The sequence below is a fragment of the Diadema antillarum genome, unplaced genomic scaffold (assembly GCF_040938485.1).
Source record: "Diadema antillarum isolate AM-2024a unplaced genomic scaffold, OU_Dant_1.0 seq00000222_RagTag, whole genome shotgun sequence".
Taxonomy (NCBI): Eukaryota; Metazoa; Echinodermata; class Echinoidea; order Diadematoida; family Diadematidae; genus Diadema; species Diadema antillarum.
This window is the reverse complement of record NW_027271276.1, coordinates 311,599-383,687: the sequence shown is the minus strand read 5'-3', so window position 1 is coordinate 383,687 and position 72,089 is coordinate 311,599. Positions and strand designations below refer to the sequence as shown.

The 72,089-nt window shown below is 38.7% G+C and overlaps 2 protein-coding genes across 2 annotated transcripts; one reads left to right on the top strand and one right to left on the bottom strand.

Moving 5' to 3' along the window:
• Positions 1-3,820: 3,820 nt before the first annotated feature.
• Positions 3,821-24,880, top strand: LOC139729181 (transmembrane prolyl 4-hydroxylase-like). The gene is made up of 9 exons (XM_071640113.1): positions 3,821-4,759; positions 11,778-11,859; positions 13,406-13,653; positions 15,579-15,805; positions 19,256-19,313; positions 20,150-20,307; positions 21,768-21,858; positions 23,453-23,579; positions 24,408-24,880. The coding sequence occupies exons 1-9, from the start codon at positions 4,430-4,432 to the stop codon at positions 24,878-24,880; spliced, it is 1,794 nt and encodes a 597-aa protein (XP_071496214.1). The 5' UTR covers positions 3,821-4,429.
• Positions 24,881-33,769: 8,889 nt separating this feature from the next.
• On the bottom strand, positions 33,770-62,195 carry LOC139729167 (dihydropyrimidine dehydrogenase [NADP(+)]-like). Its single transcript, XM_071640097.1, has 16 exons — positions 62,005-62,195; positions 58,149-58,259; positions 57,061-57,231; positions 56,340-56,501; positions 55,570-55,848; positions 55,005-55,200; positions 54,271-54,440; positions 44,685-44,895; positions 43,569-43,753; positions 42,194-42,409; positions 40,629-40,862; positions 39,976-40,180; positions 39,120-39,382; positions 37,377-37,553; positions 36,434-36,580; positions 33,770-34,817 (listed from the first exon to the last, which is right to left on the bottom strand). Exons 1-16 carry the CDS (start codon positions 62,041-62,043, stop codon positions 34,503-34,505), a joined length of 3,081 nt encoding a protein of 1,026 aa, XP_071496198.1. The 5' UTR covers positions 62,044-62,195; the 3' UTR covers positions 33,770-34,502.
• Positions 62,196-72,089: the final 9,894 nt, after the last annotated feature.

Sequence of the window (72,089 nt, the reverse complement as noted above, 5' to 3'; positions counted from 1 at the left end):
AAACTGACAAAATTGGTAAAACTGACTGCGATCTCATTCAAAACTGTAAGTGACATGGAGTCAATGATGCGTGAGGCACTCTGAGAAATAAATCAAAGCAGACGACTTGCATTTTCTGTCCTGCTTTTGAATACATAGTTAATGTGCTACTATATACGAAGCAAAGAGGTGTGTAGTAGTGCAGACCCTATGTACCACTCTATCGGCACTAGCAACGCTGGGCACTAGATCTACGAAATGCAGTCTCCAGATATCACGTTGTAATTTATTATGTAATTCGGAATGGGAAAAGAGCATACAAGAATACGCAAGCAAGCGAAAGTACAGAAAAAGAATGAAACAAAAGCCGATTTCGACAATAGAAAGGGGCGTTGTCGTGTAGAGCAGATATTAGAAATAGGAGAGAGAGAGAGAAGGGGGGGGGGTAGAGAGAGACAGGTGGTGACGGGAGGGGGGGGGGGGAGAAGGGTAATCGAGCGGGAAAAATTAATATATTCATGTACATAATCTTCATGTTTTTAATTATAATGTATACATATATTTATCATGATATTAGACAGTAGCCGTAAGATGAGTTGATCATACACAATCCAACGGGTACATTTCCTTGAGTTTCCATAGTGAGAATAATAATGTTGATCTTGCTAAATATGGCCATAAAATTATATTATGAGTATTTCCGGAAGATAATCATGAAAGAGAGAGAATCCACTTGTGAATAAGCGAGGGACAGGATGGTTGAATGACAGAGATATTGTCAAAACAACACACATTGTAAAAACACAAATTTACATCTGTTTATACGTAACCTACATTCTCACCAACATACTTTGGGAAAATCAAACGCTTTATGGACGTGCTTATGAAAGTTTTAACATAATTGTTTACACGGTTAATTGCCCTTGATTGACATAATCTACGTCAGCATGATCTGAAGTTGATAGCCTACAGGGCTTGACTACGTTATAAGTACATGATGTATACGCAGAAAAGTCAATGCCATGAATACGATTGTGCATTTGATTTGATATTCATACACAGGACCATATATTGTGTGTGTGTGGGGGGGGGGGGGACGTGTTCATAAGAAGGTCAGTAGATTACTATCGCGGGTACACGTACAGTGTACTTTGCATACATGATCACAGCTGCGACAGCAATATTTCCTTCTCCTCATAGACGTCTTCTTAGAGTTTCTGCTTCGCTAGTACTCGCACTATAGGGCCAAGGAGGTACAAGGCGAGCTTGCTTCGTACCTCCGATCCTTGGTAGGGCCAGGCCAGGGTTCAAACCAAAGCGGGCAAAGGGGAGAGGACGCCATACCTTAATGCGTTCCAGGCGGCGTATCCGCGTTTGCAGGTTTTGAGACGTTTAGGAGGAAGGTGGAATGGGATGGGGTGGGGTGGGGTGGTGATGGACAAAGAGCGGAAGTGCGGGGAGGGGAAGAGCGTTATCTTACTCTTTGACTTCACGGAGAAGTTTTTCAAAACTTTAGGCCAACTAGTATCTGAATGCAGCGAATGCCTCATGATGATGAAAGGTTGAAAAGAATCTGACAATTCGTTCAAAAAGTTATGACTTAAATTAAATTTTGCTTGATGTCATTTCTCTCTAGAATATCGTAAAAGCAATTGAACTACATCCTTAAAGTGCATAGAAAATAACAAATGTATTTACGTGAGTATGTCTCAATAACAGGCAAAAGGAATATTCTCACATGAAATTAAGATTTGTGAATTTCTTTTATCTCTTCTTGCTGTGTATGTCGTTAATATGCCTATGAGCGAGCAACCACATTAAAATGAGACCTCTAAAGAACAAGGGCACTTAATCACGCGAAAGCTTCACTGAAAAAGAAAGTGATGAATCAGGAACGATCATGTTCAATATGAACATGCTCTTATTGATTAAGTATCCGTTCTGTCACTTTTATAGTGTCAGCGTAGAGTCAAAAACTTTCTTTAAAGTATGGGTGCAATGTTATGAGGCATTGCCGCAGATATGTTACGTTCTAAGAGGCGCGCGTAGGAGGATTTGGGCGATTGACAGCAAACACAATATTAATGATAAAAAAGTGCCCTCTATTCTCGTCATAGCAATATACGTTCCCTCTCTTTCAGAAGAGAAAGTGTGTGTGTGTGTGTGGGGGGGGGGGGGGGATAGGGAGAGAGCTGGGATGGTTTAGAGGGATAGAGTCCCACAGATTCCAAAAAGTGTTCTGTTACTGTGATTTAGAAATATGTGTAATATTACGGAAAATGCAATTGTTCCAACTATTCAGTATTATTATTCATACGTTTGAGGCTCTTGGCAAGTTCTTTAAAGGCACAAAACAGGTTTAAGTTGAAGCAATTTCCATAAGATTGGCACTGTGCTTTCGCTTTAGCGTTGTGAAACACACACACACACACACACACACTCACACAAAGTAGGAACATTTACCAAATTGGTCTTGACTTTCTGAATTCCTTCAAGGAAAATATACCTAAAGAAGAATCTCATGTCATACCTTTAACGCAAAAAAACAAAACAAAACAAAATCCCAAACAAGAAATTACAGCTCAGTGAAAATGGAGTAAAATCCGACAAAGTTACGACCAGTTCGATACCTGTAATGAAGTGAGCTCACACGACTTTCAGCCATAAACTTTATCACGTGGCTGTGACGTCATTTGCGTAACAGATCTCATCGTAGCAGAGAAGAATTTAATCAGTTTTCTCGGAAGAGCCATTTTCATAGTGACTCTGCCTATACTTTATATATCAAGGACATAATATTATTACACATCCTCGCAGACAAAGGAAGTTGATTCACGGTCTTGTCAGTTGTCTCCCTGGAAATGCCTGTTATGACGTCACAGTATGATATAGATGAGTTATTGACACTCGAGCTGCTTTACTCTTGCTCTTCCGACCTCGCTCACGCTATCCCCTATTCGTATATAGCACCAAATTATAGTTACCAGTTCTAGCCTAAAACTGTTTTTTTTTCCAGAGTATAGGTTTTTTCTTGTTCTTTTTTTTTTTGGGGGGGGGGGGGGAGGGGGCATGCATTATCGTGTGTCGTGATAAATCACACACTGTGCGAAATGATATTTTTCAGTGATACGACGGGTTGTCATGGTTCAATGTGGTCGCAACCTAAACGGGGTACTAATGATGTCTCGCAAATGAGGGTTCATGTTAAAGTCATGTTACAGCCTCCAAATCGTGTCTCGCTTGCCGGTAGTGTTAACGAAAGCCACTGATTCATGACATGGATGTCGTGACCATTGCATCTGGCATTCTTCTTGGATCCTGTGCAAGGTTCATGAATATTTTGAGAGTCTCATGGGGAACAGGTAAAAATTCTGGTTACAACTTCGATTCTATAACTTTTACGATAAAAAAAAAGAAAGGAACGAGACACCCCTGGAAGAAAGTGATCGGTTGTATGAAGCGGGCGTTCTGTACAAAACCGAGCAGCTGAAACAGACACGATGCGTCCAAATTGTGTGCTCAACATTCTAGACTAGAATGACGTACAAAATAAAGCTCTAGGACCTTTCGGAAGTATCTTCGGTGTCAGTTCCAATTACTGAGCATGTATGAATTGTAATATGACTTTCTTTTTTTTCTTTTAACGAATCCGTTTTCATTGCAACCTTCTCTTGAATTTTCAATAATGAAGGTTGTTTTATCACACTCTTATCCGTAATCATTTTTTTTTTTAATGTTCATGTCTTTTTGCTTTATTTGCAGGGACGTGGGACTATCAATTCTGGCATATGGGGAACATTTGTTATTGGACTGTAAAGGTTAATAACTTCACGGCGACGGTTAACTGCTTTTCGGGAATCCACGAGTAGCTCGTTTTCCCGTCGGGTCAGGCAATCCACCTCGGAGCGACGGTGTCATTTGCACTGACACTTTCCTGTCGGAAGTCCAACTGTGCCTCGTTATCTTTGAGAGGATGAAATTGGAGGATGTAGAAGAAAATGATGATTGCTGCTTACTACACATGGGAATATTGTATTCTTGGAAACAGACAACAGGACGCGCAAGACTGACACCTGCATTTGAAAACGAGAAAGAGGAGAAAGGAGAGCAACAGAAAGGTATAGCCAAGAGGAGAACGGAAATAAAAAACGTATTTCTATATTCACGAAATATATGGTAAATTATAGGCAGGGCCTGGCGATACGACGTGCGACGTTTCGTTTAATCAAGGTACGTTTACGTCAAAACAACGCACCCGACTGAAACCCTGTATTGACGCACGCACGTACGCGCTTGACAATAAAGAACATTCGTCCGCCTCGCTCATTCTCCGATTCATTTGCGAACATCGGAACACCGCGTATCAGGTACCTCGAGGTACCATTCAGGTTATAGTCCATTCTTTCGTTTGTAAAAGCAGCCGTCAGTTGAAGTGGCTGAAGAAGGAAAAATGGCAATCACAGGACTTACTTTCACACGGCTACCAAAGAAATTCCCCTCGAGGACTAGTATCATGATTCTGAGTACAACTGCCTGTTTTCTGGCGCTGTCTATCGGCGCTGGTAGCAAAGAAGTCACCGGCATGAACGGCGACCTTCCTTCGGGTAGTCTAGAGCGGTCTCCTGCCGATGGCGCAGTGGTCATTGACGAAGCGGAAGTCGTCTCGACTCTACAGCCAGGACAGTCGCATGAGGACCATGACGACGTCGATGATGACGTCGAAGATTTCGACGATGATGATGAGAGCGATTTGTGGCTTTTCCAATATGATCCCATAGAGGTAAGACAGATATCGTCATCATTTAACGCAAGGTTTGAGTGAAGAAAGGTTCTTTTGTAGGCGGAATTCTCATCTATATTAATATCACGTGGGGTAGTCAGAATACCAGTGGACAACGTCGCCATTTGATTGTAGAACATTTTTGTAATGCCTGCAAATGGAAAGAGCATTTGTAATGTTTGCCCATGGAAAGAGCCTTTGTTCTACCAAAAGAAAACCTTCTCCCCTGAGCTAATGACATTATCAATTGATAGAATGATGCTGTTTGGAGAGCGGTCGAAGGAATAAACATTCGTAGCTAACCAGTCTATGCACTTCTTATGAAATCTATTGGAAGTTTATGAAGTAAACTGAACTTGAACTTACTGAACAAGTCGAATTTGCGTTTTGACTTTCGAGACTTAACAGCGCCTGATCTTTGACTTATTCAGAGATGGTGACTCTGATTTTGAAAATACACAGAACGCTCTAGCCCCGGGGCAATAAGTGCATATTTCATGGAGATCAAAAGTCCCTCAGTAGCATTGCGAGCCTTTCAAATACAACGTTGTTGTTTTTTTTTATTTATTCCCATCCCCGGCAGTGATTTTCAATACAATTCTGAATATTCTATCAACTTTGAAATAAACATGTATGTCACTTTTTTGTTTGTTCGTTGTTGTTGTTGTTGTTCGTTGTTGTTGTTGTTGTTTGTTTGTGTGTGTTTTTTTTTTTTTGGGGGGGGGGGTAGTCGTAAAGCTGACGTTTCACCAATAAGGGTTAGTTGCGTAGTTACATTCAAGCTGTACATCGACTCCATTGGTAACCGGATAAAAAAAAATGTAGCGTATTTTGAGAGGATTGATATAGAGTGAGATAAGGTTGTAGTTTCTATGGAATTTTATCGCGTTGGTATCCACGTTCAATGGTGTTTGGAGATCGCGTTGTTCATCATCTCTGTGTGATTTTGGGCAATATATAACGAAAAAGAAACACATCTCTAATCGCAACTACATTTTGCTGGAGGAAACGTACAACTTTCACAATGAATGACGAAATCAAACCATGTTCAAAACCCGCGGCAGTTTACAACCACACTTACTTGTTTGACTTGTCCTGTAATAGCGACATCATTAAAAAAAAAGATTATTGCTGTTTCATCATTATTATTGGCATAGTTGTTATCAATAAGAGGAATAATGGATCATTCGTGAGAATCAGGTATATTAAATCTAGACTACACGCGATAGCGCTGTAGTCTTCTCCACATTTCAATGGATTTAAAAAATTGTAAACTTTTCAACGAAAAATCTCAAATCATATTCAAAATACTGTATAATTTGTTACGTAGCACACAGTCAAGCTTGGTTGACTGTGGAGAATACAAATAGCATCTTGTTCTATTTCAATCGAAAGGAGTCGTGAAATGTATACTAATAACGTAGACATAGGAAAACCTGCTATGAATAACTCATAATGTGTCTAGTACGTGTGAGGGCAACTGTAATGAATTTTACAGTCTGCGTATGATCGCGTTCAGAGTGGTTCATTTCGTCGATAATTTCGATCGTTTTTAGGGTTACAACAGGTGTTCGTCTATGACTTGTGTGTGTCAAAATATATTGATTCATGTATGGATCACAGGAGGGGGAGATAATGACCAAATGGGATAACAGATTTACGTCAATTAGGAGATCATGAGATCATTTCTATTATCTCTAATCTATCTATCTATCTATCTATCTATCTATCTATCTATCTATCTATATCTATATCTATCTATCTATCTATCTATCTATGTCTATCTACTCTATCTATCTATCCATCTATCTATCTATATCTATCTATCTGTCTATCCATCTATCTATCGCCATCCATCTATCTGTCTGTCTATCTATATCTATCTATCTACTCTATCTATCTATCTATCTATCTATCTATCTATCTATCCATCTATCTATCTATATCTATCTATCTGTCTATCCATCTATCTATCGCCATCCATCTATCTGTCTGTCTATCTATATCTATCTATCTACTCTATCTATCTATCTATCTATCTACTCTATCTATCTATCTATCTATCTATCCATCTATCCATCTATCCATTTATCTATCTATCTATCCATATCTATCTATCTATCTATCTATCTATCTATCTATCTATCTATCTATATCTATATCTATCTATCTATCTATCTATGTCTATCTACTCTATCTATCTCGTTGATGCTCTGTTTGGTCCCTGTATTTAACTTATTAAAAATAAGTACAAATCGGAATATTTATGTGAACACGTTATAAACCACAATATATATTTTTCAGTAAACAGTGCGTTGAGCTCAAAGTCTTGCTATGACTGTAGTCTCTGAGTTCACAACTGCCAGAAAAAAAGTACATGAAGTCTTTCGATCAGGAGTCAGAATTAGTGCTCTAATTTCCAGCTTGTTTAAGCTGATGATTTCTTTGAATTCTGGCGGTAAAGATTATTTTCGATACACGGGTAGACCCGGAATGACAGACCCTGAGCTGCGGGCCACATTGGGTCACGTGCTCAGTCCCCCTCCTCGGGGAAGGAAACGCCGCCGACGACGGCTTGAGCGACAAGGAACCACGTGGGAGTATCAAAGATGCTACTTTGATTGATACGTATGATTGATTAGCGTGTCAAGCATAGCCTGAGACAATTTTTCCTCAAAAAACACTCGTCGTGGATGCATGTATAAATAGCAGAAAGTCAAGGCAAAATTTTGTTGTACTTTTGGTTGAGTTTTACGTGCCTGCAGCGACTGGACCGGAGGAGTTCACTTTGGTTTGCCAAATATTAATGGCCGTGTTTTTAAAGTTTATCCGTGCTCGAAGGGAAGAAATGTTAAAGGTGGATGATGATAGATGCATGTGTAGACAGATGCAAAGACAGCAGAGTAGAAGAATTAGTAACGAGATAGAGATGCCTATGTGAATCGAGAAACCTATATCGGTTTCTAACTGCCATAATTTGAGACCACTACATACATTTGAGATGAGAATTTTAATCTGCTCTAATTCATTCAACAGTCCTTTTGTCTATTGCCATTTCGACCAAGCTTCCGTGATAAAAGAGGGAGGGGCTGGAAGGGGTGAGAAGAGAAAAGAACACCAATCATCCGTTACCCCACTCTGGTAATTAATTGGCCATAAATTAGAGTCGATCCTCTCAAAACCGAACAAAAGTCAGACAGAACATCCCTAGATGAAAGTGAGACACCCTCAACGTCATGTCAGCACTCACAGGTTGCAGCAACTGTAATAATAATGATAGTAATAATAATGATAATAATAATAATGATAATAATGATAAGGTCTTATTCACCCAGGGTAGCCTCATCAGTGTTGCCGCTGGTCTACCAGAGGGCCCTGCTATTATTATTACCCTAGCCTTGCCAGGTACCCATTTACACACCTGGGTCGAGAGGGACATAATGGGTTTTAACATTTTGTCCAAGGACGTAAGCTCTGGGCGGGATTCGAACTCGGGTCCTCCGATCCGGAGTCGGGAATCTTATCCACTATATGCCACAGGGCCCATTAACTACACGGTTAATGAAGGAGGAGGAGGGGGAGAAGGAGGAGGAAGAGGAGGAAGAGGAAGAGGAGAAGAAGAAATACCAGGAAAGGGAGGAGAGTGAGGTGAAGTTTGACGAGTTGAGAGTCTTCAAGACAGAAGAGGAAACTGGCACTAATTGACCTCGCTGCTGTTTGAATCGTCTGCATGGATCACCCAAACTATAAACATGTACTGAATGCCAGCTTGAACTCGTCCTCAAAACAGGGATATTTTCTGTCACGCTGTGTTAATCATACATTTCCTCTTCTTCGGGTGTTAATGGAGGAGAGCGGGCGGAAAGGGGAAATAATGGTATTAGTACTCTGAGGGCAATTTGTCTGATTAGATGAGAATGACATGCCATCATGTCCACACACGATTACAGATGGTCACAACTACGCTGTAATATTAATATACTAATGGTTGGTGGTTACGCAGACTCCTCGACCGTAAATATGCCGCATGCAGGTTGTGCATATCAAGTGGCGAGTCCCACCGTCAGGGGCTTTGAGAATCGGTGCTGGTCAGAATCCTGCGAGATGAAAGTTTAAGTAATACCATCCCTCGTTATTGATATCCGCTCCTTGCCCTTATTCCAATCCCATGTGCCTTGCATATTCTTGGAAATATTTGGCAGGTGTCGGGCACTCGACTTCACGGTCGCCCCAGTCACGTATGGAAGCTAATTAAACTTTGACCTAACTGCGACTAATTTTGTCCCCAATACCATTTATAAGTGTACTAGAAATAAAAAGACCATATTTGGTATTCATATCATCACTTTCGCGTGCCGGAGAGCGAGTCACGGTTGGTGAACACATAGGCGACGGGACTTCCAGAAATAAAGCAGTCATTCTGTTAATAGCTGCACCAGGCTGATTAATCCGATAATTCCATCCATAATTGGTAACAATCCGCAGTCTCTTTCTTCAGAAGCTACTTTAGTTCGTATTGCGATTTGGTAACAAGCATATTATTGTCTTTCCAACGTAGAGACATACCATACGCTGGTTGGGTTCATTATCTGCCCTGTCTTTTATTTTGTTTCGTTGTTGTTATTGTAGTTTTTTTCGTTTTCTGTCAGTTATTACCAATTACTACAACACCTGCTAGAAGAAAACACCAAACAAATCCCAATAACATCGAATCTAACAAGTACAGCGGGTTCATGTTTCCATGTTCTGACTATAAAAATGTCTTAAAACATATCGAAACGTAAGGAGCCAGACTGCCACAAGTTTGAGCATATAATATGTTTTTTTTTTTTCACTGAGCCGTCTGGACATTTCAAAAAATAAATCGTTTCGATGGGCTTTGATACTTAATGGGATTTATTGAGGTTTGAATAAGCTTTACGTCAAACATGTACACAGTAATGCATCATTCTAAAATAGGACATGCCAACGATGTTGATTTCAAATTGTTGCTTGAACCACGTTATATTGTTTGGGGAACAACTTCAGTAGTTTCTGTGTCAGTGCTATAGGAAGATTGTGTCAATAGACGCCCCACAAACCATCTCGTGAAGTGTATGGTAAATTGAAAGAGGCACCCCTTTTCTTTTATAGAGCGTACCCTTTATAATGTGTGTGTCAGCGAATAAGCCAGATATTGTGTGTGTGCGGAAACTGTTATGATTAAATCTTTGATCTTTGCATACCGCACATCACGTCTAGACAATATTCTATTCATTTTGATTCGTCTCGCAAAGGAAAGACCGACTGCAGAGACTCTCGTACTCCTTCTTCCCTTAGCGCGGAAACTCTGAGTCTAGAGTGCTAGTCCGAGTTTAATCTAATTTCTGGACGAGTTGATATCATTTATACGATTGCATTACATTGTTTTCGATCAGTTTTTATGTTCAGCAGACTACAGTCTACTCACTATATGTGTAAGAGTCTGAGTGCTGTATAGGTTATAGGGGCCACGAAAAACCCCGTCTCGTCGAGGTAGTGAAAGGCAGCTCGAGATACTAAAAGAGGATGACCAGAATTCGAAATGGTAGTCAAGATTTGGTCCATGGATTTTGCGCATTTCCACTGATAAACGCACATATATCGTGTGCGATGAGAGACATCCACTAAAGAACAGCAGCAGCAATAACAATAACAGCAAATTGACTTAGCTGAAACAAAACAAAACACATGTCTGTGTTTACGTCTTATTTTCATATCTATTACCTATTGTTTATATGCATACGGTATAGAGTTAAAACACAAACTCTACAATTTGAGGCCCTTTTTTTTCTTTTTTTTTTCAAGTAATTTTGGTTGCAGAACTTTCAAAGCCTCCGAATTGCCAGATCTTTTTGATTCTTTAATCAATAGCACATTCTTCCTTATTTTGGCATATTTTTGTGTAAATTTCTATCAGATTTTGTGAAGATTCGATGACTTTGACAAGTTTTCATCGAATCTGTCATCGATGCAGTGAAATTAAGAGATGGCAATTCCACGATGACAAGACGACAATTTATACAGCAAAATATTGCTCAATAAAGGACTTGATTGGTTAAAGTTCCACCTCTTATGACGGAACAGTTATTTTCGGTCACAATCACGTCTGAAAATTAGAACAGAGAAGGTGACGTCAGAGAAGGTGACGTCATCGTCTCATAATTCTGCCATTGGTTAATTAAAACATGCAGGACTTTATCAGATCATAATGTTGTAATCATTGTAGCAGCTGTAAAAATATTCATACGGGATCTTCATTCATAAATCACAAGTCTGGAATGATTTTATGCGAGGAATTACGTCTTATGTTCTTGTTTTCTTTTCTTTTGAAAGATTAAAGTAATAAAAGAAATCGTGGGAAGATATGCGTGCAAGCCAATAATAAACTATGTGAAGGGCTGACGTCATCAGTATATCTTAGATTGCTTAAAAGTGTTATTTACATTCACCAAGTTTAACTTGAGAATTCTATAACTTTTCTAACTTAAACTACACCTTTTTGGTTTGTTTGACTCAATCTGGTGCACTGTTAAAGGGATCGTACAGTTTTGGTTGAGACCTAATTTCAGGTTTCTAACATTTTTCGGTGAGATAATGAGAAACCTCTTATGAAATATGAAAGAGCATGTAATTCTATGAGGAATTCAACGTTTATTTGATGAAAATTGGTTTTGAAATGGCTGAGATACCCAAAAAAAGAACGATTCTAATAAAGTGTGGGACCCACACTTTATTACAATCACTTTGTTTTACTTTGTTTTTGGATGTTTCAGTCATTCCAAACCCGATTTTCATCAAATAAACTTTGAATTCCTCTTAAGATGGTATGTTCTGTACTATATAAGTGTTTTCTTGGTATCTTGCAAAAGTTGAAAGCCCAATTCTCATCTCCACCAATACTGTACCATCCCTTTAACGTTAAAACAAGCGTATAGTTGTTTATCATCTGTTACCTTTTTTTTTCATTTCCTATACATAATTTGGCTCCTTTTTTTAGGTTGGTCACGTGCAGGACGTGGAGGTTGAGGACGGGGTAACACTACAGATGAAGACTCTCGCCATAAATCCACCAATATTCGGTAAGAAGCTAGAAGACATGCTACGAATTATTTCCCTGTGGCCATCAGTGTATAGCAAGGTTGTGCATAATATTGTCTGCTGCCACCAATGTGTCATTAACCCATCCCCTCCCCCTCCCCTCTCATACGTCATTGTCACAAAGCTGCATGCCGATGCATTAATTATATGCACCAATCAGACTGTATGGGAATCCTGGCATGATTTTTCTTACTTGTATAAGTTCTCATATGCAGAGAGGATCGTCCGCATAAATTGTTAATCAGTTCATATTGAAATTAATCTACGTTCCAACCGGAAATCTATTTTGGAATACGCAATATCAAGAGCGAATAACGAAATCGTCATATTTCTTCTAATAGGATGAAAGTACTTAAATGCAGATCATGTCTTCTACGGGCATCGTGTTTGATGATTTATTATGACAAGGCCTCGTTCGTACTGTGACACGTTTGTTCTATTGTTCTACAAGCTTGTCTTTTACGTGGGTCCCTCTTGTCCATTAACGCAATTATTTTGAACAATTAGCTCCATATTATATCCATTTTTTGTAATACATTGTACATTTTGTTTTCTTTGAATTTGTATGACAACAAACATGTGTTATTGGAAATAAAATTTCATTTGAATTTGAATTTGAATTTGAATTGTATCAGTACAGTTCAGACAGCGGCTTTCTCTCCAAATTCTACGGATTTTTATCTAAAATTATGGCCATGGTGGCAACCAAAGATTTTCATAAAATTGCTAAATATTTCGGACGAAATCCCCGAAATTTCTCTCAGTTTTATAGGCAGTTATAACTCGACAGTACAAATAAAAGTGCCTCTAACGGTAGAAGGAATGACAATAATTTCAAAGTGTAATCACATAGTAATGTAGCAGGACCTGATTATGATAGGAATATATACCTCTTCTTGGAGGAGCTTCCCAATGCAGATTAATGTCATTCGCACTTCAGTCAATTTCTTTATCAAACAATTTAATTGATAATAAAGTAAGATAACAACTCTGTCCAAAGAAAACACCGTCATGGACAGAAATCTTATAAACAGAAATTACAATTGTATACCACGCCCTAACAGTGATATAACTGTACAAGGTTGTACATAGATACCAAGTTTAATTTTCCTTACTTTTAAGGAAGAAGAAAACGTATGAACCCGTTCCGTTTCGTTTTTCACAAAATCATTTTTCTGTGGTATGAAGAATGAAGCTTATTGAAGAAAACAAAGCAAAGCAGGATGATAATGGGTGTCATGATAAAAAGAGAAACAAACTTCTAGAAATATGCTCATTATGAAGTCCTCCTTAGAGGTACCTTCCTTTGTGTGAAGGTACAGGTAGGCCTTATGCGAGTCATCTACATCCCGAATTTCGCATTGATCTTGTTATTATCATTTAGGATTAGCGAACGAGGTGAATGTAATCGAACCCCCCAGCTGCCCTATGAATTAATACTTGCTCTCTGGAAGTGCGATGCTGCGGTTTGTTTGACTTTCATGCTCGGCCACTAGACAAGAGCTTTTTCACTTCGTCTGTTTTCAGAGATCAAAAACTTCCTTACCGACGCCGAATGCGACCACCTGATCGAACTAGCCTCCAGGCGAGGCCTTTACAAGAGCGAGACGATTCCAGAGGAAGTTCCGGACGGCGATTACCGCGAAGCCACAGTGACGTACTTCCGGGAACTCGACGCGAACGAGGACGAAGTGCTCAACCCGGAAGAACTCCTTGAGGCCGTGTCATCGTTCTCGGCAGCCCAGGGAGTGGAGATTTCGATTGATCATGTCAAGGTATGGACGCATTGAAAGGTGAATTCTGTTGTGAAACTGAAATAATAACAGTTGTCAGGTCCTTTGGATTCCTTTGTCTTCTACTCATACAGGGATGCAAATATTTTCAATTTGTAGTCAACGTCGTTTTAGCTCAGCTTACGATTTGATTGGGCAAGCTCTGCCCCGTAAAACATGATTAATGTACCTCAATGCCCTTGAACAGTAAGACACCCAGTGATACATTCAACGTCTGTCTCTATCTGTGTATGTGTGTGTGTGTGTGTGTGTGTCTGTCTGTCTGTCTCTATGTATCTATTTGTACACGTATACATATTTATATGTACCTAGATAGGCATATGTCATATTTTTCCTGCCTGTTGCTTTCTGCTCACGATTCAGGGTGGCGAAAATGACCGTTCGGTGCACGATGATATATAGATATGCCCGGATGTTGTATAAAATCATCGTCTGGGGAGAGATTTACATCCTTGCTCCTCCTGTCTCAATTTCTTCATCATCCCCGCTTTTCTGATAAGTTGTAGAACATTGTGCCCCACCCCCCGCCATTCCCTGTGGAGTTATTAGCATCATGCTCTCCTCTCTTGTCTTAACAAGTCGGTATCCTTCTACGATTTCGTCCACCAACACTGATATCCCAGCCTCGACAGCTTCTCAGTTAATGCACGACTGCACCCGGTCATTTACCTCGAAGAGACGAAGCGATGTTTGTCGTTTGTCCGTAAGCCGTTACTGGATTGTGATGACACGTATACCACGGTCTCATTTGAATATCTTGACTGAACACTGGGAGAATACGTGAAGTCCGAAGTGGCCTTGATGAAATTATGTTTGTAGAAACGACTTTGATTTTTCAAATTCATGAAATTCTTCCGTCGAGATGTTATTTACGTCGACTTTGGTTTTGTTTGTTTATTTTTGGTGTAAAGAGATTAACGTGATTTCCTTGAGAAAGCGTTTGAATTTTCCATAACGCGTTTTTTTTTCGTATAAAATTTAGTTCTACTGTACTTTGGAAATTGTTATTATCATCTGAATATCGAATCAAACAATACAATCATTCAGTATGACTCATCGCGACTGTACTAGGTTGCATTATAAAATATATGCGAAAATGATTAACCGACTTCGTCGAAGGAGGAGATGAAGAAGAAGGACAAGAATGATAATGTGTCTTCTACCATACAATAAACTATTACTACTTCGTTAATCCCATCTCCTCAAGCTGCTTCCTTCCAGGGGATTCCCCGTCTCACTCTCTCCTCTGTATCCTCCTCCTGCCTTCTGGTCCCCCTGATGTCTTCTCTCTCCGCATCTATGCAAATTTTCTCCTTGGTCTTCCTCTTCTACCTCCTCCCTTGTTGCTGCATCCTTCAGTATCGTTCACCCTTCGCACTTGTTTCCTCCCTCCGAAAGACATGGTACCCAAACTACACCCAGTCTTCCCGTCTTCTCAGCATGTCGTCTTTTAACCTATCCGGTGGTCTTCTAGCTGTAAGGTCAGGGAATGAAAAGTCTCCAACCTATTCCTTCAGCGGTGATTTGGCTCAGTCAGTAGAGCGTCTGCCTCCAGATCCAAAGTACCCGGGTTCTATTCCCGAGTCTAACTGAGCAATGTTGTGTGTAATTGTGTGTAAGAGGCAAAACACTCCGTCCCTCGGATAGGACATAAAGTGGAGGTCCCGTGTGTGAGAGAGTCGCAACTCATGCACGCATACGATCCCTTTTCTTCATTCAAAGAGCAGGGCGTATAATCCGGTAAAGTGGTCCGCCTCACACCCAACTAGACCCCATGGAAGACCAGTTACTGCCGCTGAATATGGGCTGTGCATTCTCAGATGGAAAAAATAAAACAAACAACAAACAAAACAGAACAAAATCCGGAATAACACGCAACCTATTCTATGTTTGTTTTATTGACGCAGGAACTGGCTGCCCAGAAGATCGATACCAACGACGACGGCATGGTCGACCTCGACGAATTCATCGCGTCCGATACGCCAGCGATGGAGGAGGAGATCAACAAGTGGTTAGCAGAGATCGGCGGCCTGGACGAGCAGGAAGCCAAGCGGAGCCAGGCTCGGGTTAGCGAACAGACTTGGCTAGACCAGTGGACCACGGACGACGACGTGCTTATACGACTCCAGGATCGGTAAATGACGAAACTCATGATCATGATAATGATGATGTTGATAGTTTCATCGTAACGAGGGACAGTTAGCGTAGTTTTCAGTCTCTATATACACCCAAGTACACCCAAGTAACTAAGTGATAATGATAAAGATAACAATGAAAACAATGATAATAATAATAATAATGATGATGCTGGTAATAATAATAATAATAATAATAATGATAATAATAGTAGTAATACTACTACTACTACTACCACTACTACTACTACTACTACTACTAATAGTAATAATAATAATAATGATACTAATAATAATATTAATAATAATAATAATAATAATAATAATAATAATGATACTAATAATAATATTAATAATAATAATAATCATAATAATAATCATAATAACAATAATAATGATAATGGTTATTGTCATCAGAACGATAACAATATGATGCTGTCGCAACTACCCCTAAACATTGTTAGTTTACGCATTGTTTTTCCTCAAAGCCATGCATGATTACTTTTCGAGCTGCGACAGTTACGCCCATCTGACAACTTTAAACTAGTATTCTTTATAGTCAACGGGGACTTAGATAGCGCGCCCGGCTCAATCCGAACCCCGAATATTCATCGGAAGAGCCCAGGGCCTAATCCACTGCACCTCTCTATCAGCTTCCTACGTAAACGCAATGTCCCTTCCGTAGTCTAGTACCCCATTGACATAGCATAAATTGAGATATAAAGCTGTTTCTAACCCATCTCAAGTCCAGGGAGAATTTTACTGTGGAAGCCTAGGTCACAAATTGGCAACCCTAAATAATCACTGCACGTCTTTACATTGGGAAAAGATTAGGCATGCAGAACTGGTGAAATTTTTTAAATCGTCTCGTAACGGAAAAGACAATACTGCAAGGATACTGAAATAAGTTGCCAGTTAAAAACAAATCAGTTATTGATTTAGCAGTTAACCCTAAGTAGGCCGGGCTATTTAGGTAGATGATAGAGCGGGGGGCCTCCCAGGCCCCCCCTCCAGATGTCGGCCATCGACCTCGCGATCGCGACAAAAATTGGCACACACATTGCCTATGATGTAATCTAAAGTACCATGAAGTTTATTTTTTCAAAAATTATCATTTACACTAAATTATGCTAATTTATGCATAATGATGCATGAAATCAGACAATTTGGTATAAATCACTAAATAAAGCTCAAAACAGGCACATTTTTTGTAAATATTTTTTTTAGTGTCCTTAGCAAATGTAAGAGAAAAAAAAATGCACAATCAGAAAAATTTCTCAAGTATTTTATTGTTTTTTTGAATTTCTTATGTATTTTTTTTTGTTTTTTTCGACTTTATGTTTTTCATTGTTTTTTCGATGGAATTTGTCCGCGACAAGAAAATATGTTATCAATTGATTTTAATCAATAAAACCCCAAAATAATCTTGCTTTTATGAAATTTGCCTGTAAACACAGTTTACATTGAAATTGTACACAAATTCACGTTTTGAGCAACTTTTGATCTGACATGCACGTGCATGTTTATGCGCAACTTCGGAACCGCGTGCCCGGGCATCGCAAATTTGGTGTCAAACGATGCGGGAGACTCGAAAGAAAAAAGTCATGAAACGTCGCGGCGAGAGCTTCTCGCGATACATCATGCGAAACGTCTAGAGGGGGGGGGGGGGGGGGGGGGGGGGCTCGGAGGCCCCCCGGCCTAGTTAGGGTTAAGAGGCTATTGATGGTTCTGCAACCAAGTCGAACAATTACACATGGTTCAAATTTCATAAATTTCTTCTTTTTTTGACAAATCCTATCGAAACATGTATCATTCTGTTTGTTGGATTTTAATGTAGAGCCGACTTGAACATTTTAAGGAATTGCGCTCTGACAAGAAGCTTTTAATGACTCACACGTGACACTTAGGCCATTAATAAACGTCTGCAGTAACAACGAAATCCTGTATAGGGATGGAGAGCACGTTTTGCGGTCAGAAATCGGAGCCCTTAATTTCCAGTGTTTGCACAGTGCGGTTTTCGACCGGTTTCCTTATTGCCCTCAAAACGAGCAAATTCTTTCCATAGATTTAACTTATTCATAGAAAGGAGAATCCGCTCACCCCTGCGTTGAATCCATGAGTAATTTGCAGGACGAAATGAGGTATATCCTAATCTAACTCAATGCTTTCGTTCTCTGTGTGTTAAGCCGGCAATGTACGGCGCCAAAATGACACGTTGACTTAATCCGCGGTATGAGTGCCTCCGTCTGAATGTTGTCTTTAACCCTTTCTGTGCCGGGAATTTTGAAAAGTGTGTTCGACACTGTGGGCTTTCTTTCAAAGCATGCAAAGGGTTAAATCAATGTCTACAAGGAGCACTGTATAAAACACCTCACTTCGCCAGAACCAACCCGTCGCCAGAAAAGAACACGCACATCGCAAAATATATATTATTAAAATGATTAATATTTATTTGTCAAAATCGTCATTGCAGCTATACAAGGCTGCAATTGCATGATTTTCCTGTATATAACCAACCACACAGACATCGAATACAAATTTATTACAACACAAAATAATCAGAAGATAATTAATATACTAACGAAACAGCAAATACTGCAATAGGAACGAACTCACAACATCAACACAACTGAATCATGATACATAGAGTAACACCTTAATATGACATCACAATATAACTTGGATTAATCCATTCTTATCAATGTGTTAATATCTATAAAGTCTTACAAACTTTTAATTTTACATTTAATTTTTCTTAAACTACATACATGTATTATAAACATTAAACTTTTGATAGTGAATTTGGCAAGAACAACAGGTTACTTCACAACCATAAGAGTATGGACTTCCAACAATTATAAACCTTCGTACCAATTAATCTAAACTTTGAACATTTTCATTTTTTACCAGAAATACATTCTACCAACGTGTCTGACGTGTAAATCATAAAGACGCCTGCCCGAGTATAAGCGGGAATAGTCTTCAACGGGTTAACGCAGCTGCAGCCGCCCTTAAAAATGGACATGAAGAAAAAACAAACTAACAACACCCAGATATAATTATAGAAGCTCGAGATCATCCAGTTAAGTTTGGGTAATACCTTTGTGTAAGATCTGAAACGATTAAAAATCACATTCACAGCCGGCCGCAAAGTTCGTGATGATAATATGCAAATGAATAATTCAGTCTGCGTTCTGTACATGCTCTCACCTCTTCCCCATCACCCCATATAGTACAATGTTTGTTCACTTACCAAATTGTTCAAGTTTCTAAAGTTAAATGTAACCTAATTTCTGCCTATTTATCTATTTGTACATTATCATGCGATGCCTGCTAACCGATCATATCTGTGTACCATCTCCTATTTAATGTTATGTGATGGTTCCTCTCCCTCCCTCTCTCTCTCTCTCTCTCTCCCTCTCTCTCTCTCTCTCTCTCACGTTACACAGGGTAATAGGACTGACCTGGCTTCCGGGTAGCATCATACAGACCAGTGAGCAACTTCAGGTAATGGTGATGATGATATATAATCATAATGATAGTAATAGTAATAGTAATAGTAATAGTAATAGTAATAGTAATAGTAATAGTAATAGTAATAGTAAGAGTAGTAGTAATAGTAATAGTAATACTAATAGTATATAATAGTAATAATAATAGTAATAGTAATAGTAATAGTGATAGTGATAGTGATAGTGATAGTGATAGTGATAGTGATAGTGATAGTGATAGTGATAGTGATAGTGATAGTAATAGTAACAGTAATAGTAATAGTAATGATAATAATAATAATAATAATAGTAATAGTAATAATAACAATAATAATAATAATAATAATAGTAATAGTAATAGTAAGAGTAATAGTAATAGTAATAATAAGAGTAAGAGTAATAACATAGTTTCGTAATCACCCCCAGTTACTATGGTATCTGCTTCAAATTGACTTATTTGATTGACTGTATTTATTTGGTTTTTTTTCCTGCCTGGTGAAACAAACTATTACAGCGCGTTCATACATGACCCAAAGTTGCGCGTGAAAAATTAATAGCAAACTGACAGTTACAAGGAGGGAAAAAACAAATAGAACTATTCTAAACAGTGTACCACATAGGAGGATTTCCAGTGAGCAAAAATTTAAGATTTTGGACCTCTCTACCCAAACTCCTTAAGAAGAAGGAAAAAAGATGATCGAGAAAGATGCTCATGAACCCAGGTGATGTGGACGAAAAAAAGAGGAAAAGGAAGAGGGCAGATAGAATAAAGTTGCACGTAAAATTTGGTCCCAATTCGAATCTTAAACCCAGCCCATTTCGTCCCTGCTCGCATCCTTCTATCGTGATCAGGTGGTGAGGTACGAGCCAGGCGGTCACTACCACGCCCACTACGACTCGGCCGACGTAGACGACAACCTCGAGTGCGCTCATACCTTCGGCATCGAGAGCGACGACGATTTCCCGGCGTCGCGTTTCAACAACGACTTCAACCACAAGCGCCTCTGCAGGTAAAAAGTTCGTCCCGTCTTCTCTCCCGTTTAATCCCCTCGCTCTCTCGGGCGTATTGTGCACCGACTTTGAAAAGTTTGCCCAAGAAGCTTTTTATATTTTCGTCAGTCCATTTGGTGCAAAATCGAAACAAAACACCTTTCCACTGAAAGAAGATAAAGGCAGCAGGAAAATGACAACGAATATACAGAGACCAACACTGACCAATGTCGACCTTTTTTTTTGGAGATATGCAGAACTTAAAAATTCCTTTCTTTCATACCATGTCCGATAGTACAGGATCACCTATCATTCTATTTCGTGTGATTTACTTTATTTATACACATGTCGTCATTTTTGCTTTCCTTTAAGTCATCTTAATGTCCCTGCAACACTCTTTCCTTTTCCTCTTTTCTTTTCCTTCTTGCCATCACACAGCGCTGCTTTATCCTGTCCGCCTCACTTCCTCCCGTGGTACACTGCTTGTTTGTGAAGTAGGCCTATAATGTGTGTTTCTGATTTCCTACTTCCTTTATTTGCTCCCCTGCTAACTTTGGTAATGCGTAAGTGCATCATGGTGATTTAAATTCACTTTTGCACAGAATTCACAAGAGCTGGTCAAGAAGCCGTCTTTCTCTACTGCTGCGATTGGTTGTGATGTACTGTTATAAGAAAGCCTAATATGTTTTGATTCTCGGGGTTTTTGTTGGTTAGTTAGTTGGCCAGTTTGTTTGTTTGTTTGTTTGTTTGTTTTTGCTTCGCTTATTATGTGATTATAAGTTAACAATTGCTTTGCCTGTATAACCAGGATATGACGATAATGTATTTCCCTCTTGAATGGCAAACAAACAATTTTACAATGCAATACAGTCTTTAGAAGTACATTTATTTACATATAAGTTTTATCACTAATTTAGATGACCGTCACATGAAGTCAAGTCAGATTAATGAAATTGTGTACTCTTGATATTACAGATGTTGTAATGGAATTGCTATGAAAATAGAAGAAATCATACAAACAACTCATACTAAAATTTGCTTCATTTACTTGTTTTGCTGTTACGTGAACTAGGAAGTATTGGCAAACTATTGCTTTTTCCTGGGGCCAGGTTGGCTCAGGGGAACGTGGATCTATGATTTCTTGATACATTATGTCACACTTCTGTCTAGTTTGGTGAATATGCTAACGATATATTGTCCTCTTACACGGAAGGTGGCGTTATTATTTTGTTTGTTTGTTTGTTTGTTTGTTTTTTGTGCGGTATTTATATGAGCACTTCGTGTCCTGAAAACTCGATAATATCATCATTATTTCACCATTCACAGACACCAGTAGAGTTCAGAGATCTACTCCTATACCACAGTGCTCCCCTGAGAACAGGAAAATGTGTATTGGCACTTTATCGTTCAATGTTTGGTTGTAGACATATTCTGATCTTTGATCATCGAAGGCGTATTTCTTGATTTATTGGCATCGTAGATTTGCGACAGTTTTGTTCTACTTGAATGACGTAGAAGAAGGGGGCGAAACGGCCTTTCCCGTGGCTGACAACGAGACGTTTACACTAGAGGTGACTATTGAACTTGTCAATTCAATCTAATTCAATTCAATTCAATGTTGTTGTTGTTTTTTTTTTTTTGGTCATGTTTTCCCTTCCACAGAATATAACATGGTATAAGAAACTTACTAGTAATTAATGAACTGAAAGCATGCAACGTTATGTATGTGTACACACAACGTTTCATAAAAACACACCAACTCCTTCTTTGCCATACTCTTGTGTGCTTGAGTGATTGGCGTATAGACAGATTTTTACGATTCAGTTCAAAGTAAAACCCATCATTAGTCGATGACGTTAACTTTTAATCAATTTTCAGCATTCAAAAAAGGAAAAAAAAAGAACGAGAAGTCATTTCCTTGTGATTCATGAAGTGATAGAAGAACTATGTCTTGACAGCATATGTCATCTTCGACAAAATAATTTAGACAACACATGAGTTTCAAACAGAAAATGCCTGTATGTGGACGAATATCATTTTAATACATTTGCAAGTCGAAGAAGGATTCTGTGGTACTAGAGTGAACTACCTTTCTCTCTTTAGCCCTTTTTACACTTGTGTTTCTTAACCCCGTACTTTCTCTGACCCAGGACTATCGTTAGTCCCGTACCAATTTTTTCAGCTTTTTACACTCGCCAATAAATCCCGTACCAAGCTCTTGTCCTGGGCTAAGGAGAAAAATGACCTTTTTACACTCGTATTTCTTAGTCCCATACTTTCCAAACCACATGAATATTCATGATTACGCTGTGCACTGTACAAGTACACGCACGCAACGGCAGCGCTTGATTACCTTGTTTCTGATTGGTCAGTGGGGGTCGGACTTCGTCTCCGTCGCTTAGCCCCGGATTATTTGTTCGTTGTGTTTACACTCGCTTGCTTGGCACCGCAATTGCGGTTCTAACCCTGCTATTTTGCAGGGCCAGATAGTACGGGATTATCGATGGGGCTAGCCCACTTTGGCAAAAACAAGCGTAAACAGAAAGTGGGCTAAGGAAAGTGTGGTGCCAACGGTGGGGCTAAGGCCCCCCTTGACCCCACCGTTGGTACAGGACTAAGCAAAAATTTGCAAGTGTAAAAAGCCTTTTTGATGATCATATTTTCATGCAACTGACCTTAGAATTTCAGTCAATCGAGCAACCATATAGTCATATAGATAGGCCTATCAATAATTATATAGATATCAATCATACACGTCTGCAATGATCAGTGAATCTTTCACGTCATATTTCCTGGAGTTCCCAACTCGCAGTAATGCCTCTGAGAAGAGGAGGGGGTTATATTTGATGATGTGTTATCCACAGGAATGATTTTGCTTTGCACGAACCAATGGGGACTTTAAGGCCATAAATTAATAATTGCCTAGTCTAGTTTGCATAATTTTATGTGACTGCTCGATATTGCTGTTTGCACACGTAAAACTTAGAAATGTGCACCATGTTATTTATCTGCCTCGTCGATTCTAGTGACACTTTCACGAGACTCGTCTTTTTGACTCTGAACTTCACACGCTTTATATACACTACAAGTGGGCTTGAACTTTGGTTGGAATTTCCCTTCAATCACCATCTATTCTACTGTCGACAATTCCTGTCACACCTATAGTCATTGGACGCCTCGACGTACGACATCTACGACCTGTCCAATCACTGTCACAAGTCCAACGTGGTCGTGCCTCCAGAGAAGGGTAAAGCCATCTTGTGGTACAACCATTACCTTGACGAAGAGAACGGTAAGGGGGCAACGTATTACCCCTCTGGGAATCTCAATCTTCTCCCCACTCCCTTAAATTGCTCCGTAGACACCCACGACTTATAAACAAAACAAATAAATTAATAAATGAAATAAATAAACTGTAATTAAATAACAACAACAGCAGCAGCTATAAACGCTATGACACAATATCCACGATGAAAATGTCAACAATCGTTACTATTACAACAACAGCAGCAGCAGTAAGAAAACAGCAACAACTACAACATCAACACCTTCACAACCATCGTCATCGACAAGAAGAACAATATACGAATGTACCCAAGTACCAAGAGGTTCCGTGAAGTGCTGCAAGAAAGTTTCTATGAGCATAATATAAAGGTTGATGTTGTTCAATGCGAAGTGCAAGTGATGGTACGTTTATCCATTACATGTTTAGAAACTTCAATCAAATTCATGGTAAAAAAAAATCAAATGCTTTAGTAGATAGTAATCTGCAAAACATAGTTAATACGAGTACAAAAATATTCTTCTCATTAGCTTATCATGAACTCGTAATTTTACTGTTCTTAAGGAGACCCAGATCATGTTTCTTTTTCTTCCTTGTATGGATGGCCAGTAAATAAGATGACGCAACAGTCGGGTCTTCACTTTATGCAACTTTAGGTTGATCGATCTAATGGTTAATCGTGCCTTCTTTCCTTTTTGTATAATGTACATGTATATTAACACTTTATTTTGAAACATCCACAATCATTCCTTGTTTCCAAAACCAATCTTCATGTTCAACTCAAGAAGGAAATTCTGACTATCGTTGTATTTCTGTGATTTGTAATTTGATTTTCAGGGTGGATGGGTGACAACCGGAACCACTCTTTACACGGTGGCTGTGACGTCATTTCAGGAACGAAGTGGATCGCAAATAACTGGATCACTGTTGACAACGACGTTCACCGGCAAATTCTATTCCACGATAGATACTACTCGCCCGAGGAGGGCTACTCCGAAGGTAGCCGAAGTACTGCCGAGGAAACAGAAACCGATATTGACGGAGCCGAGTTGGAAGACGAGGGATATTCGTCGGATTTGGATAGTCGAGACTCGGATACGGATAGTCGAGTCTCGGATAGCGGTGCGGATAGAAATGCTGATATATTTGATCATAAGAGTGCGGGGACGCAGACGCAGAATGTTGATAATCCGCCAAGTAAGAAAGAGGAGGATAAAACGAACGAATCGGCAAGAAAGTCGGACATGTTTGACCAACCTGGCAGGGCTCAGAGCGGTCGTTTAGATCTACATACCATTGACGAGTTGTAAGAACAGCGCTTTTACCAGAGTAGCCTTTGACACAGTGGACAGTGGCAGACTACAAAATAACAGATTATTGATTGTGTTTCCCGCGCTCAAAGGTGATTATAGTCCTGCAGTATGAAACGGCACCTTTTCTTACCCCTGTAAATACAAGTCAAGCCATTCCTCTTCAAACTCGCATAAAACGTCTTTTCCAAAGAGAAACATAATAATGTACACCCGGGACACCGAACTTTTACTGTATCCACAGAACAAGATCGATTTATCTTGTGCGAATGACATGGTATAATGTAAGTGCTAACCGATTTAAACAGACAAGAAACCGGTTTGCAATATTAGCTCATGCTGACTCGAGAAACCTCGCATCAAAACCTCGGGTAGGCTGGGAGGTTGTAAAGATATCGTGCCTAAATTTTGAACGCTTTAGAGCAAGGTTTAGATTTTTTTTTACAATGTATGATTCTCAAGAAGGAAGAGTGGGGAACGGAAGAAGACGCATTTTTCAATGCATTTAATACATTTTCATTTGGTTTTTGCCATTGATAACATCACAGAAAATATTAGACGTGGTGGTAGTTCACTGTACTTAGAGTTCCTTTATTTTTTCTGCTTTTCATTTTTTTTCTTTTCTTCTCATTATTTCCTTCTTCCTCTTCCTCCTCCCCTTCTTCATTGAAACTGTCTGTCAATGACTACCTTTAATGGAGCCTTTCAAGAATTTTTTTTTTCTTTTCTTTCGAATTTATGATTGTTTCTTCGGCTTCTAGACGAAGGAGAACAATATCTTTTTAAAATTTTAAATGATGCGTGAGAAGTGTCTGTGTGGTCAGTATATGACGATGATTAATGTTATGCAAGTTGTGAGGGACGTATGGGGGGGGGGGTGTTCTGATCGGGAAGGGATGAGAATTTTTGTTGACAGATGAGATTGGGGTGATGTACAGTACTATTTAGCTTCCTTGCTCACAAATTTTGCCCTTGAGAAAAACAAATTATTGTGGATGTTACTGTATGGCACAGCAACTGCATCACAAAGAGAAGAACACACACACTCAAACAACCCACCATCCACAGTGACATTTAAAAAAATACAGCCTAGATGCACTCTCCTTTTCAATAATGAACCATTACGCAAATGAAAACAAAAATGTCCCCAGCAACTTTTTGTTTTATAGAAAACCGCCTCTACCTTAAAAAAAAATTTGAAAAAAAAACACCGCAAAAAAAAAACAACAACAACAAGCAAGCAGCAATTTCCAACGCCGTATGGTCATGAGATAGACACGGCGTATATGAGACAAGGAAAAAAAAAATGTTTTCAAAGCATGTGTACAGTCAAGTAATAGTACTAATACGGCGTTCATTCTTCTGGAATATTTTGCTTGTTCCCAAGGGTCTTGAGGAAAAGAACAAAAACTAAAACGAAAACAAAAACATCTTTTTTTTTCCTGCTTATTGACAAGATCAACTGTTGCCGTGTAAGACATAGCAAGTTACAGATACACGCTAATTTTTGTATTTCTATTTTGACAGTGCGCATCGGGAACTCCCCGAGTTTCTCGATGTCATAAGCTAGTTCTTTCTTGCAACCATTCCATGATGTCGTGTGATGATTTCTATGCTGTTCTGGAAACGTGCGCAAATTTGTTAATGATTTGTTAATGATTATTACATGTAATGTACATTTTGACAAAAGTGCAATTTCGCCTAACTTGATTGAGTTGTGTAGATTAAGTTGAGTGTTACGAGTGATTTCTTTGAGATGCCAACACAAGCAGTACTCAGATAAAATATATCGGTATATTTGGCTGATGAAAAACTGGATTCGAAATCCCTCCGTCTCGTTTCCTTTTCTTCGTAATGTTTTCATTGTGCGTGCGTGCATGTGTGCGTGTGTGTGTGTGTGTGTGTGTGTGTGTGAATTATGTACAACTCTATTATCAATCATGTTGCAGCAAATGAACATAATAATATGATTGTGGTTGTGACCAATATCACTATTTTGTGACAAAAAAACAAAAACCAACACGTAACATTCCTTTGAATTGCCTTCTCTAAGACCTATTCCATCGAGACTTCTACCATTGCTAATTGGATTTGATCAAAGTGAAACAAGGAAAAGTAGAAATTACGCGGTGCGTAATATATGTCCCCGCCGGAAGTAGCATTTTGTAGCAAAATGTACAATACAGGTCAAAAATCAAGGTCAAAGAAGTCAAAGGTCAAAATTCTGTGTACAACTTTTGAAGCCCTCACCTAGTGCCATCACATAAAGCAAACGGAATCGAAATCGGGTTAGAAATGGCGAAGGAGTAGCATTTTGTAGCTAATGTACAATATAGGTGAAAAATCAAGGTCAAAGGTCAAAGAAGTCAAAGGTCAAAGTTCTGTGTAGAAGTTTTGAAGCCCTCACCTAGTGCCATCACATAAAGCAAACGGAATCGAAATCGGGTTAGAAATGGCGAAGGAGTAGCATTTTGTAGCAAAATGTACAATACAGGTCAAAAAATCAAGGTCAAAGGTCAAAGAAGTCAAAGGTCAAAATTCTGTGTAGAAGTTTTGAAGCCCTCAACTAGTGCCATCACATAAAGCAAACGGAATCGAAATCGGGTTAGAAATGGCGAAGGAGTAGCATTTTGTAGCCATGCAATGTACAATATAGGTCAAAAATCAAGGTCAAAGGTCAAAGAAGTCAAAGGTCAAAATTCTGTGTAGAAGTTTTGAAGCCGTCACCTAGTGCCATCACATAAAGCAAACAGAATCGAAATCGGGTTAGAAATGGCGAAGGAGTAGCATTTTGTAGCTAATGTATAATATAGGTGAAAAATCAAGGTCAAAGGTCAAAGAGGTCAATGGTCAAAATTCTGTGTAGAAGTTTTGAAGCCCTCACCTAGTGCCATCACATAAAGCAAACGGAATCGAAATCGGGTTAGAAATGGCGAAGGAGTAGCATTTTGTAGCAAAATGTACAATACAGGTCAAAAAATCAAGGTCAAAGAAGTCAAAGGTCAAAATTCTGTGTAGAAGTTTTGAAGCCCTCAACTAGTGCCATCACATAAAGCAAACGGAATCGAAATCGGGTAAGAAATGGCGAAGGAGTAGCATTTTGTAGCAAAATGTACAATATAGGTCAAAGGTCAAGGTCAAAGGTCACAACTGAAATTCTGTGTAGAAGTTACAAAGCTCCCATGTAGTGCTCTCATATAAAGCAAACAGAATCAAAATCGGCTCATAAATGACAGAGAAGTAGCAAATTGAACATTTTGATCACACACGGACGCACACACGGACACACGGACACACGGACACACGGACGGACACACACAGGTACGGAGCCCGTTTCATAGTCCCCTGCTCGAACTCGTTCGGCGGGGACAATACGATGGATGGGGGTGTAGCATTTCACTTGACGTTACATAGGGCCTACTGGTGTAACTATTTGGTTAACTGGTGGCGTTCAGCACTTCGGTACATGCAACGAATGTAGGGGCCTAATAATTAGGCCCTATACATTGGTGTAAGTACCGAGCTAGTTAACCATCCCATGATTTTCAAGAAGCTGCATGGTAAACAAAATTTACAAAAAACAAAAACAAGAACAAACGATCCTGATTTTCTTCTTTAACAACAAAGACAAAAAAAAAAAAACATATACAGAATAGTGCCATCGCAACTACCATGATTCGCGATGAGCGTTTCATATCATGTACTGTATTAAAAAATTCCAGTGAAAAAAAAGCGAGCTGTTGGAATAACCTATCAAAAAGCAGCTATGAGTCAGGTATGTGTATCCCAGTCGTGTTATAGCCAAGCAATTCTATACCATTGGGTTTGTCTTAAACGTCCTCTGGCTACAGCTTAGAGGTTAATGAGCAGATTATAAGGGTCACTTCTGTAGACCATTGAGGTCATTTCACGGCAGGCCTCCCCCCCCCCCCCCCCCCCCCCCAAGACCGAGACCGAGGTCACTGTTTGTCCATAAGTCTAGCTAGTGTCTTGTGAATTGCCATGGTAGAGTACTCTTTGCGGATTCTGGCTATGGCCGGGCCGTTAAGCTACGAAAAATGCTTCAATTACAGATCACAAGTGAATTTACATTGGAAACTTTGCCACCAGAAACGATATAGATTGAAATAAAACGAATTCATATGTTTTAGTCCCTTTTGGCAATCACCTTGACATTCTGTTGATTTTTCTTTATCTTTAAAATTGATTTTCATTGATGAGTTGTGTTCTGATAGTGTCTTGTAATACTGTTTTACTTGGCAACACTACACAACACCAAAACGAATTGTATGAACATATGCAGTACATGTATTTCTAATTAATTTCTTATTCATGTCTACAAGGTCATTTCTTGAACGTTAGTTTCATGCATGCCAAGTACATCTCGAGATTTTTTTTTTTTGTTCAAAATCATTCACAGTTCAGTAGGTTGTAATGTCGCAATATAAGAAAACTCATGTTGAGCAGCATGATCCATACTTTTTCTCTTTTTTTCCCACTATCGTGTTCTTTATATCCAAACAAACTCTGTACTTTTCATCTTGGTCACAAAGTTCAATTTTTGTTCGCACGGTGTACACAAATTTTCCTAATAACAGGTATTATCATTTCATTAATTCATTTTGTCTGTACATTTGTTTTTGTCTTTAATATCTGATTATCAGTTTGGAGGTTTTTATATCTTTTGTTTTTATTTTTGTTTTTATTTTTTTTTGTCTCCGAGATCATTATCTAGCAGCGCAGTGTTTCCTTTTATAACAACGGCTCGTGTATGTCGCTAAAATGAAAAAAACAAAAACAAAAACAAAAACAAACAAACAAACAAACAAAAAACCAGAAACAATCGTGGGAAGTTCTCACTTGCTGGCGTGATGCCCAAACACTGTGCTACTATGCTACATTGATGTCATTAGTAGGATATTCTTATTCAAAATTGTCATTATTTTGATGACGTTTCATGCTGCTTACTTCTGTAAAGTAAAGAGAAGGAGCGACATGCCAGAAATCAAACAACCAATTTATAATTCAGACTACAATATATGTATATATTAAGTACTGTTACCCATGGAGAAAACTTTCTGTAAAAATTTGCACACCACGACAACAACCACAGACAAATAGATTGTAATGAAAACTTTTTTACCATTAAAAAATACAAATTTCCATGATTTTATTGAAGTGCAAGTGATTCTTTGCACATTGTAGAGTATATAACAATTCAAATTAAACAAAAGAGAAAAAATTGTTATCACAGTGTCAGATATATATCAAAGGCATGGAATGGCATGGACAAATACTCGTGAGTACACGAGTACACTGTATATGATTCGACATCTTACAGAATAATTCATTTGAATTGGCATCTCGCCTTTATTCCCAGAGATAAAATTTGTGTACAATATACTTTTTTTTCCATACATGACATACATGATAAATTAAATTGATTTGTAAAAAAAAAAAATAATAAAATAAAATTCATCTGATATTATTTTCAATTTATTTGAGTAGGCATCTTGCCTTTATTCCCAGACATAAAATTTGTGTATAACAATATACTCTTTTTTTCATATGTGATTTAAAAAAAATAATAATAATAATCTGATTTTATCCCATGACTATGGCCAATACATCACAGAGGGTTAAAGTTCATTTCCTCTCTTACCCTAGAAAGACACATATACACACACACACACCATGTAGTTTATGGCAGAAGGGCATGAGGTTAGACTACTTGGTAGTCTTGTCTTAATGAATTACATTATTCCATTGTATGATTGCCAATACTTTGGTCCATTGCAAAACACCACAGCAAAAAAGAAAAAGGAAAAAAAAATATGTATCATTGTATGTACATTAACAAATGGCAAAAACAGCCAATTCTGACTTCAAAAATCACATCTTATAAATGCAACATACAAATGATTATTATGCTTTGTGAAAAATTCATTGATTCTTCCACATTTCAAACATGGCTCTACTGAATGTTGAAAAAATAGAGATGACATAATCGCAAATCTATGTATGACTTGATATTCATCTAAAATATTGTGTAGTGGTACTTCTCAACACTGACAATGCCTGCTCAAGGATTCCAACAATTCAGAACTTATGATCCATCACTTTACTATGTGTTAGTGGCATAAATTCAGCTGTATTCTATTGGGCAAAGAAAAATATCTTGCTCAGGTAGTCTACACAAATGCAACACACAAGAGTGAACTCAAATTGTATGTACTTATGGTTGCTGCATACTTTATGTGAAGTATGCAATGCCACAAAGAACAAACAAACAAAAACAATTTACCCTGGAAAATGTACCCCTGCATTACTAGGAGGGGAAATGATGTTTGGGTGTTAGTCGTCACAGACTTTACTGTTGTTACAAAAGCATTCCTCAACCATTTCAACAAAGGCTGCTCTACCACGTTAGCTATACACTTGCCTAAAGTTGAATAAAATCAGACTCTGTATGCTTTAATATACATTCTTTAGCATACTTCTAGTGTGTGTAGAATAGTGCTGATCTTTACTTTTATCCACAATGTTACAGAGAAAATGAACAACACTTGAAGGTGGCTAGATGAAAAATAAGTAGCACTGCAGAACAAACTGTTGATATTCAGCCGCAAACTTCGGCACGATGGATAGCGACCCTAGAGCAATGATGACTTCATTCCTAGATCCGATGAGATGCCTTCAGCAGGGCAACATACATCCCACATTGAAATCAAGGACTCGAGGTGGCAAGATGGATCAGGAAGATACAATGTGTGTTTAAAATGTAGCTCAGTTGGCAGTGATGATTTCTGTATCAGGAAGACGGTTATTTTCTCTCATCAAGAAAGAAACAGATATAAACTTTGAGGACGGCTCTTGCAGAATCAGGGAAGATCGTTGTTTTGCGGAAGAATTTTTGCTTTTCATATCCCTCACTTCTGGCATAAGAGCCTTCAAGTCTTGTTGGAAGAAAGAGACATGATTGCATAGCTCTCAAAAGGAGCAAATGATTTCCAGATAAGACAAACATTATATAATCATTGCCATTTTAGGATTCCACATCTCTTCAAACTAGCAAACTCAGTTCATGTTTGGTAATACAGCTTTGACTGGAACCAGCAACCATATCATCTTATTAAAGGACAAGTTCACCTTCATAAACATAAGGATTGAGAAAATGCAACAATATTAGTAGAACACATCAGTGAAAGTTTGAGGAAAATTGGACAATCGATGCAAAAGTTATGAATTTTTTAAATTTTTTGTGTTGGAACCGCTGGATGAGGAGACTACTACAGCTTGTGAGTCATATGCGTACAACAGTATAAAGAAAATATAAAAGAAAATTCAACATATTTTCACTTTTTTCGCATAATAAAAGAGCAATTGACTTGCCTCTTTCTAAAGGCAGGGGGAATAATATTACCCATAACATTTATCGGTAACGAGTCAGGGGAATGTGTACTTTTTTCAAAAGATGGAATTTTGTGAAATTCTCTTTATATTTTCCTTATATTGTTGTACGCATGTGACATCTAAGTTATTCATACACTGCAGTAGTCTTCTCATCCAGCGGGTACTGCACAAAAACTTCAAAAATTCATAACTTTTGAACGGATTGTCTGATTTTCCTCAAACTTTCACTGATGTGTTCTACAAATATTGCTACATTCTCTCAATCCTTATGTTTATGAAGGTGAACTTGTCCTTTAAAGCTGCCACCTGCCAGGTTCACATAACCTGGGGCAGACAATGGCACTGTCCCTCAAGAAATACCACACAAAATTCCATTTCATGTTGTAAAATGAGCAGCTGTTACTATGGACAAGAATCACAGTACATTACATAAGTCAGATAGATAGACACAAACATACAAAATCAAGATTTTTTGGAATGTATTAGGCAATTTGTGCAAAAAAAAAGAAGCATTTGCATGCACATTAAGTCACACAACAGTAAATGGCAATTTTTTGTTTAAGGCTTTGGTAATTCAGTTGCAGCTTCACTAAGCAGCCTTTTTTTTTTCTTTCACAAGTTGATTAAGAAAAGCTTAAGTCACTACCACATAACCATTACATGCTTTTTGCGCCCTGCTCCCCAAAATAATCAACACTGATGACACATCGACACACTAGAACATGGTGAACCATGCAGAATGTTACATTTCATTTATGCCCAGGAGTTTCAAAAGGTCATATGTACCAGACGAGCAGAATTTCTTGTATCCACTGATGTTGGATGAAGATGGGTCTTCACAGCAAGCTTTGTTAAAGCTTGGAATGATACAGTCTTCAACTCAAACTTGAAATCCCGTACTGGGTAATGGTTCAACCTTAATCACTACAGTTAAACATAAAACACACGAAAAGCAGCATATATTAGTGAAACCATCCCATGTATTGTACTGACATGTGTATTCTTATGGTTATGTTGATGCAAAACCCAAAGGAAACTTTGATTTTAAGAGTTTAAATGCAAAGAGTCATCTCATGGCTCTCAATGATCAGAACAAAAGTCCTCCCCAACAAGTATCTTTCACCTGTACTGATGGTCATTTGTAAATATTAGGAAGATTTATGATATAGTGATGCATGTACTAATGAGAAATGCAAATTGTGGTGGCGAGAAAACATGATGCTTATGTACACACTACATAAAATATGAACTTGAAAAATAAATGGAATGATAAAAATCTAAATGTCTGCCTATGATAATACTAGTAGAGCCTACTTAAGTACTCAGTATATAATTTCATTCATTCAATATTTTCTGTCAAGCACAATTATTTTTGGATAATTCAAGTATGCTGAGATAACACATAATTTTCTATTGGCATTACATTCAGGCTACCTTCAAACTCACATTTAGTTCATGATCAGACAGTCCCCCAGTCTCAACATTTTTTTAAAATATTTCTAGAAGTGTGCATCAATAACAGGTATTACATTTTCTTCTGGCTTCATATTTGTAGTCTCTGAAGCAAGACACAGTGGTATGGCACTCCCTTAAAAACATATTTTTTGGAATCATTAAACAAATAAGAACACCTATTAGTGGATATGTTGCACGTTATATGTTATTATTATCATTATTATTATTATTATTATTATTATTATTATTATTATTATTATTATTATTATCATTATTACTATTATCATTATTATCACCATTATTATCATCATCATCCCCATCATCACCATCATCATCATCATCACCATCATCATCATCATCATCATTATTATTATTATTATCATTATTATTAAATAATCTTTCAACATTCCTGGCACACATTCTGCTCCTTGTTTATACTTGTACAAACAATCTGAACCAAAAATCAAAGCAAACCTGTCTTAGGGAGCACAAGAATGTTCTCTCCTGGTGTTATTTACATCATGTAAAAAAGCCAGTCGTGCAAAGACAGATGAACAGAGTAATTTATGATTTATGTAGAATTATAATGCAGCATCTCCTTTTCACAGAAATGTGTCTCATTGTTTTTGGTCCAAATTATTTTCGACTTGCACATGCTACCATAGCAAATATCTTTTGGCGTTTGTAAGGAATTATAAAGTATAAGTAAAGGCCTGACAGATGCCACTGTTGATCTGTGGATAGATCCCTTGGTCTAGGTACTAGCACTGCTGATTGCCAAGGGGATGCCCCTGTAGGGGATGTAGGGGCCGTCCCTCTCCACCATCTTGATGCAATCGATGATCGGACAGACGCTCACACAGAGCGTGCAGCCAGTACAGTCGGACGTGACATGCGGCAGGTGGGTCTTGGGGTCAAAGGTGATGGCCTGGTAGCCGCTGTCGTTACAGGTCATGTAGCACTTGCCGCAGTTGATGCACATCTCTTCGTCGATGAGCGCCACCACTTGTTCTTTGTGGGTCAGCTGTCCGTAGGTGCCGATTTTATCCAGGGCTTGGCCAATGACATCCTGCAAAGGAAAAAAAAAAGAAGGTACAGTTTGTCAATAGTGGGATTTCATTCTTTCAAGAAAGTTGCACTTTGTATTTGAAAGACAAAATAAGACTTTTCTTGTTCTTTTTTACTTTTGCAGTTCTAGGTCTTTGCATAGTCCTGTACTACATGTATGTAGGATCAATACACAAAGTGCTTTATTCACTCATACAGCTGTAAGGGATATCTAATCATATCTTACAATGATTTCTTTTTGTGGCATTTTACTTCATGCATGTTCCCTATTTAAAACATCCCTTGCCATGCATACCTCACAGGGTGTGTTGTACTAAAGTTTGGAGAGCTAATTAATTAAATCGGGCATGGCAATTTACAAGGTTATGGTGCTGTCACACTACAGCTTAAACTAGCATGTGCTCATTTACTTGTTTGCTTGTTTTCCAAAATTTAGGAGTACACTGTTTTAAGTGTCATTCATTTGTGACATGCTTGACACATGCTGTACATGCTAGCAGTTCATTGCAGTTTGCAGAGGTAAATTGGGGCCTCCAAACTTCGAACGTGTTCAAAATTTTGAAGGGGACAAAATACTGATCAATGCACAATGTGTACACTGATCTCTTGTTGTATGAATGTTTTGCAAGCTTGTAAGTTTCTTCAGAATTACACAACACCAGCTACATGATAAGCAATCAATCATTCTTCATACATTGGGCATTTGTTTACTATGGCTAGACTTTGTTCAGAACAATACATTTTGGCAAAGGAATATGAGCAACTTTGAGCCTCTCTGGTCTTTGTCAATTTTGGAGGAAAACAATTTGTACAGTGGGCATACTATGTTTGCTCTAGCGCTATACTGTGGCAGGTTTTTTTTTTTTAGCTCTCTTTCAGAATATTCAATCAGAGATGAGTCATACCTTTACAAAGGAGTTCATACTTTGTGGACTGATTCAACTGGGTCAATGACATGACAGCACAGTGTCTCCATGTGTCCAAAAGGAAGATTATAGTGACTCAATACAGACTACAAGGATCAGGTAATCTCTATCTGTTGACAAAAAGTCTCCAAACATCTACTGTATACACTATTATTTTTGCGTACAGATATTTTTGCGAATGACGAGGTCACAGACAATTTCGCGAGATGTTTTTGCGAATTGACGCCGAAGCTTACGTGATGCACTATTAGCTGGGCGCATGGAGACATTTTCGCGTGTTGTTAAATTCGCGATCCAACTGTGATTCGCAAAATTCGCGAAAATTAAACCCTCACGAAAATAACAGCATATACAGTATATCTTTTGACAAACAAAAGCATTCCAGCGTGCATGCAAATCGGATAACAATGCACTAGCACAAAAAGGGTTAATGAACAGTTCCCCAAGTTTTGTGGATATTGTAAAATCACAAATGTTTGCGGCATGATATATTCACAAATTGGAACCGACAGCCTTTTTTGCAGCATAGAATTTCGCAAATTGCCACTGGCATTCAATGCATAGTGTAGACAAGAACTTCTGTGTGCACTTTACTTCTGTGTATCTTGACTCCTCCTGAAATTCGCAAATATCTCACGCACACAAAAATTTCTGGTTTTACAGCGGCATGCACCCCCATATGGAGACTCACCTTGATAGTAGGCACAGGCTTTTTGGGCACCCTGGCAGGCCTCTGGGGACCCGGCTGCTGATCCTCTCCGGTCAAGTCAAGGGTGCGTTTGTGAGCCGCAACCAGCTTTAGTCTCTCCTCCTGGTATGGTCCAAACGATGGCAGATGCTGGGGGAGGTGGAGGTGAAGAGAACGGCAACCATTACTTTCTACTCTATCATCTCATAGACTGCTCAGCAAACCCTAGCCCTCCTTTCGCTTACTGCTTATGCCACATAATTCTTTTAACCCAGTGAGGACAAGTTCCGAGTACACTCGGGCAGGTGTCTACATGAAATGCTTGTTGTAGCAAAATCAAGCCGTCCTCAACAGGTTAATGTCCTGAGCAATCAGGAATACTTCTAGTAGAGGACAAAATCTCAGGAGGTTGCCAGTAATCAAAGTCACTGAGTATGAACATTGCATACCTGTACAGATGGTATGATGTTTTGGCCACAGCTGTATAACTACACGCTGAAATTTTTACAGTTGTTTTGCTAATGTGAATGTCACAAATAGGCTCTTGATCAAGAAAGTACCAATGTGCGAAAATATTGTCCAAAAATCAAATTTTCTCTGCACACTCTGTCCCAGGCCAGCACACCAGTGTTGCATATCAAGGGACTACTGGTAGTAGAGCCTAAATGCCATAAACATAAGAATAGTGGTCACTGGCATAATCTAAATACGAGCAGTAATAGCTGGCTTATTTCAAGCAACACTTAAACAAGTAACTGTTTAATAAATCGCACCTTCCTCTAGACATTTATGTTATGTCTCTGGGTTTGTCTTTTTCCACACTTATCATGATAAGAAGACAGCAAAAGTGTCAAAATGTCAGAGCAACTGTCATTCACAGAAATATCTGTATGTGAAAATACCAGTGTGTACACTACCACAGCCAGTCCTAAATATTTGTATTCACCTTGCCAATGACATCGGCCACCCTGACAGGCTTCCCTTTTTGGTGCCTGACCGTTGGTGGACTCTGACCATCCCAGTCGGCCAGCTCGTCCAGGCTCTGTAGGTAGAGCAGGGCCTTGAGGCCGGTCTCGTAGTCCTCGATCAGCGTAAAGTCCTGGTTCTGAACGGCACTGCAGACCTATGGTTCGGGTGAAACACAAAATATTGTCAAACCTATGTCGATGTAGGGCAATTTGTCAATCAGTTGCAATGAAAACACCTCAACGGAAGAATTTCATAAACTTGAATTGTCAAACCTGTCTTCATATAATCAGTGGCCATCAGCCTACAGCTGCTGCACAATCCAGGTTAGTATCCATCGAGTGTGTCAGTAATTTTTGATACTTTACTGCACTTAGTGGCTACGGACTGTGGGTTCAGCCCTATCTGAAAGGGGACTTCCAGACAAGTTAAAGGTCAGTCTGATAGGAAAAAGCAAAATGTTATAAGTAAAACAGTGAAAATCCGAATCTAAATAGTTTGCATGAAACAGTTCTTGAACAGTCTATACAAACATGTAAATCGGTAAGTCAATTGTGTCATCCCCTCACAACTTGCCAAATAGTTTGTACATGAAATCTTCTAATTTCCTTTTTTTATTTATTTACAATGCAATTCTATCTGACCATGGAACTACCAGATATATGATCTTATAGAATTGCATTCTTTCTTTTTAGACTAACTCTACACTGGCCAAAAATTCCCCTTTTAAGCTACATGTGACCACACAGATCATCTGTCTATAACAGCCATCTCTTTGGTTCCACCCACACCCTTCACTTTAGCCTGTGCAAAAGTCCCAATCAAGCATGCAGAACTCCGCTCTCAGCTTGTAAACACCAATGTGGGACCCCAGGGAGAATAGGGTAAACATGAAATCTGGTGCGTAAAAGGGGTTAAGTGGTCATTACAGACATGCTCAACTGAATCAGGGGCAGCATGTGAACAGATATGGTATTAAAAAGTTCAGTGGGACATTAGGTAGCATTCCCAAAACTGGAGCAGTAAATTCAGCACTTTTAAGAAGTGTATCCTCCAACTAGAATAATAATACTAATAATCATATTCATTGACATAATAACAACAATAATAGTGAAAATATTATAATGACAATAATAACAAAATTATATCCAGCACTTAACAGGTTCTTCAATGGTATAAGCAAATCCTCTTCAATACACCCTATTGTCACTCTACACAAAAATGATTCTTCACCAGCAATATAAGATATCTTTTCCTGTTTACAGAAAGTTTGAAACCTGCAGTGCCAAATTTACATCACAAAGAAACCAATCTTTTTTCTCTTCATAGAGAAAATTTAGCTCTCCTTCTTTCTTTTCGAGAAAATTTGACAACATACTATCCTTGCCACATCTCTCAGTGGAATCAAAAAATAACTAAGCAGCATCACTCTAATTGAAACCTCATAAATCAAGTGACCTACACGCCGTGTCAGATATGCTTATTGGATGAGTTATTACATAATGGGTGGATGACCCAATGACCTGAAAACATAATGCCTCCTGCAACCTATTTGCAGGGGAGAAAGAATGCTCTTACATGATGTGTGGGATGTGCTCAGTGCTCTGCATAGTCCTGCATTGCAAATGTTGTATAGCATGTATGTTGCATTGGGACACTCTATTAAAGTCATACAGTTTTATCACAAGGTTAAAACATTACAGGATGACTAGATGCTTCTTGCCTGTACTGCACTTGCGCCTGCGTGCAAAAATTGCAGGGCTGCCTCTGCCGAGTCGATGCCCCCCGTCGCCAAGATGGGAAAGCCTGGAAGGTTGTTAGCGATGGCGGAGACTGCCCTCAGCGCAATGGGGCGGATGGCATTACCAGACATGCCCCCATAGGTGGTACGTCTCTCCTTGCCCACTGCAGGCCAGGCACTGGAGCTGGCTTTTAGTCCCATTAAACCCGAAACGGTGTTGGTTGCAGTGACGCCATCTGCATTTCCTGTTGGGTTGAGAAGTTGCAAAGCCAAAAATATTAATTAAGGCTTATACCACAGTCACATTTAGAGAGCAAATTGTAGCTCAATGTTTTCCCCCAAATAGCTGTCGAAAACAAACTGCAGACAAAGAACATTTCACCAGCAAAATTTTGAGCTTGACTGTACTATATTATGAAAATAATATTGTGTGAATATTTTTGAAATACAAAAATCTTGTACTAGAATACTCTCATCTGCAATGCCATAAAGAATAACAGTTCCCTATCATTGGCACAGTGGAAAAATCCTTTATTGCATGGAAGTGTCTGCTTGTACAGCAGTGCACACTTCAATCATAACTATGTATTAAGATCTCATTATTAGTGTCAGTCAAACTGTAAAAATGACTGTAAAAATCTCCAACATGGCGCTGAAGGGAGAGAGAAAGATGAAGTATGCATGTCAGTTTGTATGTTTCTGGAATGAAATAATGCCTAACAGTAGTAATTGGTCTTTTCCATTCTTTGCACTTAAAAGCATTTAATATCCCTCTTCCCGCTACTTCTATCACAAACAGACCAAAAATAATAACAAAGCATCACTCGTCCTTCAGTACCATTCTTGGCAGCCCTGGCGATGTCCACAATGTTGGTCACGTTTGGCGTCAGCTTGGCAAAGAAGGGGATCTTGACGGCCTCCCTCACCCAGCGACAGATGTTGAGCACCAAGTCGGGGTCCTGTCCGCAGGCCAGACCCATTCCCTTCTCCCCCATGCCGTGGGGGCAGGACAGGTTGAGCTCCAGTGCGTCCGCCCCTGCTTTCTGGATGGCAAACCAATGGTGAGATGTTGTTAGTCGCCTCCCACACAGCATGAAAAATTCTCCATTATCCATGATATTACCCCCACTGATTGATAAATTGCCCTTCATCAAGGAGAATCAGTTGCAATAAAAACAACTCCATGCAAGACTTATTGATTTGAAAAAAAAAAAAAAAAAAAAAAATATATATATATATATATATATATAGTTTAAATAATTCTGTTCTGTGAAATTCATGCCAGACAAGGGCACAACTAGGCCTGATCAAACATTCTGGTGCTCGAACTCACCCCAGAATAAAATATTTTAGTAAAAACATAACTGATAAATCAAATACTATAAAAATTTAAAGATGTGTCTGTCTTACTGAACTGACATCAAGCCCAACTGAATGAAAAAAAAAAATATATATATATAATAGAGTTCCTTTAATCTTGGGGTCACTGACCTCTGACATCTTGGCCAGTTCCATCCAGTCCTCCTTGTTGAAGCCACACATGATGCTGGCTATCACTACTTGCTCTGGGAAGTCCCTCTTGAGCTCGCCGATGATCTGGCACCAGTATGCCGCTGTCTTCTCGCTGATCAGCTCGATGTTGAGGAAGGAACCCTGGCCTGGACCGTATATGTTGCCCGACGTCGTGCCGCGCACGATGCGTGGTGATACATTGGTGATAAAGTCCTGAATATGATGTACATATGTAACATCAATTATGATGACAATGAATATTATGTTATGTTTTGCTATGTTTTTTCTTTATTTTTCTCTCTCTTTTTCACACAAAATCTCTCTCTTTTAAACACAAAATAATGGGAAGCATGTTGGGAGATACTGTACATATGCAGAAGAGATCTGTATAAACCATTCATGCTGAAAGTTGCAAGTGTTTAAGCTGGAGAACATCTGCAAAATCAGGTAATTCAAGAAAAGTGTGACACATCGAAAACATTTACTAATATGATTTTTTAAAAAACATACAGTGGAAACTCGATATAACGAGATGGTCGGGACCGAGTCGTTTTCCTCGTTATAGCTGATATCTCGTTATATCAGTAGGCATAAAAGAAAGCATAACATCAAGTCATTAATTTGCACACGTAGGACTACCAAATCATCTTTCAATCAATACTGATAACTTGGTAATGTGTGTGAGGTAATTACTCACATTTATGGGTAAGAAGATGTTTTTTTTCGCCAATGAAATCCGATATCAAGAATGTTTTTCTTATCAATTGTAGATGTTTGAATATGTAAATCTATATAGCTTGCGATTGTGTGAAGATCGTCTGTGGATTGGTACGTGGTTATGGTATGGGTGTGTGTTGTGTGTGGAAAGCTTGAATATGGTCTGCACAATGCTGTGTGTGTGTGTGTGTGACACATTCTGTATGTACATTATGACTGCGTGTGTGTGTGAAGATGGGGAATTCCCTACGTAGAAAGCCAATCACAGCATCAGATTGCCTCACGGTTGCTAAATGTCATGATGATGTCATGTATACGGCCGCCCCACCACATTTTCTGCATGTATCAGTGCGCGCACACACACACATACACGTACAACATGCGGTGCTAGCTGTAGAGTGAACTGAAGAAAATATGTGTGTACAAGACAGTTTTTGGCGCATTGAGCTTTACAATCTCGGAATGTGATAGCACAGGCGAAGTAAAGCTTTACCCGAAGACATTTTGCTTTACCTCGCTATAGGTTTAATTGGCTATGTTTTTCTTTGTTTGGAAATCACAAAATTTATCTCGTTATAGCAGTTATTTCGTTATAGCCGATCTCGCTATAAGAGTAGCATTTTACATAGACTTGTGTGGAAGGAAATTTGGGACCGGGAAAATTTCCTCGTAATAACCGATATCTCGTTACAGCAGTGTTTGTTATACCGAGTTTCCCCTGTACAAATCTTTCAACATCTCGCACCCTACCTTCATTTGCTTCTAGAGCATTACAGAAAAATTACCTACATTGATGCAAGTGACACAAACTTGATCGTCCCCCTTACCTTGTCCAGTGAATACGTCTTGGTGACACAGAATCCCCAGCCGGCCTCAAAGGCTCGCCTGATCATCGGTGCTGATGTTGTGGGCGGGGCACTGGCCAGGCCGTAGGGATTGGGGAACTTGATGCCGCAGATGTCGATGCTGGTGTCTACAAGGTCGATGGGGGTGAAGAACTTTGGCAGGGCAGGTGTGTTGGATACAGGTATGCCATGTTCTGACTGGAATTCAAACAGGATGGGAGAAATGGTGTCTTGGATTCTGTGTGGCAATATCATACCTCATTTTGCTCAAAGTTTCCACAACGCTACATAAAATGTGCAACACCCCCCCCCCCCCCCCACCCCTGTTCCCGAAAACATGGTTTCAACTTTAAATGACTGCTACTGCGGGAAAAGACCAGTAGGCATTCGGTGTCTGATTTAGCATACTTGGTGATTCATAAAGGAAGGAAGTAATCACTTGAGATTTTGGCAGCAGGATAACAACTTATCCACATTATCCCTTGGCGAAACAAACTGTCACTCTAAGAAAAAATATGACTTTGAACTTGTAGCTTTGCCATATTACATCATTTTGATTCTGTGGCTTTTCTTTAAAGGACAAGTTCACCTTCACAAACATAAGGATTGAGAGAATGTAGCAATATTAGTAGAACACATTATTGAAAGTTTGAGGAAAATCGGACAATCCGTTCAAAAGTTATGAATTTTTGAAGTTTTTGTGCAGTAACCGCTGGATGGGAAGACTACTGCAGTGTACGATGTCACATGCGTACAACAATATAAGGAAAATATAAAGAGAATTTCACAAAATTTCATCTTTTGAAAAAAGTACACATTCCCTTGACTCGTTACCGACATATGTCATGGGTAATATTATTCCCCCTACCTTTAGAAAGAGGCAAGTCAAATGCTCTTTTATCATGCGAAAAAAATGAAAATATGTTGAATTTTCTTTACATTTTCTTTATACCGTTGTACTCATATGACATCACAAGCTGTAGTAGTCTCCTCGTCCAGCAGTTCAAACACAAACATTTTAAAAATTCATAACTTTTGCATCGATTGTCCAATTTCCCTCAAACTTTCACTGATGTGTTCTACTAATATTGCTGCATTTTCTCAATCCTTATGTTTATAAAGGTGAACTTGTCCTTTAACCCACTGATGACTAGTCTTGAGCATACTCGGGCAGGTTTTGGGAAGTTTAATGTGTGTATAATACCGATATAGCAAAATCAGCTTGTCGTCAATGGCTTAAGCCACATACCAGATAATGTGGGATCTTGATTTCAGCCTGAAAGTAAACTAGCAGCTTCTGTGGTTAAGAAAGCCTTGAATGAAACAAAAGCCTTTCTCTACTGAGAAGTACACCCACCTGGAGATATTTGTGTATGAACCACGCAGCCGTCTTGCCATCATTGACAGACTCCACGGTTGTCTGGGCAACACCCCCCAGATCTCCGCCGCAGAAAACCCACGGTTCACTTGTCTGCATAGTTTCCCCTGAGACCTCTGGCAGTCCCCAGGAATTGAACTTGATGGGGGCGAGGGCCTCCTTCACTACAATCACAAACAAATAAACACACAACAAAAACCTCAGCAATAACACCCCACAAACAATTAACACGTACACAGAAAAAGTCATATATTTCCTACTGTTTTCCTGGTGAAACTAATAACAAATGTACATGTCAAATAATTATAATGGGACTTAAAGGAATGGTACAGTATTGGTGGAGATGAGAATTGGGCTTTTAACTTTTTGCGAGATACCAAGAAAACACTTATGATATAGTACAGAGCATACCATTTTAAGATGAATTCAAAGTTTATTCGATGAAAATCAGGTTTGGAATGACTGAAACATCCAAAAACAAAGTAAAACAAAGCGATCGTAATAAAGTGTGGGTCCCACACTTTATTAGAATTGCTCTTTTTTTTGGATATTTCAGCGATTTCAAAACCAATTTTCATCAAATAAATGTTGAATTCCTCATAGAATTACATGCTCTTTCATATTTCTTAAGAGGTTTCTCATTATTTCACCAAAAAATGTTAGAAACCCGAAATTAGGTCTCAAACAAAACTGTACGATAAGACTAACTTTTTTGTCTGGTAGCCCGTTCAGGCCACTAAAAGAGATAGCCCGAGAATTCCAATTACCAGGTTGTCCTGATCTTCTCTTCACCAGTCAAATGTGGCTATACATAGAGTCAACAGACAGATAAATATATTTACATATAGATTCAGGTAGGTAGATAGATAAACAGATGCATGCTAACATATATTTACACAAAGACAGACAAACTGAAAGATGACTACAAAGGGAGAGGAAACTGACAGCATTTTATTCCTAAAAAGTTTTTTTTATTTCCAAAAGAACTGCAACATCAGTGCAGAGCATTGTGTGTTTACACCAACTGTATGCAGGGGGAGTGCTATTTTTGAAGTCTTCTTCCAGTGAGGAGCACATGCATTCTGATGAACTAACCGTTTTCATTCAGCAGGGTGGAGCCAAAGGCTGAGATGATGAAGTCTGCCCTCAGGCGAATGGTCTGCTCCTCATCCTCCACCCAATTCCTGTCTTCGTCCTGCTCCGTGCGACACAGCTCCAGGGCCCCGATGCGACCCCCTTTCAGAATCACCTTGCGTGGGGAAAGGAAGGGCATGAACTCGCACCTCTCTTCCCTTGCAACCTCCATCTGGTGTGAAATGGGTTAATGGGAGAAAAAAAAGAAGTAGAAAAAAATAGAATGTTATTCTTATTCTCCAGGTATGCCCCTAACAAGTCTCTTATAGATCTACACAGGATAGCTTCACAAAATTCTCTCTTTCTTTGGCATAGAATTTTTAAAAGAAAAATTGGATCTTTCTTATCAGATTTTAGTTGTACTGCAAACAAATGTTAAATGGTGACTTTAAGGACTGGGTTCCAAACCATCATTTTTGTGGGCACAAACCATAGGAAAAGTGGTGAGCTATATATCATCATCACCAGCTTAAATGCATATAGAAATTGCGACCAATATCATGATATGGTGAAAACAATGCTTAACAAAATACTAACATTCTTTGCTATTCAAACGTTGAACAACTCATCCACAAGAGCATTCAAAACCCCCAACCATAAATGTATGGTAAGCTGGCTACACGTACCAATGCCTGCATCAATCAAGGTACAATGAACCACTAGTAAACAAATGCATGGGAAACTCATCCAATAGAAACAGATGGACCCATTCAAGGTACACTTCACTCAGCTACATACCAAACAAATAATAGAATAATAATACAAACTTTGGCATCCATACATAGAGTATGGTGGTTCAGATGAATTCATGGGTCATCACATACAGTTTGCAATTTTATTATCTATGCTTCTGCACACATGATAGAATAAACTACTTTAAACCAGGCATGCTGTATTGTGAACTGATGAGACACCCCTTTAACGCTTCGTGGTACACCACTATAGTTCCAGTGTTGGGCACCAGATTTCTAGTCATAATACATTTTGGGTTTTTTTGCTCTTTTCTACTTCTCTTTGTGCTGTTAATAGTTCACCTGAAAACAAGAGCCCTGGGGGCTGGATGCGTCTTCTGAAAGGTCATGTACATGTAAACCTCCCTGTAGTGCTCTTCAATCTTTGTATGCCATATGGCTCTACAAACATTGACACCGCATTCTTCACCTGTTTAAAAAAATATCTACACTCACACACAATTTTCCTGACTGTACTACCATATATTGAAATGAAGAGACAGGGACAAAGATTGTAATTCAGTGTTTTTACTCTTGGCAGTCGTAGTCAAAGGCTGCTGAGGAGACAATATGCAACCTTGCATGCCTTAATGCATTTAACTGTCTTATTTGCACTGATCTCACACACACAATGCCTCAATTCCTTTACCCGTGTTTACTCTCTGAACTTTGTTCATTTCTGAACAGAAGTGTCATGTTATGTCTGGTCTTGAGTTGAGTGAAAATCTCTTGATCTTTGGGGTTGCAAATTGACTTTAATGTTTGCTGAGCGTCACAAAGGCAGTGTCGTCCACTCTTAACCTGTTGAGGACGAGCCCCAAGTATACTCGGGCAAGAGTCTATGGGGAAATGCGTGTTGTAGCAAAATCAAACCGTCCTCAACGGGTTTAAACGCTGAATGTACAGTGCCACATAAACCCAATCGATGTGATCAAGAAGATAACTTGTCATTGCCACTATGTGGACAGAGGATCTCGGCTATCCCTATCTACATTGTATGCTGATATTTAACCCCTACCATGCTTTCTTCTCCATTTAGTCTGCTGGCATGCTTTTATTTGTCGACTGGAAAAGATGTCTGTCAACTAATCGGCAATAAATTGGAGATAATGGACTCCATAATCCCCATTGTGTCACCAGTGCCTTCCAAGTGTACTGAGGTGCATTTTAAAGGCATTATTTGCCATTTGCAGATAAAACCAAAACCTAGCTATCGTGCTTCAAAATAGATCTAAACTGTGAGTTAGGGATATAAACAACCAATGTACAAATTTTAATCATTAAAAGCGATGTTAAGTAAATATATTGTTAAACATACAAAATATGAACAGTTAAAATTGTTTCTATTCTACACTGTCTACAGTTATGGTTCAGTGAGAAAAATAGTGATATCTCATTGTATTTGTCCTTTATTGCAAAATGTTTACATGGCAGGATTTTTTTTTTAATACAACTGACCTACACATGCATCAAATGTGATAACTCTAACATCTTTTTAAATCACTGCTTCCAATGGTAAATAATACCTTTAAGCCTGAATTTGCATACTGTAAACGTGGAAATTTTCGCGGTACATTAATTTTCGCGGATTTCGCGCTACGTTAGGCTAGCGCGAATTCAAAAACGCGCGAATATATCTCCACAATTTTCTATGCACATTTTGAACGGGATGAATTGTGTGCGCTTCATCGATGATACTGCTACGTAGTACAATGTACAGGCATGTATACGCTACTAGTACTGTGCGAAGAGACGATAGATTGCTGTGCACTGTAGCATGCATGTGTGCACCGCACGCACCGATGCTACATTCCCCCGTGACTACGGTACTACAGTCACAGCTGTACTACGTATTTGAGTGCTTGTACTCGCAGTCGAGCCGCTCGCTACGTCGCTTGTCGTGCGCTGGCATAGCAAGCTATGTAGCAGAGGCTTTGGATGAAAGCAGTGAATGTGTACTACAGTAAAGACGTAACCTGCTGCGGAGCGCGAATTTAAGAACCCGCGAATACGTTTTCGAGCCGCTCAGCGCGAAAAATTAATCGCGCGAAAATATTGACGTTTACAGTATGTTGATATGCCTTGGTCAAGCTTAAAGGGGGAATCCACCAAGAAATGGTAATGTACAGCAAGTTACAGCTTAGCGACAACTTAAAGGGGACGATACCAAATAATGTGGATTGATGAATGATCCAATTAATAGTAGAACACATTAACAGAAAAGTTTGAGGAAAACTTGACAATCTATAAATGTTAGATGAGTTTTTATCCCTTAGACATCTTTGCTTTTAAATTTACTGATATAAGTATCTGGAATGTAATGATTATAAATGGTGTTTGCCAGCACATCAACCTGACAAAAACAAAGTGATCATTAAAGCCTAGTATTTTTGCAATAAGAACAGAACAAATTTGTTAAAACATATACATAATGAAATGAATTCTTCCCAAACTGTGTGTTAAATGACCGACCTTTCTGGTCACCTGGTCTACTAACAAATTTATTCTTTTATTCTTTGTTTCATCATGGATTCCATAAATTGTTATGTGGGGCAAGCTTAAATGTATTTCCCCACTCTGGAAATGAGTGAAGTGCCTTACCTATTGGGGGAAAAATAGAGAGGTCATTTTGGAAATGTGCACATAAGCTTCTTACAAATGTCCATATTCCAGAACATGTCTAGCATTGAGCTATTGCAAAGTACCAAGGTACCGTACTGTATTCAATTAGACAACTAAACACAACCATATGCTTTATGCAATGCCTGAGTGAGGCTTTGGTGTGTGGATGGGAATACAATGCCAGTCCAGTAGCTGTTATGTGATAGGTCACTATTCTGATTTTACACCAAGGTCACTATTTTTTTCCCCTCGACTACGTGTATTCTGTCCAACTGAAACGTGAATCAACATCCTGTGTATTCCAGATAAATGGGAAGTTTCGATAGATCTACATGTATTGTCGCACGTTGGTTACAAGGCCAAGTCTGGTATCTGCTGTATGGCATGAGAGCTGATGGAGCAACTTGTACCACAATTCAACGCAAGTAAATAGGGGTGAATGAAAAATAAAGTCTAATATAAAAAAGAAGAAGAAAGGATGGGGGTATACTTCGACATTTAAAACAACCAGTATATTATACATTCATTGTACTCAGAGTTAGTTTCAATTTTTAATAGCCAAGTGTTTGTAATCACTGTTAGGAGTGGGCATGTAATACACGACTCATGAATTTTAAAGATGACTTACCATTCTGAGCCTAACTATATGATCCAGAATTTCAATTTTTGCACTTTTGCTACAAAATATACTACAGTGCCAGTGTGAGCTAATGCACATCCCTGCACCCTTTCTTTTGAGGGTCTTGCTGTAGGAATTCAGTATCAAAATTCAGAAAATTGAGAAAGTGTCATTGGAAGAATGATGATCCCTTATCTTAATACTATGATCGCATAATCCACTTTAATAATAGAGAGATCTGGATGAAGGGAGGATAAAGGGAGGCCTACATAATATCAGGCTTTTGTCTGAAAACTGGCACTAACCTGGCATATGTCCATACACACTTATAATGTACATGCACGTACCTGTACAAAATACAATACTGCACAATCAAATAATTGTCAATGATTTCAAACGATTTCAAAGTTCATCTTTGTTTGGACTTTGCAGATCCAATGAATAAAATTCAAACATGAATTTTATATTTTTTTTCCCCAGTAAAATTTCACAAAAGAACAGAAAAAGAAAAAAAATGCTACGTTGGATTTATGTCTGATTCAATGAATTCAGGTGTGAAAAGCCGACAATGCCAACAAGTCAGTGTACTCTATTCTATTATCACTTCAAACATCACACTCTTTTCACACTCCTCACGTTAAATTGAACTCAAATATTGACTGGGGGTATGACTACAAACACAGACATGGCACTAAGCTTGTGCTACCACTAGAATTTGACGCACTGTCAATTATGTGTCTGCTAGAAAAGTGGTGACACAACATTTGCTCCAGCAACAGTTGCTCCTGTCTTTTTTCCTTCAAAAAAGACTCAAGCTTAGCATCAGGTTGTGATGGGTATTAGGTTTAGTTTGATGTGAGGATTAGGATTCAAAAGGGTTTGAAGGGTTTATGTCTGTGGGTCGAAATTTTATTTGGCTTGGCATGCAGGTATTTCATTGGAGCAATAACTGTCGCAGGAGCAAATGTCACAAAACTAAAAAACACACTAAAAAACAACAACAACAACAACAAAGAAACACACAGAACACTTTTTACAATCATGCCAACACCTCACAATTAGTCCCCTCTACAGGCACCCCCCCCCCCCACACACACACTCAAAACAAGCTAATTCCCCAACAAGAGTTCGTGCAATGTACCGTATGTCTTTCCACATTCAAATGACTCTCTAGGATACATCCTCTGCCCTATTAAAAGCAAATGCGATAAATACTTTCAGTTTTTTCACACCTTTTGATTGATCTTCCTGATCCCAGGGGTATTTTCTTTCATTTTTTTTCTTTTTAAACAGCCAAATATAGAAAAGGAAACATGAGCACGAGTGTAGTGTAAAGTGCAGGTATACCAAAGACACTCCAGAGGTTTGTCAGGGAGCTGGTAGTGGGGATAGTTACAGTGTGGGAGCATTAGTAATTGGGCAGATATGTACTACTAATGACAGTACGTAGAAAAGGCTATCTCAATGATAACAAACTGCATCAATACCAGTAACTGTCAAAACTGGTAAGAGAAGAATTCAAATATGTAGAACTTTAGTAAATTAACATGACTGTATAGTAGTAGCAATAGTAGTGGTAGCATATAACTGATGAAATCAGATATAGTCCTCATAACAGAATTAATGATAGTGGTTGGTGGTACATGTATTTGGTAGCAGAAACAGCTGAGCAACAGTGGTAGCAATTTAGTCATTAGGAACAATCCAGTGGCTTTTCTAGATTTGTTTTGCAACACACACTAATGTCCTACCAGGCCAGTGCCACATGCCACGGCCACAAAGCCGACTGTGGTGGACAGGCTACCTTGCTATCTCCAGTGATTGTATGCAAATGAGATATCACTGTGCAGTGCAATTACATGCATACTGAGGCATTGGGTGTTATCTGGAATCAAAGCTTATATTCTTTCACAGCACAGTGTTGCCTCTAATTGCCTATCTCTTGGGGCAGAGGCAGAACATAACTCATACTGGGTATAAACTTGTTATATTTTCAGCCAAAGTTCAGTAACCTTTGACCTTGAGGGAATCTGTCCAAAATCTAATTTGGGTATCTAAGCCTGAAGTAGCATACCTTGGCTGTAAAAAAACAAAAAAACAAAAAACAATAAACATTTTTCAGATATCTTAATGATGAGACTTGGGACTAACTACCTGAAAACATACTATAAAATATACCCTGAACATGTGTATTTTACCAGCATGATATTGTGCAAATTGGGACTTGCAAGACAACGATATTGAGTGGTTAAATTCACAACTGAGAACTAAAGTGATTGAGTGAGAAATAATTCTTTATTTATCTGTGTGTGTGTGTTAGAAATGTTGGCAATTTTCCATCCATAAAACTTCATAAACAATAAAGAAAACACAGTCACTGAAATACAATGCATTAAAATACAAGTCAATGACATACAGTTGAACCTCTCTTATCCGGCCTCCCTTTATGCGGATATCTCTCTTATACGGACGCAATCTCGCCGTGATTTTTAAAAAAAAATAATTACGGGAGGAAAGGGGGATTCCTAACCTCTTGAGAACTCCTACACAAACACACATGAATTACATATTACTTCCAACATGATTAACATACATTACTTCAAATTTCCTTCCAAATTGCTTACCTTCAGACATTTTAACATCCCAAAACATCCCCAAATCATCGCAAGAACATGGACAGATTATGCGCTCGAGTCTTCTCATATCGCATTGCCACATATAGGTCCATACACAGCCGTCGATATGACTAGATAGACATGCATTGTTTCGAGTCATTGGCTGAGCAACGAATGATATTTAACACTCAAAAATTGTTCACACACAAAAAGAGAGAGGGAGAGAGAGTGTGGGGAAGAGAGCAACCCAATCGCAATGCGCTATCACTTTTTACCTTGGGCCCGGTACGGTATTAGGTAATGTAGCTTTCTGTTACTGAGTGTAACAATGAAAAGGTTGCAGAATACACATTACTACATGTGGTACTACAATGGGCTACACCAGTACATGTGTATGTATATGTACATGTATAAAGCATTGAGTCTCCCGTATCCGGCCAAATCCCTTATCCGGATGAGACCCGGTCCCGACTTGTCCGGATACGAGAGGTTCAACTGTACATCATGTACATGTACAATCATCCTTAGAACATGTGATATACAATGTAGTCATTAACAATAAACACAATTCTTTGGATAGGAACCAGACAATATGGACGAGTTATACATCTACCATTTAAGAGCTGAGAAAACAGAGAACAATTTTCTTTGTATTGCATCACAAATTTGCTATGCATTTCTTATACCACTCCCACACAATTGATGATTTGTGCAACAGTTTTCTTCCATAGAGGTGTACAGGATACCTTTTGAAATATTTTCATCAGTTGATAATGCTAATCAAAAATGAGTGAGAAAATTATTCCTGTGAATATCAACTTTCAGACTTTCACACACATAACTGGTCTTCTCTGAGCAGGGTGCTACATAACATTTTTTTTTTTTGAAATATCACTTGCCCAGTCGGGCAAGCAGATTTTCAAATTGTTGCAGAACACTTGCCCTAAGATGAATTTTACTTGCCAGAAAAGAAAGTCTAAAGACATTAGAAAATGGTATAGAAAATCACTTGTAAAGTCAAGGGCTTGATAGAATACTATCATTTGAATAAAGAGCACATGAGCGGAGTAACAAACTTGGTTTGATAGAGTGTTGGTGTTGGATTGCATTGGGACTTCTTTATGTAAGTGTGGGGAAATCAAGGTGATTTCAAAACATTTTGCTTGCCCAATCGGGCAAGCATTTTTTCCTCATTGTTCCAAAAACACTTGCCCAACTTTGATTTTTACTTGCCCCGGGCAATCAAGTAAGTGCTTATGTACCATCCTGCTTTTTGGTAATCTGGTAATTTCTGTTCTATTCTGATTGCGTGTCGGTTTGCCTTTATGACAACAATGCATCCTAAAGTTTGCACACATGGTCAAGAGGAAATCCCCTCAACCTTTTGCCTTGACTACAGTCACTATTTGGATCACATGCAATGTCATGTGATACAATGCTGCTATGGCTGAAAAACACACACACACACAAAAGATATGAATATTACGAAAAGCATGTCTGTGTATTTTTTTCTACACAGGAAGTGCACACCTCACATTGATGAAACCATTCTGCACAGAATCTTTCTGGCATGAATACCGAAAAATGTTTAATATCCAGACTATTCATGTGACATACATTGTGCATACATAAAATACATGCTATGATCCAGAAACAGGAACAGTTATCAGAAAAAAAATAGCGTGTGAGCATGGGAGAAAGAAGACTGGTTGATAACAGATTGAAATCTTATGAACACCTCTATTACGAAGGTTGTGCCTGACAACCAGAAAGTTTGTGTGAAACTTGTGTGACATAGCACCAACTAAATGCATGTAGGCTGGATTCTAAGTTAAGAAATGTAAGGAGTATAAATACATAGCTAAGATATCTACTGTATTTAGTTATTCCTTTGAAGGGAAAATGATATCTGCATATCACCGTAAAAGTGGATATTTTCGCAAGACAAATTTTTCGCGATTGGCAGGGCAAGAAGAGTTTCGTGTGTTTTAAGTTCCATGGGATCAAGACATCAACTGCTGGAAGATATGGCAAGTAAAAATATTTGCATGCTTTTATTTTCGCGCTAGTTTCGAGTTGCGCGAAATACGCAAAAATTTCCACTTTAACAGTACTTTAATTTCTGTGATGAACCAGCCTATTCACGATCAGCATATTTCTGCAGTGTAAGGCAATACAATTCAACAGTTCCCATGCTATTGTAATCCAATTCCTAAATACTCTGTAACAGAACTTTACTTTCCACATTCTTCCTCTCTATTCCCAGGGAGTAATCTTCATCTTGCAAAGGCCTTGCCTGAACTTCCATCCATGTAACAAGCTACGGGTATTTGGGTAACAGAATTAGCAGTAAGTGAACACAAACAATACCTACTTGTAACAACACCCTATACACTCTCCAACTCTTACGTCCAAAAGCATACAAGATTTGTGAATATGGAAGTCAATCTACAGGTCTAGTACAGCACACAGGAGGGAATTGTGTTTGATCTTTTTGTGTACAGTTTCGTTCAGCTGTGGAATGCCTTCAGGACTGATTTGATGCTAGAGTGAACAGCAAAAATATTTCTGAGAAGGTTTACATGCTGAGATGATTGCGAACAAATGGCACTTTTGTGTTTGGCAATATTGAAAAAGTTTTGAAAGGGACCTGAGAACTTTGAGATCTTTTGACTAGCTGCAGTATTGATACGTACAAAAAGTTTTACACAAATATGATATGCATCATCAATCATCAAGTACAAGTCACAGGAGAACAAAAGATTCTCAAACTGCAAAGAACTAAAATGACTTGTAAATTGACATGCCCAGTGTATACCTTGCTTCCAAAAGTTACAGGCTACTGCTTGAAGACTCGACCTTGACATTTACTAAGTACAAGTCTAGCGAAGATTGGTCTGTAAGTTAAAAGACAAGTTAGGAAAATGTTGACAAGCCATGAAACAAGTCATTTTCCTTACCTCCTCTGGAACAGCTCTGATGGTGGTGAAGCCTTTACGGAAGACGATGAACACCCGCTTGGCTCCGCACCGCAGGGCAGAGGTTGCACAATCAAAGGCAGTGTCACCGGCCCCAAGGACGATCACATGGCCATGGAGACTTGGAAGAGCACTCTTACAGGCACACATTCCTGGTCAAGGAGGGGAATATTTTTTTTTGTTGTTGTTGTGCATTATTTTCCACGTCTATGATACTGCACAATGAACATGACCAATGCATTAACATGCCACACCTCAATCATCTTTCATGCAAGTATTTTCTTATTAGAGAAATAAATCCTGGAGCAGACCTTACAGCCAAAGTAAGATTATGGTGACACACACTTCTTACAGACAAGTCACAGCTAAACATCATGTCCTAGGAATAACTATACAATTCAAACATACTCTTGAAATGTACAGTACTAAGACTGAAGACAAATAGCATGCCTAATATGCAGCAAATGATACATTAGCTTGGGTGAATCTACAGGAATTACAGACTGTAGTTTGGCACAGAAATCATGCACGGGTGAATCAACTGCAAGGAGGTTGGCCCAAAACAAAATTTTTCCTACCTTAACTCCCACTCACTCCACTTGCATAAATATGAAAAACCATCCTAGACGACACACATGTACGTGAATATTGTGACATTTGTACACCATATTAAAAACATGAATATCAAAGAAATCAAGAGTAAAAATGCAGCGGACCTGGTTTGCTGGCAAGCGACACTTTGGGCAGGAAGTCTTTGGAGGTGAAGAATCCTTGCTCTTCGGAGAGCTCTTGAAATATGGGGGCTCTCTTGGCCTCAGGCAGACCAATTCCAACAAAGACAGCATCGTAGCCGGAGCTCCTGAGTGAATCCAGTGTCATCCCGTTGAGGCCGAGACCTTTATTCAGCTCCACCTTTTATTGGGGAAGTGGTCAAAAGGATATGGCAGAGAAGAAAAGTGTAGTAAAGAAAGAAATCATCAAATAAACTTACGCATCATGTGCATATGTAGAGATGACTGTCAAAATATTTTTAAGTTTTAATAACTATAGTAGCCTTTATATTCAACCTTTTTGTAAAAAAGAAAACTAACAAAAACCAACTAACACGATAAAAAAACACTTAAGTAGATATTCTGCCAACACAAAACCATATAAATTGCACACAAAAAAGTTTACATAGATACCTCTTAGCTACTATTTGCAAGAGCATCACATACATTTGTACATACCAGGGTGAATTAGATGTTCTCTTGCATCCTCAATACCAATGAGTAATCTTACCTTTACACCAAGATCCTTCATCTGGTCTACTTCGAAGCTGACCACTTCGTAGGGGAGCCGGAACTGGGGAATCTCTGAGGAGCTGAGGCCTCCGATGTAGGACTCCTTTTCGAAGACGGTGAGGTCGGTGTAACCCATGCGGGCAAGGAAGGTGGCGCAGCTGATGCTTGCTGGACCGCATCCAATCAGGGCCACCCTGGAGCGATAGCTGTCGGGGAGATCGTCGAGAGGGGCTGCTGCCGGGTCGCGTATCTGTGGTATCTTCATCTCCTTGAAAATCTGCCAGACAGTAGGAAAAGGAGCAGAATTCATCACTACTGACTTGAGTGAGGGCTCAATGGTAATCACTGGAAGAGTTGATAGGAATAGTTAGGAATAAACATTAATTCAAGAAACCAGCAAACACGTACATAAAAGAAACAAGCATGTCAGATTTGACAAGTTTTCAAATCTCCATATAAATGCAATCAACACTACTCCTCATCATTCAAATTCATGAAATTCTTCCGTAAAATCCTTACGTCGATGTAGGGCAATTTGTCAATCAGTAACATTACTCCTGTTCCAAATTCCATCTTTTCATGATTGGTCATAAACTTTGAATCAATGCACTCATTACAATGATGGAAAAATGTGAGCTTCCAGTATAATCATAGTTATCAGAGAAACAATTCAAGCTGTTGGTATAGTAACAATGCAACATGAAAGAAATTTATGAAGCGACGAAAGGAGCAAACCATCAACAGCAGCCCTTTTTTCTGATTTCTCACCTCAGTAGCAAACTGCTGTAGACCGCCGATGTTGATGGGGCCCTCCTCTGAGGCGTAGAGGTTGCAGCCGCCAACACACAGGTCACTGGTTGGGCACACCATTCCACAGGTCAGGCCCAGAGGATTGTCTGAGAAGATGGCTTTGGATGCCCCGTAGTAGTTCTGCAGGAGAGAGGAGAAACGAGGCTCTGGATACTGAAGAACTGTAAAACTGGAGTCTTTTGTGCAATGAACTTCTAGCTATGGGTCAATTCAGTTTGCTTGTGATTTTGCATTTAAACAATAAGGTCTTCTGTAAAGAATCTTGTTCAAAATTTAATGTATCCAAAATATGCACATTAATTGTATTAATTCATTCCCATCTTTTATACCATAAAAAACTGCTCTCCTTCTATGACATGCATTTCAGATGAAGTTAATTTCTACTGCACTATCAATGTATACCATAAGTTGATGATATCAATACCACTGACAACAATAACAACATTCATGCATCAAACAATGTCACTAAAAACAATAGCAAAAAATCAGATCTATGATTAAACAGGGCCTACTTAAAACAAAAGCAGCCTAAAGAAAAACTGTGTCAGTCCTTCTTCTTCTTCGTCTTTTTTTTTTTTTTTTTTTTTTTTGAGAGAGAGAGAGAGAGTCTAGATCAGTATCTATGAATCTAAAATACCGCACAAATCAGCCCCATGACGGATTGGATTGAGAATCATACCCTGTTAGCAATGCTGGTTATGAAGGCCTTGATGTCGAGCTGAGTGGGGCAGCTCTTCTGGCAGGGGGCATCCGCACACTTGAGGCATCGGGCAGCCTCTCTCATAGCCGCCCTCTCACTCAGAGTGGTGTGTTTCACATCGTCAAAGTTGTTATCAAGCTGCCCGCAGGTCTGTGGAACATGCAATGACAACGACAGAATGAGGAGATCGGCTCTTTGAGATGTGACGATGCTCCTATTTTGGGAATGTGAAAATGTCAGCTATTGACTCAAAAATATCGAATATTTGTGGTTTGTTGCTGCATCTTGTGTTGTTTTCTTACTAACTGTTCTCCTTAAACATTTCATATAGCAGTATTTAAAATAAATACATGGATGTACATTTACATTTCATTTTGGGCTTGTATAGTTTTTTTTTTGTCTATGTTGCAGAATCATGAAAAGCCTCTTAAAGGGGAAGGCTAGTAACTGATCAGTGGGAATCAGTGGAAATGCTGGGAAATGATTGTTCCAATCCTTATGGGATTCATTCAAGAGTTCATTGTATATCTATTGTTGTGTGAAAATGATTTGCTTCAGAACGGTCTCATATTCAAGTAATGTGCAGATTAATGCTCCGTCACTGACCAGGGACGCTAACCTGGAAGCATTAAACTGCACATTACTTGAATATGAGACCATTCTGAAGCAAATCATTTTCACACAACAATAGATATACAATGAACTCTTGAATGAATCCCATAAGGATTGGAACAATCATCTCCCAGCATTTCCACTGATTCCCACTGATCAGTTACTAGCCTTCCCCTTTAACTGCTAAATTTACAACCAACTCTTTACTTTGCAACATATTTTTGAATAGACCAATGTTATTGTTTCTCTCTAAAACTGGCAAATATTGAATTACTTTCTGATTTTGTAGAGATGTTACGAACTGAACCAGTTTCATTCTTTTTCCTCATTTTCTGATGTGCCACACAGAGTTGTGAATTTAGTGTGGACAAAATAGTCATTTCTGCAGCAAAATCATGTCCTTGAGCACACTTCACAGCTTTGAGTATCAACAGAGAAGAAATTGTTACACGTACATTACACGACTTTGGTCCGTTCCTCTTCCAGTATTTCCTGTTCTGCTTTGTTGTTTTGGTCGTGACTAGTTTTGCATGGGATGGGACTACAGGATTCAGAGCAAGCAGGTTCTGTAAAAAAATAGGGTGAAAGAGAAAAACTGATTTGGCTGCATCAAACCCCAACAATCAATTCAACACAGAGGCAAATTTCACTTAAACATGCATCCAAATAAAACAAAGAGTGGACCCTAGTTCTAATCTAATGGCATTTGAATTCCATTGAATTATGAGTTTGACAATAATTGTTACCAGCATTCAAAGCCAAAATACTATTAGTAATGCTTTATATTGACACCTTTGGGGAAGCTGCAATGTGAGATCAGAACATTCTGTGAACAATTTCCAAATATTGACTGCTTCAAGGACATTGTTACAACTATTGCCCGGGGGGACAATCTCTCAAAGGGAACCCAAATCCAAGGAGCAATGTGGATTGAGTGAAAGCAGCAACATTAGTATTTGAGAACACATCAGCGAAGAGTTTGAGGAAAATCAGACAATCGATGCAAAAGTTATGAATTTTTCAAGTTTTGGGGTTGGAACCGCTGGATGAGGAGACTACTAGACTGACATATGTGTGAAAATATCTAAAAGAAAATTCACAAAAATTCACCTTTCTAGCATAATGATACAGCACTTGATTATCCGCTTCTAAAAAGCAGGGGGAATTACTGTTGCCCTTAACATGTATCAAGTTGATGGAATGTGCAATTTTCATGAAAAATGAATTTTTGTGGAATTCCCTTTATATTTTCTTTACACTGTTGTCCACACATTACCACTATGTCATAATCTCTAGTAGTCTGCTCATCCAGTGGTTCCAATACCAAAACTTTTAAAATTCATAATTTTTGTATCCTCAAACTTTCACTGATATGTTCTACTAATGCTGCTGCTTTCACTCTAATCCACACTTCTCTTTGGGTTTGGGTTTCCTTTAGCAGTAATATGGCCTCTGCCAAGAAATAAAACTATTGAGGGACATATACATTAATAGCACTATTATTAGTGTTCAGAAGTTGGAGATCTGCTTGATATTTGTTTCATCCCATTTAGTTTAGGATATCATTTACGCTACCGGTACTGATAAAAGGCAATGAAATGAAGATTGTGCCATGGGTCTTAAGACAATTTAAGTAAAATTTCACTATGTGCAAGATACAGAGCTACCAAGTCTCACGCATTGTGAGTGAGACTCAAGCATTTATGGTCTGTCTCACGATCTCACGCATGACACCCATTTTCCTCACGCATTGGGAGCATAGCTAAAAGGATTAAAGTGAGAGTTGCAATTGAAGGCATATTTCCCTTTTGTCTTTCAAAATAAGTAAAAAATAGTCTCTTAAGTATGCACCAGCTTGCACCAGTAAGAGCTAAAAATTGAAAAAAGCTCCCAACCATGGGAGGGCGAACACCCCCCTCCCCTCGCTCAGTTGCTTCACTCCCTCCCTCAAGCACATGCACGCGTGCCGAGATGCTGAGTCTTGAAAATCTCACTCCTAAAAATTTTTTTAACTTGGCATCTATGAAGATACCATAATTCTATCAATAGACTACAAACAAACACCTTGAAAACTGCTAGCTGACTGCAAGGTAGTGCAACAAAAACTAGTGTTGTGACTACACCTTTGAATTTGACAAATCATCCAACACACAGATCTAAAGTACAAGGGTGGTATTCTGAAAATCTTCCTAAGTTTCTTCCTAAGTCAGAAACTTAGGAAGTGCCTAGGAAAGACAGAATTGGTATTCTGAAATTTCTTCCTAGGAACTCCTAATGCAAATTAGGCCATCCTTATCCCCGCCCATACCCTTCTTAAGCCACTACGAAATGCCGTATAAGGAACCAACCAATGAAAATCGCATATTTCTGATGACGTATGGGGCATGTTCCCTTTCCCATGTCTATTAAAGGACAAGTTCACCTTCAGAAACATAAGGATTGAGAGAATGCAGCAATATTAGTAGAACACATCAGTGAAAGTTTGAGGAAAATTGGACAATCGATGCAAAAGTTATGAATTTAAAAAATTTTTGTGTTGGAACCGCTGGATGAGGAGACTACCAAGGCTCGTGATGTCATATGAGTACAACAGTATAAAGAAAATGTAAAGAAAATTCAACATATTTTCACTTTTTTTCGCATAATAAAAGAGCACTTGACTTGCCTCTTTCTTAAGTCAATGGGAATAATATTACCCATAACATATGTCAGTAACGAGTCAAGGGAATGTGTACTTTTTTCAAAAGATGAAATTTTGTGAAATTCTCCTTATATTTTTCTTATGTTGTTGTACGCATGTTACATCATACACGGCAGTAGTCTTCTCATCCAGCGGTGACTGCGCAAAAACTTCAAAAATTCATAACTTTTGAACGGATTGTCCGATTCTCCTCAAACTTTCAATGATGTGTTCTACTAATAATGCTACATTCTCTCAATCCTTATGTTAATGAAGGTGAACTTGTCCTTTAAAATTTGTGCATCACAGTATGTTGCGCGCAGTGAATGACATATGCACCTATCATGATGTTCGCAGCTTGCTATTTCATCTTAACATACTTCAATAGGACAGGGGAGGAGCTTTCCTAAATATCTTCCTAAAATTCTTTCCTAAGTGCATTCCGGAATACCAACTTCTTCCTAAGTCAGAAATTTGCATAATCCCACCCCCTTCCTAAATTTCTTCCAAAGTTTAGAAAAAAACAAAACAAACAAACATAGGAACAGACGAAGGAAAACTTAAGAAGATTTTCAGACTACTTAGGAAAAAATCTTGACTTATAGGAAGAAATTTCTTCCTAGGAAGGATTTCAGGATACCACCCCAGAACTTTGTATCTCAACATTGCTAAGCAACAAGACTAATTAAAGTAAGAGATAATGTCAAATTGAATTCGTAAGCTGTGCATGGTTCCTAAATGCGGAAAAGGGGAGGGGGCTGGAATGGATTGCCGTCTCCTATGTACATTGTATGTAAGTATTGAATTGAAAATGAAATTCATATTAAATTAAACAAACAGAAAACTAGATTCTACCACTGTCAGCCTCTTAACTAACATTAGATCCTACTGTATAAATTACAAGTAGACCATACAATTAAAAAATCCTATTCTAAATGAAATGTAACTGTTTAATAGTACCGGTAGAAATTCTGATCAAATCTTCAGCTGTGTTGCTATTGGATGTATATCCTGAATAAACAAACCTTCGAAATCAATGTACCGGTAGGCCTACACTTTCTCATTGTAACATGTAAGTTTGGATTTCAAGGATTAACTGTACTAACTTTATTGGTAGTATAGGAGTAGATCGCACTGATGTGGTGACAATGGATGAAGCGCTCTCAGTCAGCTCTCCTGGCCTTGCTTACGTCACACTCCCCTCCTCACAGGCCATTCACAAACACACTTCTCAGAACTGGGGCATTGTCATTAATTGATCTACTCGCGCTAGACTCTACTGCTACTTACTACCTTACTATGCCGCACAACTCATATCATTTCACTGATACATATATTATTACATGACCGAAAGATCAGTTTAAAAAAAAATGGTATAAAACTCCTTCGCACAACTACAGCCGAAGAGATTGTTCCGTCTAACAACAAGTTACACTTCGATCCGTTGGCCGGTGCTTCGGTCGATGGACAGTAGCCCAGTGTGCTAGTAGTGACGAATCCTGTCAGTTGTATGTAGTGGACAGCTCAGCATCATAAACTCGTCCACGTTTTGGTAGGGGCTACTTTGTTTACAAAATGAAATTTGGCTTGCGATCATCTGAACCAACTCAATGCTGAACAAAATTACTTACCTCGATGTCAGCGACATCTTTAGATAACTGTCGAGACATTGTTGCGCTCAATATTTCCTTGCTACTTGAAAAAAGCTCAATCTAATGTTGAAGTTCGTAGTTAACAACCCAACTTGGACTGGGCCTTCTGAACCCGAGTCCATACACAAGTAAAGTGGTCAGGTGTGAATACGAATAATAGCTGTGATCGATCCAATGGCCAAGTCGAATGTGCGTAACCGAAAAGCGATTGCAAAACTCAGTATTGCCGTACAGCCGTGCCTGTAGTGTGCACGCGAGCTGAGGAACACGTACCAGTAGAATAAAGGGAAATAAAGAAAATAAAAATAGTACAACAGGTGGTGGTGTACCAAGTCATGCGGAAAGTAGCGACACGTTTCCACCGGAAACACCCAAGGGTACTTTTGTTGTTGGTCTCATTATTGTTGGTCTTAACGGCGGGAATTTTCGTCCAAGCTGGCTTCGGCTCTGCTACGTACTTTACCGATTTCTGACTGTGTCAAATAATGTGCATAAATTTCACGCACATTAGAACCTATGACCCAGGAAATAGTATTTTCAACGTGTCCCGAAAAGGGTTAATTCTTGTCGAAGGACCAAGAGTCATTTTGGGAATTTGACTCTATCAGGGAGGTGAGAGAATCACCTCCCTGGTTCTATCAAATCTTGCCAGGCCCTGTTGAAAGACAGTAGGGCCTACTTGAACAATTGTTTAGTTAAAAAAAAAAATGAACTCCGGCATATGGACCATGATTATAATATAGGCATATAATACCTTCTTCAAGCAGTGAAGTTCAACATATTGCGAGTGTCAGTGCAAATCGGTCGTGACCAATTATATTTATAGATTATTTCAGGTAGCTTTTTTTTTAATGTATGATCCATGCAAATTAGTGATCCCACATATTCCCGAGGTCAGCAATGAAATTCGCCATATATGAATGGGGCAAAAATCTGGAAGGAAACGCTATCGGGTGAGTGTTGTATTATGGTATTATTATCAATGGAAACGGGCTGATTATTTCTTAAATCCATTTCATTTCATTTCATTTCATTTCATTTTATTTAATTTCATTTCGTTTATTTCATTTCAAACAAGGAACATTTTCATACACAAAATAACACAATATCAATACAATGTAGTTACAAAGAAAAATTAGTGAAGTGAACTATACTACGCATCACAAAAGCAAATGAAATTGAATTAAAATTAAAGTAGCAGGAAATGGAGGAGACATGCTGTAAAGCTAAGTTCATTTTGCAGTCTTCCGTGGACAAAGTGCACAACACATCAGACCTATACGAACAAACAAACAAACAAACAGACAGACAAACAAAAAAACACAGTGTTCTCTCTTGTTAAAGAGAAAGAGAAAGAGAGAGAGAGAGAAAAAAACACAGTGAAGGAAAAAGAGGAACTTATTTTGAAAGGAGAAATAGAAAGAGACATGAAGACAGGAAAAGGGAGGGGGGAAAAAGGCCAAAAGGGAGAAGAGATGAAGGGTTTATTATACCAGCACACGCAAGGCACAAGATGCAATGGATCACCGAGGTAAATACAGAAAGGGAATAGATAAAACAACCCCCCCCCAAAAAAAAAAAGACTATGAAGAGTAAGAAAAAGAGCTCAAAATTACGGCTAACTAAAATGTAACTCATTCCGCTATATAGGAATTTATGAACAACTTCTTCAGTATGAATGTAAATGTGTTTAAACTTAATAGAACTTGTGTCATAAACTATTATCGAGAGAATTCCAAAATTTGGGGCCTGTAAAAGAAAATATAGATTTAACAAACATAGCCCTAGTTAATGGCGATTGAAATGAGTTGGATTGCCGGGTAGGATAAAGATGAACAGATCTATTTTTAGTGAGCCTGGACTTAAACACAAATGGGAGAGAATGTAATTGTTGGTAAGTTTGTACATGAATTGTCCTAGATGTAGAAAATACAAATCCGTTATTCATTACCTTTAAGATTTTGTTTTCATGAAATAACACATCAGTGTGAGTTCTCCACGAAGAGCTTTTTTTCTCTAACAAAAGTAGTCCTTCCAACTGCCAAATGCGAGGAATATATATGTTTCCCCAGGCGAGTATACTATAATTTAAATAGAGTAAAATCGGAGATGAATATAATAATATTAGGGAGAAAGATTTGCGGTGACACCATGTGTATGTAGTCCTTGACAGGATCGTTGTTTGGCAGAAGAGCCTAGAAAGAGGGGAATTGAAGAGGGAAGCGACATATGGGGGTTGTAAGGAGGGCAAAAAGTGAAGAGTGGGGGACAGTAATGGTCTAGAAGTTAAAGTTGCACTAATGGAGACGGTAGAGAAAGGAATAGAGAGAGTGGTATAGGAAGAATAGAGAATCAAGTAAGATGTTCAGACATCGTTGGAAGGGGAAAGATGAAATAGAAGGGACGAGGAAGAGGGAGGAGTTGAATGTTGGAGAATCACGGAGATAGGGGAGAGCAGTGAAGATTCATGAAACCAGGGAGGTCACCTCCCTGATGAAACCAAGAGAAGAACGAAGTTGGCGAGCAGTGTGGACTATGGGCTATGGACTATAGTCCACACTGAAAAGTCTGAAAATCATCCAGAGGTCTGTTTTAACAACCCATCGGGGAAAAAAATGCCAAGATCAACGCATTGTGAAATATTCAAAATAAAATGCAACAGTTGTACATATTGATTATAATATATAGGCCTATCCATCATTCTTAGCAACCTATTTGTACTCACTCATATGCGCATCAAGCACCTCATTTGCGTGAGTCTGTCTATACAGTGAGCGCATACCTCACAGTACCAATCATAGCATTTTAGGTAATGCATGAAGATCAAAATGATAAGCTGAAAGCAGAGATATGTAACAACAAGATAAAAAAAACCCAATCGTGTGTAAAGGCTGGGGAACGGTGGACATCGAAAAGTTGGCTAAAGTGAAATTAAAGTGAAAAAAGGTGACTATTTTCAAGCAATTTGAGGAATCTCTTGTAATAGGATACATTCCACACAAATTTCAACAGCTGTAATCCCAATTAAAAGATCCACCAACGAAAAATATTCACAAGTTGTCTAAAAATACTACTATAGTAGGCCCTATGTCATTATCTCATGATAAATAAAAATCATTTTTGTTTAGTGAAAGAAGCTGCTGGTGTTGCAAAGAAGTGTCTCCTCTTTTACTTTCCAAATCTTTTCCTGTTTTCATCACAATAATCATCAATGTTCGTAGCAAAGCAAAGAAACCCTATCAGTGCTGCGAGTATATGTTAGGCATTGTCCATTCGACTGATTTTCATTCTGCAACACAAGGCTCTGTCACAAGTCGAAGTACGCCACCAGCGTCCAACTGTTGCATACGCGCGTATTCTTGGTCCATGTTGTGGCCACCATTGGTCTCTTTGCCGTCGTCCTCATAGTAATGGTAGCGCAATTCCCGATTTTGCGAATCCCGCGGGAAAGGGTAGAATCCGTAGAGTGTGACGTCATCACAGTGGAGAATAGCGGCGGTAATGACAGAGAGTCCTGTTGAAGCTATCGGGATCCCCCACACCCTGTAGATTGACGAAGGGAAAAGTTCATTTGAGTTGCTTAATACGTTATTGATTATGACAACTACTTGGCTGCATGACATTGCTCTCATGAAATATCTACAACATAAAACCTACCCACAAACATAACCCTAACCTAAATCCAAATCCTCACATCACATTTAAGCTAAAACGTTATCACAACCCTAACCCGTACCTTATGAGCTCTCGGCGAAAATAAAACCGGAGCAATAACATTGTCGCGGGAGCGAATGTCGTGTCACCAACTTCTCGCAATAAACCAGTGATTCCACCCAACGAAAAATGTTAACAAACTTCGGGAAAATGTCGTATCAATGATGATGAAAGAAATAATGAGTATCACTACAATGATGACGACGATGACGATTATAACACGTATGATCAGAATAACACTTCTGCAAGAAAATGTCGGATTCCAAGTAAAGCCGTGCCTTGATTTAGAGAGATACCTGGTACAACCCCAATGTAGGTTTACAACACGATATAAAAAGAGGCCGAATGCATAGGTTACTAGTACATGTACAGTTCGCTCTTCGGGAGGTTCGTTATTTCGAAAATAAAATACTCGGTGATTAAGAAAGCTTATTTATGTGAAAATGAAAAAAAAACCGGTTCGTTATTCCGAAGATTCACTAACCGATAACGAAGTATCAAGGTTCGTCATTCATTTTGAAGGTTCGCTGATAATCACGCACCTTGTCTTCATTTTCCGTTCAACGAACCTTTGGAACAACGAACCTTATTATTCATTTCCGGATTCACGACCATGACGAACCTCCTGATTAACGAACCCTCTGAGTAAGCAACAAACTTTCGAATTAACACTGATTAACGAACATCTAGATCTACATCTCCTTCAATCATTATGCTCTGCAGGAAAATAAAATCACATTCTTCCTTCAAGTCGATAATGCAAGTCATATAGGCCTACAGATGCCATTTTTGTTTTGGAGAGATATTGCGTCCACATTAAGATTCATTAATGCATGGTAACTTCTCATTTGCATAATATGTATTGAATTCGTTGAAGACAAACGACTCTAAAAAGAAGAAGAAGAAGAAAACAAATGACAAAATCATACTCATGGTCCGCCTGTACTAATGAGCGAAGGACTAACCTTGATGAGAGATCCGCAAGTGACCTTGGACTGTAGGCCCAAGAAGGCTGTAGATCCAGCACTTCGTTGAAGAAGGCTGCAACCCAGCCCAACCTTTCAGCGGAATGTCTGGGGTACCAAATTATCGTGTGCTGTGTGATACCATGCGATGTACGATTTGCTACAGGGTAGTAGTGTTCATCACTGTATAGATTTATAGGCCTATTCATGTTCTTAAGTCTGCAAAACTCAACCAGCTGAGATCTGTTGATGGTCGTCACATTGATTTTAGACCCGACATCGTCCTCGAAGGGTCCACCGACGGGGGAGAGGTTCACTCGGAAGACGAAATCATTGTCGTCGATAGCGGATCCGCAGCGACTGCCTTCCAGGAGTCCAGAGCTTCCGACGACCGCGCAGCGCGGCCCAATCTCTGGCAGGGGGCTGGTCACGTTTTGAGCAACGACGGTTCTTATTCCAAGACCATATTGGAAATCTGCAGGTGCGACGTCCCTACGAAATATCCGCAATGTGGTGTCGGGGTTGACGTGCTTTAAAATGAGGTTCCTGCAAAGTAAACATTCATAATTATAAACATGCATGGGGATGGGGAATGCTAAGTTCATGAAAAAATATTGTAGAGATCACTAACGTAATACGTGAGACTATTCAAGATTTCACTGTTCAATTTGGCTTCTATCCCAGAGAGTCAAAAAAACATGGGAGACATGACAAAAATCGAATGAGATAATGATGATGATAATGATAATAACAATTATTATAATAACAATAATAAAGAAAATGATAACAACAATAACAATAATAATAATAATAATAATAATGATAATAATAATAATCATAATAGAATAGTAATAATAATAATAATAATAATAATGTCTTATTTATGGTAGACTCTTCAGTGTTGCCACTGCTCTATGACCAGTGGGTCCTGTCATTATAGCGTTGCCAGGTACCCATTCTATTTTATACACCATGGGTCGAGAGGGACGTGGTGGGTAAAAACATCTTGTCCAAGGACGTAAGCACTAGGCAGAAATCAAACTCGGGTATTCCGATTGGGAGTCGGGAGTCAGGAGTCTTATCTATTGAGCCACAGGGCCTCGCATTGATAATATAATATGGAATATTTCCAACACAGGCGTCACTTTGTCTCGAAATTTAGCAAAGATGGACGTATGATGAAGGAAAGTAATATGTTCAAAGTTCAATGTTCATATCATGTAAAAATCGAGAAATTTATGAGGGCACATCAGCCAATGTCGTATGACCGCCGCGGCGCGCCGGTGAGTGTCGCAGACTCCGGCACCAACTTGGTGAGCTCCAGCAAATTAATCTTTAGCAAACCCCAAATAACCGGAAGATCTGACTTGCCAAGGTTGATTCTGTGATAAAGATTTACACGTCATCTTCGTAGCCTTCTAGTGTGGTTCATGTGAGCCTCTGTAGGTATCGCATTTTCTTGATTGGCGTTTAAAGGGGATGGCTAGTAACTGATCAGTGGGAATCAATGGGAATACTGGGGGATGATTGTTCCAATTCTTGTGGAATTCATTTAAGAATACATTATATATCTATTTTTGTGTGAAAATTATTTGCTTCAGAATGGTCTCATATTCAAATAATGTGCAGTATAATTGCCCCGTCACTGTACAAGCATGCTAACCTGGACACATTAAACTGCACATTACTTGAATATGAGACCATTAAATTCTGAAGCAAATAATTTTCACACAACTTAATGTACTTTTGAATGAATCCCACAAGGATTGGAACAATCATCCCCCGGCATTCCCACTGATTCCCACTGATCAGTTACTAGCCACCCCCCTTTAGCACAGTTCGGGGCCAAATTCGAGCGGAATTGAAAATTCCATTTTAGTGTGGCTTTCGAGTGTCAATTTCTGAACAATGTAACCCCCCCCCCCCCCCCAATACAAATGTACTGGTCATTATTACCCATATAAGGTATATATTGGCGATGAAAAATGTGAAAAAAAAATACCGCTAACCCACCCCAGGGAGATGGTCACCTCCTTGCCCACCCATAACTTTAAGTGTGTGTGTGTGTGTGTGTGTGTGTGTGCGAGCGCGTGTCTGTAGGTGTAATGTAAGGTGGTAATACCTTATTTTGGCAATAGCTTGTGGTGACAATGATCTCCTTTGGTGAGTTGTATCCTTGGGAGACAAAACCTGGGACGAGGTTATCACCGTGGTCAAATTCTCAGCAGCTCGAGCGGGTTGTGTAGGATGACTGCAGGCTGACGAGGCTTCGGTATGAGGCGAAATTCGTGAAATACTTGCAATTGCATGAGCGGAGACTTCGCTGTTGAACTCACCTGCAAAAGGAAGTCAAACACCATGCAGAAATACTTTTAATATATGCTTAAAGAAATCTAAACATTTGTTCTCCATATAATCAATACTCGCTTCAAATATTAAATCTATATCAAACATTACTAGGTAGGGTCTTTTCCGTCTTTGGTGTCATAAGTGTAACTTGACCTAATCATGAAACGCTGCTGGCTTCCCTGAACAAATATCATCATTTGCCTTCAATTCTTGCTTTTATATCGTTTTACACCAACATTCTCTGTTTCCGTTCCTTTTTTCTTTATCAATGCATGTGTTGACTTGCTTTACCTCCTATATACGTTCTGGGTGTGTTGAGTAAAACATTTAGTCCCAGCGACAAAATGTGAATGGTTATCTAAGCGACAAGTCTCGGTACATATTTCGTTGTTTACGATATAACGTGTATACACCAGTATACATTAAGTACAAAGTCTTGGGAGGGGAATTTTTCATATGCTCTACTCTAGAATTCTCCATCGGACCCACAGCATGCAGAGTCAGATGCCAATATTGATAATTTCAAACAAAATCTCAAAACTTGTTGGTACCAAATAGCATAATTATCATGTTTGTTAAACTTGAACATATTTATGTAATTATGTCAGAGGTATTACTGGTTACTCTAACCTCTTATATGTACGTATTTGTAAAATGATTATTGCAGAGAAATATATTGTACTTGGTGTTGTAAATTTTTGTTGGTGTATTTTGTATTATGTTATAATTCCTTTTTTTTAAAGTGTAATGAAATTCTTTTCAAGTGTATTGAAATTCTTTTCAAGTCTGAAATGCGCTATAACTTATTATTATTATTATCATTATTATTATTATTATTATTATTATTATTATCATTATTATTATTATCAGCAGTAGTATAGTAGTAGTAGATAGTAGCAGTAGTAGTAGTAGATTACACAATGTTCCAATGTTGTACTGTATATGTATCGTTCCTGTATTTTTTTGTGAATGCTTTTTATCAGGATGTGGAAAATAAATGAAATGAAAATGAAATGAAATAATGATGACCAATAATTTTATGATGGATAAATGCGACTATCCAGTATGTTTTGATGTTATATTGTCTTTATCAACTGTCTAGCATCTTTTGAGACCAAAATGTTTATAACATGTAAAATAATGAAGCATCGCCATCTTTATAACCACTTTACCCGGCCTTTCATTAATTGTAGCTGTCATCGTTATCATTATTATTAGTAAACAGGAGCTTTAGATTTACGACGCGGAAGTTAAAAGGAAAAAGAACTGTCCTGGGCATGCGCTTGACCGCTTACCAAAATTGATCTCTCGTCGTCTGAGTTTTCACGTGAGTTCTGCGCCATTTTAGCGTCGGCTCAAATTCACGACCCAGAGATCTACTTGATGCCATTGTGACAAACGACATAATTGGGGGCATAGGCAGCGTCTTCGTGAAATCTAAAGCTGATTTACAATACGACGCAGGGAGAGAGGAAAACGGCCAACGCAATCATCGTCTTAAAGGGGAAATCCAGTCCAAATATAAGTTAGTCTGATAAGAAAGACTAAAATATTACGAGTTCAACGGTAAAAGTTTGATCGAAATTGGGTTAAAAAAAAGAAGCTATGACATTTCGAAGTTTCGCTAATTTTTCAGGAAACAGTTCTTGAACGGTCAATATGAATATGCAAATGGCAAAGTCAGCATGTCACCCCCCTCACAAGTTGCCATGTATAATAGTGTACAGACAATTTTACAATTTCCAGTTTTTCATTCAAACGCAATTATGCCCAAGGCTTAAATCCTGGTACACGCGTATATGTAACTGATCACTATTCTGAAGTTATTCAACCAGGCCAGACTTCAATGACAGAAACATTAAAGAAATTCATCACTTTTTGTACACGATCAATGAAAAATTGTGAGGTTATGACATGGTTAGGTCACTCATTTGCATACACATTCATATCCACTGTACTAGAATTGTTTAGCAGAAATTAGCAAAACTTCAAAATGTCATAACTTCCTTATTTTTCATCCGATTTCAGTCAAATTTTTACCATTGAACTCGTAAGATTTTACTCTCTTTTATCAGACTAACATAATATTTGGACTAGATTTCCCCTTTAACGTTTAACGCGTCCTTCGCAAATCTAAAGTTCCCCATTACTGATTGCCACGTCTACCCGAGTACTTGACTGCGTCTCCGTCTATGTTGCCGACGAGCCAGGCTTGGAGGAGGAGCAAACTCATCGCGAAGACACCGTAGACCCAGCCGACGTGGGGCGCGGTCCAATATGTTGTTAAAACCATGACTGTTGTTAGTATAGTATTCGGATGTACAAAGCCAAGTTCGGTTATTGTGGGTATGGGTGGTGATGACTTCCTTTGAATATTCCAAGTTTTTTAATTCAGGCATCTCATATTGTCGATTCGGAGGTGAGCTCTAAGAATTATCAGCGAATGTTGTCTGCATGGGGTAAATTGAAGTGGAAGCATTAAAAAAAATGCTTAATACAAAAGTAACAAAACATAATCAAAACGAGAACATAATTAGTGATTTCTAATTTGAATTTTCTTTGACAATGACATGAATGAATCAACTGTGAGTGTGATTTCGTCTGACTTCCCTGGAAATCTACGTACCAGAGAAGGAAGCGATATGTTCATCTAGACATAAATACACGTAGCAAATGATGAATTATTTACTTGACAGGTTCGACGTTTGAGATTCTCTGGTGCTGCCAGCGAAGAAGACGTTTGTTTGAAAGAAAGTCTCCACGAAATACGATACAGCTTCATACAGTTTAGCAATAACCAGAATCACTGCAAATATTCTGATACCAAGATCTATAGTAAAGGTGGGGATCGATAATTGTTCTTTTTTTCTTTGTCTTCATTTTTTATTTTATTTTCCTTTTGTTAACAGACAAGGGGCTCTAGCTCGGTAGGGCGATCCCTGAGATAGAATTATCTCTGATCCTTACTTATGGTCATCGTAATGATGAGTTCGGTTTATACATGTACTTGAAATTGTTTTTATCTCTTTCCATCCC

Bases quoted from the DNA above. Each gene is read 5' to 3' on its own strand.
- LOC139729181 (XM_071640113.1), top strand. From the start codon at position 4,430: ATGGCAATCACAGGACTTACTTTCACACGGCTACCAAAGAAATTCCCC. The intron at 4,760-11,777 runs GTAAGACAGATA...TCCTTTTTTTAG, and splicing joins TCCAATATGATCCCATAGAG to GTTGGTCACGTGCAGGACGT. The intron at 15,806-19,255 runs GTAAATGACGAA...CACGTTACACAG, and splicing joins CTTATACGACTCCAGGATCG to GGTAATAGGACTGACCTGGC.
- LOC139729167 (XM_071640097.1), bottom strand. From the start codon at position 62,043: ATGTCTCGACAGTTATCTAAAGATGTCGCTGACATCGAG. The intron at 43,754-44,684 runs GTTAGTTCATCA...TTGTGATTGTAG, and splicing joins CACCCTGCTGAATGAAAACG to TGAAGGAGGCCCTCGCCCCC. The intron at 36,581-37,376 runs GTGAATACAAAT...CACCTCCCCCAG, and splicing joins TGGCCGATGTCATTGGCAAG to CATCTGCCATCGTTTGGACC.